Raw genomic sequence first — 70,529 nt, 5'->3', positions numbered from 1 at the left:
TTTTTTCTATTATATATTTATGTTTCTCGTCTATGCACCAATATGATACTCCAAAGCAGATAAATAAATAAATAAATAGATAAATAGATAAATAGATAAATAGATAAATGAATAAATAAATAAAATTTCTGGTTCTTCCTAGTTATATGCCCTCAATCACTGAACTAATGTTTAATTGGAATAACAATATTTCTTCAAAGTGTTTTCACAAATGAATTGATCAGTACAGTAATGGGCAAGAACAGAATAATTATTACTATATTTGATTTGATTCTGGCATAAAACAACATACACATACATACACAAAAATGAAACAATATAAATAAAATAGCGAATCTAATTAATTACCTGTTGCCAATTATCGTTCACTTTTAATAATTATAGTTATTTTATATATATATAATTAGAATATAATCATCTTTATTTGTAGAGCATATTTCAAATATTAGGTTACAAAAACCAACAGATTAAAAATTTACATAAATAAAAACATATCTAACAAAACTTGATAAAAACATTAACTGGACCAAAATACAATTTCAGTTAAATAACATAAAATAAATAAAACCTTTTAGTTCTAGCTGAGTTCTAACTTTTTGATTATTACTTTTTTAAAATGTATTTATTAAAAGTACTGACAGTGCTTCTGTATGATTAAGACTTGTATTATTTGTAGTTTAAGTTTTAATTTTAATTGGACGTAGTGTATTTGGGCAGACTAATAGAGTTATGGCATATGAGACGTATTTCTTCTTTCTTAAAATGTATGACATCATAAAGTTTGAATTATGTAAACAGAAATAACCACTTGCAGTTAATTTGTCCATTTGTACATGGTAACGTTTATCAGCCTATTTTATCTGTAGTTTGGGATTTATCATATAATTATTATTAATGTCAATGTGTGCTTTATTAATTATTATTTATTTTATTTAAATTTATTTTTTATATATTATATATAATTTTTTTTAAATCTTCTTTTCTGTCTTTTTTCTTCTTTTTTTAAATGTAATTTTGTTTTTTGTTCTTTATCCTTTTTGCGTGGGCAGTGGATGACGGTTGGGTGGGAGGAGGCTTTGGGGGGAATATGAAAGGGACATAAATTACTACTGAAAAAATAATGTACTTTTATTTTGAAGGCAACCGGAAGTCGCTCATTGATAAATTGTGATGTCTGCTGATTGTAAACAGACATTTGAAACTTCAGTCAGAGGAGAGAGAAGAAGACTGAGCTAAGTTTCCAAACAGCAGACATCATGAAAACAGTCAGCAAACGACAATGGTAAGAAACTTTATTTTGAAACTAAAAGCTTCCTTCAGAATATTTACTGTTTTTATGTTTTAAATTATTGCACAATAATCACAAATATTTTTTTTTAAATATAAATAAATATGGTAGTAAATTAAGCTGACTGAATATATATCTGCAGAGTAAAAACAGGTTGATATTATAGAGATGAATTCCAGTAGGAGTAATGTTAGTTATAATGTGTCAGCTGTGCAGACTGCAGGCAGCAGGTGATGCGCTGCAGTTTCGTTTTTGAGGAACTCAACAAGTCTCTAGAAACGAAACTTACTGAATGAGTCAATCCTATAATCAGCTCCCTGTTGATAGACAGGGATGCCAATTAAGTTTCAAATTACAACAGAATATTAATAAACCTCATAATGAAACTTAACATAAGATACTGTTTCTTTTCTCAGTTCTGATCAAACACACCTTACATGAGAGAATAGCCTCAGTGTGTACATAATATATAAATATATGAGAATAAATATATTAATAATATATAAATATGAAGAATAAACATCTGAACCCCAGCCTGCATTAAGGGTGGAAGTCCTCACTGACTCATGGTGTCATTATTATGAAATGTTTATAAACAGTCTGTTTTATATTCTGTCATATCCAAACTTATTATATTAAAAGATTTATATATTGAAAACCTATTTAATGGTTTTTTAACAAACTATATATAGATATATAAGCAAAATATGAATAAACCATATATCACTCTGGAATCGTCTGTGACCCCACCCTAAATTAGAAGTGTGTATATATACGTGTATATATGTGTGTGTGTATGTGTGACCCCACCCTGCCTTAGAAGTGTATATATATATATATATATATATATATATATATATATATATATATATATATAATACAAATATCTGGACAAATATTGAATAAATATGTAAATTTCAAAAATATCTGTTAGTTTTTCTGTATCTTCAAGATGAAACTATGAATGTTTTCTTAATTAAAAATAAAAATAAATTAAAAGATTAAATACATTTAAAAAAAAAAAATTGAAAGGGTAATATTACATGTTTTATCCTTTTTTATTCCTTTTGCTGTTGTTTCCTAAAAACATATTTATCATGATATGTTTATAAAACAATACATTTATAAAGTTATATATATATATTTTAACGAACTATGTACATATATATAAGCAAAATATTAATATACAATATAGATAATACAACTATCTGGACAAATATTGAATAAATATGAAAATTTCAATAATATCTGTTAGTTTTTCTGTATAATTAAGATGAAATTATTATTAATTTAAAAAACTTTTATTTCTTATGAATGAACTCTATCATCACTAAATATGTTTTATCATTATGATGAATAAAGTCAACTTCCGTCTGCTGTTGTTTCCTATAAACTCATATAAACTTTGAAGTATTTTTGGGGATGTTTGTGTGACGGTTGAGGTTATGAAAATAAAAAGCAGGTGTGGTGTTTCTGTGGTTTTTCTAATGAATCTCGTCTCTTTCAGGTTTTTCATTCATCTACAGTGTTTCCTGGTTGGCAGTTTAGTTGGTGAGTTTCAGCCTGATGAACATAAACACAGTTAATTCAGTGTCATTAGCATAGCTTCAAGGTTTAAAGGTTTAAAGGTGCAGTGTGTAATACCTGACTGTAAGGAGACAGAGTTATTCTGTTCTATATTTAAACTTGTATTAATAGTAGTGAAACTAGTCCATAAAGGATAAATCTCTGTTAAAACTGAGCCCGCTACAACCTAAAAATTACGAGTTGCATTAATGCGTTAAAGGAATTAGTGGCGTTAAAACTAATTTGCGTTAATATCGTGTTAACTTTGACAGCCCTAATTACAAACCTACTTATTTTAAGCCAATCAATGATCTTTTTTCAAATCCTAACCAAGTAGTTTTGTTGCGTAAACCTAATTTCACACATGGATGTATAAAGAGAACGTTAACTTTGACAGCACTAAACGTTACATAACGTACTTAACTTGCGTCCCGTACGCAACATAGCCTACTTAACTACATAACAAACATACTTATTTTAACCCAAACCACCATCTTGTCCTAAATCTAACCAGTAGTTTAGTTGCCTAAACCAAACCAAGTACACGGAAGTTTATTTTGGTAAAACAGCGTATGCAGGTAACAAGCGGAAATTGACACGCACAAAACTGACTCTAGAGTCGTAGAGCGCCATAGTTTGAAGCGTAGGATCACTGACCAAGCTCTGTTTCCTCTGTCTGTTCTTCCAGAGTCCTCTCCCCTCTCCTCCACCACCCACTTCCTGTCCGTCACCTCCAAGGTGGGGAACCAGGCGGTCCTTCCCTGCAGCTGGAAGCAGCGCCTGGGGGCGGCGGCCCCGCCGGCCTGCCACATCCAGTGGACGACCCCGGCCGACACCGTGTTCGAGCAGCGTGGCGAGGAAAAGTGGCAGGCGGAGGAGTTCGAGGGGCGGGTGGAGGTTCCCGAGGAGAAGCTGGGGTCCGGGGACTGTTCTCTGATCATCACTGACGTTCAGATCGGAGACACAGGGAGATACGAGAGCTTCATGGTGGTGGACGGAGTGAGGTCAACCAAAACCAGGGTCTTCATTCAGAGCGTCAAGCTGTCGGTGTTTGGTGAGTTTAAAATCTAATAATTCTATCTTCCATCTTTTGTTCTCATTTGGTAAACTTTTTTCCATTTTCGCTTTAGTCTGTCGTCTTTTTATATCATGTTTTCTCCTTTAATCTTATTTTTATTTGTCTTTAACAATGCTGACGTCCTTACTCGTTTTAATTAGGACCCTAGCACCGACCGAGGTCGGCGAGGCCTTATTGACATTTTTTTTTTCCCATCTTAGACCACAAATCCCTTCAGTCTCGAGGTCAAGGTGGGGACTTAGTCCTGGATCTGTACACCCGTCACTCTATGAGAGTGGTCTTCCAGGGCAGGTGAGCTGCTGACCTATAGTTTACATTCACATCCTCTGACCTTTTCTCATGTGCGTGCTCCTCTTTTCACACATTTCACCCACTCTCATCTCTTATGTTCTTGTCTCGTCTCTGCTGCCACCTACTCCGATTGTTTCCCTCCCCCAAAAAACTCCTATAAAATTACAGTTTGCATCAAACTAACACAGATTACAGGCTGCTGGTTGAGTTATGAGTCACTCGATGAAGTCTGCTCATAAAATAGAGGCTAAATAGAGACTGGAGCATGTGGGTTTTGGAAAGAAAAAATGCTTTATGTAGGAGAACTTTCCAAAGTAGGTGGATGTAATTTAGGAATTAATCATTTGTTTTTCCCTTACTGATGTTCACATCTACTGTTCGCTGCGACATGTACTGTGCTTTTGTTTGTTTTAAGCTCCACAACAGAACCAGGAACCATGTAGTCCTGGTTACACATCACACTGCTTGTTTAGTAAACGGAAAATTGAAAGAGTCACTCCCGGCTTTTATCATGCTGTGGTCCCTGCTGCTGCTTGCTGAGCAGACAAACATGTCTACTCTTGTCTTTATGTTTTTGCGTCATTCTAACAGTAACTGAACTGTGCTCCACAGGAATAGCTCCGAGTGGTCCGACGTGTGGATGAGGGGGGATAAAAACAGCGAGCGTCTCCAGAAACATCTGCTGAACGAGCAGCTGGCGATAAAGATGTTAAAGAGCTCGGACGAAGGAACGTACAAAGTTCTGGATCAAAACGGCCTCGCCGTCAGCACCGTGCAGCTCTCCGTGGAGGGTGAGAGGCCGATTAATCTATCAGCCCATCTAAAGCTTTCTGATATCTGACTGTTTAAGTCATTTATCCAGCTTAATATTCTCTGGTTCAAGCTTCTACGTGAGGATTTTCTGTTTTTCTCTGTTTTATGTTTTTGTAAATTGAATATCTTTCAGTTTGGGACTGTTACATTTTAACTGCAAATTCAAGGTGTTATCTAGCTGCTCAACATGGAGGTAATCTGAAGGGTAAATCTGAACATTTGAAACATGAAACCCAGACATGGAGAGTAAATAACACACCCAGGTCCCTAGGTTATTACAGTCCACTGTGAATAAAGATTTAATCACAGACTTTGAACCAGGAAATGTTTTGTTGAAAAGGTTTCTCTTCTATTGTTTACCCTTTCAGCATTGGGAGATATTTCAGAGCTGTGGTCGGGGCCATATTTTCTAACTTACTGATATTTCAGAGCCGTGGTCGGGGCCATAGATTCTGACTTGTTTAACTCTTGCTTCTTTAACATTGTCCGTTTTATCAAATGAGGCATCTCTACAGACATGAGACTGATTCTTGTGCCACATCTGCTCGCTGCCTTTGCCATACATGAACTCTCCTTTCATTTCAGATCCTGCTTCTCTCTGCTGTCCTGCTGTAACCCTTGTGTTCCCTCCATTGTCCATCACCTGTCCTCCACCCCACCCACCTGCACACCTGTTCCCACTTCCTCATTAGCCTTGCTGTATATATACACCATCATGCTTGCCTGTTTTTTGATTACAAGTAAAGCTGAACATTTGACCTTGCTGGGCTCTGAGTTGTACCTTTGGGTCCAACCCTGGTTTACAGTGTCATTACAGCAGTTTGCCTTGACTTGTACTACAGGTCCAGTTTTTAATACTGAACTATGATTTGCATCTTTATCACATGAAACTGATGTAACTGTTCTCTGTTCAACATTAGACTCCACTGCTCTCAAAATCACCCAGACTCTGGAGAACCAAGTACCAACAGGTGAGAAAACAACATTTATATTCTGGCACATGAACCAGACCTAAAGACGATTCACATGAAGGGAAGAATACCTAAAGACCTGCAGAATAACCCTTTATCTCCACCCTCTGATGTCTTCCAGATGATGCTGCCAAAAGCAGCTGTTCGGCTCTTCTCATCTTCTCTGTTCTGAGTTTCCAAATCCTTCATCTCCTCTGAGAAAAGTCCCTCTGCAAAATAACTGCACGTATACCAACTGCTTAATACACTATAGCCAGCGAACGATGTAGACGTTCTCTTTCTGTCAGGTGTTATCATCGTTTTTATGACATTTAACCTGAGTGATATTTCTAATGAGCCAGGTGAGCCGCGTGTGGGATTGTGGTGATTGTAAATTAAGTTCAGAGTGACGGATCGGAGTGCGTGAGATGAGATTTAAAAATGAAGAAAAGTTTTATTTTTTTTCTAAAACATCATCATCAACATTTAAAACAAACTCTGGAGCCAAATTTCAAACAAAACAAAATGTGTATTAAAAGAATTGTTCTGCATTTTTGGATTATATAGTTATATGAGACCATTAACTATGAAGCTTGAATCATGATGTGGTTAGCCTAGCTTAGCACAAAGACTGGAAGCAGAGGGAAACAGCTAGCCTGGCTTTATCTGAATTTCATAAATACACCAACCAACACCTCTAATGCTAATCTAATCTAATCTAATCTAATTCATTAACATGCTTTGTCTAATTTGTCCAATCCAAATCCAAACGAGTGTAAAAACACAACATATTTTAATGGAAGGACATGTGCGGGACTATTTCTTGACTAAAGGCAAAATGTAATTATTTCATGAATAACTAAGACGATACAGCGGAAAGGAGCAGCGAAGTAGCTCAGCTCCAAATATTGAACAAAATCCGGTGCACGGTAGCGGTGAGGACCGAAGAAACAAAGCACCGGCACTCACAGATAAACAGGTCTTTTTTTGTTTATTGAGGACAAAAAAAACGACAAACATTTCTTTATCTAGAAGACATCAACGTCGTTTTTTGCCCAAAATAAACAAAGAAATAACTAAGAACACAGACTGAAGGAGAAGTTTAAAAATGTGAACAAAATTGTGTGAAAAAAATTGTTTTGTGAATTTGTGAACTGGACACTGGAAAATGACTGTGTATGTATGTACTGTATGTGTGTATTTTCATGGGTATATAAGTATGTACTGTATGTATGTTAATATGAACATACATACACATACGCACATATTTTCTCCTTTAGTGTGTTTTACAGTTTTTTTTAAAAGGTCTGCAAAGCCCAAAGTCCACATCAAAGGGAGACCTCTCCCCCAAAGAAACACTGCTCCTGAACTGCCTCAAATGCCTCGATTGAAGTCCCGCCTTTTCTTCCGTAACGTGTTGATGTCATCAAGTAACACATTTGCATAAAACCTGACTAGCAGCTAGTTTGGCACGCCCTCAAACAAGTAATTGATGATGTACAGCGAGCGGGTCATTGTTGTGAAATAAACCTTGACAGGGGTTTATTTCACAACAATGACCCGCTAGCTGTCCATTATCCCGCTTATTACATGGCTACTTACTGAATAAATCAATAACTTAACACGAAAAATGTCCGCCAGAGTCCGTCATCAGACCTGCGCCCATAGCAACGGTCTGTTATACATAGCAACGATCTGCAGAACGCTGTGATTGATCAATCAGAATCGAGTATTCAACAAAGCCGTGTAATAATGCTAGTTAGAGCGGAGCTGGAGCGGAGTCCGAAGAGTTTGGTTTGGTTGACCAATCACAACAGAGTGAGCCAGCTGACCAATCAGAGCAGGCTGGGCTTTTCAGGGGTGGATCGTTTCAGACACAGTATGAGAAAAGTAAAGTGTTTTTTGAACATTAAAGCATCTAAACATGTTCTATAGAAACCCAGAATACAAGTATGAACCTGAAAATAAGCATTATTAGTCCTCTTTAATGTTCTGCGTTAAATAGCAGCTGGTTTGGATTGTGTTTGCTTCATGTTTGTAGATTAATCCACACTCCATATGGTGTTCAACTATCAGAGTGGTATTTCTTTTGCATATTTTAACCAATTAAAGTGGAAATGAAGCGCCGCCATGTTGCAGTACTCTAGCCTACGACGTCACTCGGTTGGCTCGGCTGAGTTACACAAATACAACGGTAGAGACCGTGAAAGACGGAGACTGAGGAGACACGAGACAGAAGAACATAAAATGGGGAGTTTGACAATGTTAAAACCAAAACGGTCCATTTCATAAACCGACGCTGAAACGGAGATCTGTAACGTTAATAACTGCTGCAGCGCTGGCTCATTATCGGCTACCTGTGTCCTCTTCCAACTATCTAACTAAAGGACCAAATATTTAATAGACGCCGAAAGCACTACTTTATTCTGAAGCCCACGTTATAGCGTTTGTTTACGGAACTTGCCGTTAGCTTCTGCTACCTAGATAGCAGCTCAACATTAGCGTATCAAAACTACCGTCACAAAGTAAAACTGGTCACCAAAACAAACGCTAGAGACATTATCGCCCTAATGATACCGCCGTTATAGCGTTTGTTTATGGCTCAACGACGGTTAGTTAATCTTTTAGTTCGCTAGTTAAAGGAGAAAACAGGTAACAAGTTAACAAACGCTATAACGTGGTCTTCAGGATAAAGAAGTGCTTTCTGCGTTTATTATTGGTCGTTTAGTTAGCTAGTTGAAGGAGAACACAGGTAGCTGATAATGAGACTAGCCAGCGCTGCAGCAGTAACGTTACTGATCTCCGGTTCAGCGTCGGTTTATGAAATGGACGGTTTTGTTGGTTTTAACGTTGTGAAACTCATCTTTACATCCAGGAACTATAAAATAGTGTCCCCTCTTTTGTTTTCTTCTGTCCTGTGTCTCCTCAGTCTCCGTCTTTCACGGTCTCTTCCGTTGTGTCTGTGTTCTCTCAGCCGAGCCGACCAACCTGGTGACATCACAGACTACAGTACTGCAACACGGCGTCGCTCTCGTCACAAAAAGATGAAACGGATCTTCTTTGTTGTTTTAAATTTGTTTGTTGTTGTTTGTTTGTTAAATATAAATGTTCATCTGAGTGTAAATCTGTAAAGTAAACCAGCTTAACTTGGTTGAACGTTCCATTTCATCTTTAAATTTCCTGGACGTCTTCCAGACAGTCACAGGTTTATTTTTTTATTTCAAGAAAAATCATTCTGATCATTTTTGTCAACAGTAATGTCATGTTTGTTTTTTTTGCTTTGATTAATATTTATATTTAGCCTACATTTCTATTGAAATATAATATATCTCATCTTTTGTGTTTCTGTCAGCCTTAAAATCTCATAAATAAAGAAATGAAAATAAAACAAACACAACGTTGTCGTATTTCCATTATTCATTGTTAAACTCCACAGACTGGAATGATTTCACATACAGATAAATGCAACAGGATGAACTCTGCACAGCTACAGAAGATAAATGAGCAAAGGCACAACAACAACAACAACAACAACGTGTCACAACGAAGTGAGCGAGTGAATCTTTAAAGGATCCAGCTGGTGATATTCTGGATGTTTCTTATAGTCACTGGATGGATCTCCTAACAAGTATAGTGTATGTGTTTTAAAGATTTACTTCTTCAGTAGGAGCCGATGAGCCACAGTCAGGAAGTCAGACAGTATTGAGAGACGGACCAACACATTGTTGGTTTTAATGACGATAAGAAACAATCAGAATATCAGCAGCTTCATTCTTTAACGGTCTCACCCGCTGACGTTTCACTGAAGCTGCATCACAGATCAGACAAAAACAGTTTTTCAAGTAATGTGTTTGCAAGAGCTCCTCTCACTAGTGCAGCGTTAGAAACGTTATAAATCAAATCTGATCACTGAAGGATTTCTTCTTCTGGGTTAAAATTAAAAGACAAAACATTAGTTCAAATTCTCATCATAACATTGTTTTTGTTTTTATATTTTCCTCATAAAGCTGGAACATATTACAACGGTATTTAGATTTAACACTTTATAATAACCATCATTTATAAACGGTAGATTGATAGTTAATTAATAGTTATTTTACTGTTCACAAATAATGGAATGATAATGTATAATGTTTACTAATTATTTGTCATGTTATAATTGTATATAATAAATTATATATTAAAATAATAGTGTTATTTTATCATAAGTTTGTGTAATGTGAAATCATTACTTAATAAGTTATATATTGTATCATAGCTGATAAGAGACGATAACAATAACCCTCTGATTACATTAGTAAATTATTTGTTAACAGTTTATTGTTGCATACATTATAACATTTTATAAACTATATATAAGTATTTGTAAACTTTTAAGAAATCGTTTGTAAAACATCTAAAAACATTAACAAGGTATTATAATCATCAGTTGCAACTTATATATATATTATATATATTATATATATAATATATATATATATTATATATTATACAAACAATTTCTTTAGGTCTAAGGTTTACAAATAATTTCATAATCATTAACAAATACTTATATAAAATATATATCGTATATAAAATGTTATAATATGTGAAACAATAAACTGTTAAAATAACAAATTATAACATTACTAATAATTAGTAAACATTATTAATGATCATTTCCTTGTTTGTTAACAGTAAAATAACTATTAACTAAGTTTAATTAACCATCAATTTACCGTTTATTAATGATTATTATCATATAAAATTTTACCAAAATAGCTTTAAAAGCTAAAATCCTCAAGATGTTAATCACTATTTATGGTCGACCGGGTCTGCCATTCCTGTGCTGGATTCATTTTGCCTTCACACACACACACACACACACATGCGCACACACACGCACACACACACATACGAGGGATCGACAGGAAAAAATGCATTGTGTTGCTTTCCAAAATAAAAGTGCAGCATGACTGATGTTCTTCAGATGAGAGGGAGGGAGAGAGGGAGGAGGAACCTGGGGATGAATCAACACCTCCAGACTCCAGGTGTTTCCAGGTATAATAATAATAATAATAATAATAATAAATGTTTCAATAAACAGCCAGTCTGGTGTCGTCGACGAAGCCGCCCCGTTAGAAGTTGGGTTTGTGCTTCTTCACCTCCACCATGAGGTGGTGCAGGTTGATGAGCTCCGAGCGGACGGCCAGGCTGCGGAACGTCGGCTGGTTCAGGACCTTGTGGAAGCCGTGGTAGTACTGGATCAGCTGGGTCAGAGCGCCCTGCAGCACAAACAGGAAGTGTTGCTTCGTGACTCACTTCCTCTTTCACACACACACATCAGTATGAATATACAGACGTAGGCAAAGTTGTTGGTAACGTTCCGTTAAAGAGAGAAAAACCCACAATGGTCACTGAAATAACTTGAAACTGACAAAAGTAATAATAAATAAAAATTCACTGAAAATTAACTAATGAAAATCAGATATTGTTTTTGAATTATGGTTCAACAGAATCATTTAAAAAAACAAACTAATGAAACTGGCCTATACAAAAATGATGGTAACATTAACTTAATATTTTGTTGCACAACCTTTTGAGGCAATCACTGCAATCAAGTGATTTCTGTAACTCTCAATGAGACTTCTGCACCTGTCGACAGGTATGTTGGCCCACTCCTCGTGAGCAAACTGCTCCAGCTGTCTCAGGTTTGAAGGGTGCCTTCTCCAGACAGCATGTTTCAGCTCCTTCCACAGATGTTCAATAGGATTTAGATCCGGGCTCATAGAAGGCCACTTCAGAATAGTCCAATGTTTTGTTCTTAGCCATTCTTGGGTGTTTTTAGCTGTGTTTTGGGTCATTATCCTGTTTGAGGACCCATGACCTGCAACTGAGACCAAGCTTTCTGACACTGGGCAGCACATTTCGCTCCAGAATGCCTTGATAGTCTTGAGATTTCATTGTACCCTGCACAGATTCAAGACACCCTGTGCCAGATGCAACAAAGCAGCCCCATAACATAACCGAGCCTCCTCCATGTTTCACATTAGGTACAGTGTTCTTTTCTTTGGATGCTTCATCTCTTCGTCTGTGAACATAGAGCTGATGTGACTTGCCAAAAAGCTCCAGTTTTGTCTCATCTGTCCAAAGGACATTCTCCCAGAAGCTTTGTGGCTTGTCAATATGCATTTTGGAAAATTCCAGTCTCGCTTTTTTATGATTTGGTGTCCTCCTCGGTCGTCTTCCATTAAGTCCACTTTGGCTCAAACAGTGACGGATGGTGCGATCTGACACTGATGTACCTTGACCTTGGAGTTCACCTCTAATCTCTTTGGAAGTTGTTCTGGGCTCTTTGGTTACCATTCGTATTATCCGTCTCTTCAATATGTCATCAATTTTCCTCTTGCGGCCACGTCCAGGGAGGTTGGCTACAGTCCCATGGACCTTAAACTTCTGAATAATATGTGCAGCTGTAATCACAGGAACGTCAGGCTGCTTGGAGATGGTCTTATAGCCTTTACCTTTAACATGAAGGTCTATAATGTTCTTTCTGATCTCCTGAGACAACTCTCTCCTTAGCTTTCTGTGGTCCATGTTCAGTGTGGTACACACCATGACACCAAACAGCACAGTGACTACTTTTCACCCTTTAAATAGGCAGACTGACTGATTACAAGTTTGAAGATACCTGTGATGCTAATTACAGGACACACCTTAGTTTAATATGTCCCTATGGTCAAATTATTTTACATCTTTTCTAGGGCTACCATCATTTTTGTCTAGGCCAGTTTCATCAGTTTCTTTTTTAAAATGATTCTGTTGAACCATAATTCAAAAACAATGTCTGATTTTCATTAGTTCATTTTCAGTAAATTTTTATTTATTATTACTTTTGTCAGTTTCAAGTTATTTCAGTGACCATTGTGGGTTTTTCTCTCTTTAACAGAACGTTACCAACAACTTTGCCTACGTCTGTATAACTAATATCATTTCCTCAAAACTAGTCAGGAATGAAAGCCACTAAACTGACGGATAAAGAGTGAAATATACAAGATTTTTACCAATAAAAACAACATTTTCTAAATAATTAGTTGATTAATCTACTGACACTGATAATATAAGTAATTTATTAATTAAAAATGTAATGGTTTCAGGTTCTGAATTGTGAGAATTTGCTGCTTTTCTCTGTTTTTGGACTAAAAATCATTATTTTTTGACAATTTCCAAATAAAACAACTGAAATATTAATACATAGATTAATAAGTAATGATAATAATCATTAGCTGCTAATTCATTCATTCATTCAACCATTATTTACACTTGGAAATATGCTATATTTAGTATATTTCCATCTCTTTACTTCATCGTCAGACAGCCCTTTCTGACGGGGAACTGAATATGCCACCAGACTCCATTCATGAAAACAGTAATTTTTTACCTCTCAGAACACGGGAGCTGCTGGTCTACCGCTTGACTGATCTACTGTAGGTAATGCACTGACTATGGAGAAGTGCCTCTTACAAGCCCACTGAGAAACAGTGCGTTTGATAGCTCTCTGCAGCTACTCTGGAACACCGGTAAGAGTCCGGAGCTTCAACATCTGCTGTTAATGATTCAGTGAAGACAGAGCAGCGTGTCTGAAAGCATACTTCCCTTTTTCCTGGAACCTGACGTCTGCAAAATGAGTTTGATGAGTTCCAGATCTCCAGATGAGTAAATGTTAGTTAGTGCCGAGTCGGAAACAGGAAATAAATCACTGTTTTCAATGTATTACGAGGACAGATCGATCGCTCCTCAGCAGAAATACTAAGTTTATTCAGATGACTCAGCATTTTCTCTTAGTATTTCTACACTTTTTTTCTGTTTGTACGAATAACTGTATAGAAACAAATAATTTTCTTGCTTATTGTAGGTCATATAGAGGCATCAGTATTATATTGAGACTGTTTCATAACCAGTTTAAACTTTATTGTAGTAGCTTTAAGTAAAGTAGAGAAGTATTGGAAGAATTGTTTTATTTATTATATTATTTATATTAAATAAATATTATTATTATTATTATTTATATTAAATAAATATATTTATTATATATTATATTAAGATGTAAGCACTATTTTACTGTGTTTGGTCAAAGTGGAGATTAACCACTTATATATACTGTCTGGTAGGTTGATCTAACGTGCATTTTATAAACTAAATTCTAGATGTTAAATATGAAAGTAACTTGTAACGACTGCTATCAAATAAATAAACTGGAAGTACAGAGATGCGTAAGCAGCAGGAGAACACCTGTCTGCTGTCTCACCTGGATGATGCTGGTTCCATTTTTGAAGTTGGTGAATGACCTCATGACGTCCTGACTCATCGCCTCCACCGACTGTTTCCAGGTGCCGGAAAACCCCCGAACCAGCTGAGTGATACGAGCTGCAGGAGAAAACCACAGATCAGTTAAACGTCTGAGACCCTGAAGCAGGTTCAGAGTGAAGATACTGGTATCATATGAAACTAGAAAAACCTGATGAATCCATCGGTACCAACCATGTCATACTAGCTCGTAGTGAAGGAGGCTAAATAACGCTTCAAATTTAGGCAAAAGTTTGGTGAGGAAAAACTGTCATGGACATTTTCAAAGGGGTCCCTTGACCTCTGACCTCCAGATATGTGAATGAAAATGGGTTCTCTGGGTACCCACGAGTCTCCCCTTCTCAGGAATGCCCACTTTATTATACATTTCTGCACACTGGGGTCCTTAAACAGTCTTGAATTACATAAATTGGGTATCACTGTAAAGCTGAGACTCTTGTGGATCCAATGAGCCCAACTGTATTCATGTGTGATGATGTTAGTCCCCATAGGAGACATTTCATTGTAGTGAGACCATGTTTTTTAAACTGGACCTCACTGTATAAAATGACCTGTGGTGACCTCTAGGATAATCACAGCCTCATGAAACTTTACAGCCACAAACTAGAGACCTAGAGCATTCAGAGGATGGATGGATCAAACTAGAGACCTAGAGCATTCAGAGGATGGATGGATCAAACTAGAGACCTAGAGCATTCAGAGGATGGATGGATCAAACTAGAGACCTAGAGCATTCAGAGGATGGATGGATCAAACTAGAGACCTAGAGCATTCAGAGGATGGATGGCTTTCCTAGCTGACATTAAGGGGGTTGCTGAGTAGTTTCCAGAACAGAAGCGCTCGCCATCCAATCACCGAAAAAAATGCAATTCTTGCAGAAAATCTCCAAAATGTCAAAAGTTTTTGATCCCAAATCACAGCCTGGGTTTTTTTATGGTGTTCCTCAAGGTCTTGGTGTCTTAATTAGGTATTTTGGAGGAATTATTGATCATTTTTATCAATTCTTGAGTGGTAAAAAAATGGTTAAATTTAGCACCAAATCTGTGTAACGAATGGTATCAACCCAAACATTGCTGCAACAATAACTAGAACAACTGGACACACTGTGCTGAGCTGCATCTCAAATTAATCTCCAGGTTCCCAGCTTTCAGATGATGTACACCACTTCTATGTGACATCTACTGCTGACCTGCTATCTCCCACTAAAGACCCCCTAAAAAAGACTAAAACGGGTCTATCGTGGGTCTCAGAGGGTTAAACAGATAGGATTAAATTAAAATCTATGTGATGTTGTTTGAGTTTCTTTTTACTTCTACACATGTGACTGAGACTGTACAAAATAAAATAAACTGTGCAGGCATGACGCGGTGAATGTGAGAGGAAATGTGAGATGTCAAAAAATGAAAAAAAAGGATGTGGGAAGCTGAAATATGTGCAGCCTCAGAGCGACAGAGGAGAAACAAAACCGAGAGGACGGCTGAATGAAAGCCGGTCATTACTCTGTAAAACAAAACTGAAGCATGAACTGAAAGAGTCACGCTGAAATGTGTGAGTCAGGATGTTGGTGGTTTAAAGAATGTAGATCTATAACTGCGATGGAATTTTCTATGAATTCCTCTCTCGTTGGTCGAGAGGTCAGAGTGTTTCTCAGAGTTTCACTCTGTTGACATTATTGGGTTGGAGTCCTGTCTAGGGGAGCCACCGTTATCTGTACAGCTGTGTCTGTAGTAGGGACCGTAGAGCCAGTCGCCGGGGCAACCAGGGTCAGAGAGGAACCGAGTAAGTCAAAACATGATAAGGGTAAAACACTGAGCACCAGGGAGGAAGGGCAGAGTCGTGAGGCCGTCAGGCAGAGAGCACCTCAATGTGCAGCTGTGACGATTGCTCCTTGATCAAGCTTCAATAAACCTTCTGTGTAAGACATCAACAGCTCCGAGTCTCTTCCTTCCTATTGAGTGAACTTGTGTATCAGAAATTCCTCCACAATAACAACACCAGCAGCTCTGTGAGGTGGTGTTTTAATTTAGTGTTGTAATCTTTAATTAGAGCTGCCCCCCCTCTTAGTCGATCAGTCGTTTTGGTCTCAGTCGACTAACATTTCTTTAGTTGATTACTCGTTTTTTATGCTCTTTTCATGCTGAATGATTTATTTCTAAGAGACTTCTGAGCACATCTCTGGTAAACAGAAGATTTAAAGTGGTGCTTTTGTGTGATTCTTTGTGGAGAAACTGGATTAAATCAACTAATCGATTAGTCGACAAAAAGGTATGAGTGTTAGACGACTGAGATCTTCTTTGGTCGAGGAAAGCCCCGCCTTTATTTAAATGTTATTTCTAAGTTTTGGCTTGTTCCAGATATTCTCCTTCCTTCTTTCTTTAAAAATATTAAATACGTTTTTTAATTACACTTAAAATTGTAAATAAAATGTACATTTAAAAAGAGAGAAAATAACAAACCCAAAATAAATTGACTCTTCGTGCTGTACTGACTTTCAAAGCTTCTATTGAGGTTTTTCGGATGAAGCTTTGAATGTCTGGCATCATCACCCTAAACACATTTTTTAAATCCTCAATTTAAATAAAGTGATTCATCGGATCGGTCGTTAATGAAGTCGTCAGTGCGTTCTTCCCTTTGTGTGTGGCGAGCGTGAGAGCAAACCGTTTTTGAAAGGCTAAACGCCAACAAATATGGATTGAAATAATCCAGTTCTTTGTAAACTGTAAGCAGAGAGCTGAGCTTTCTGGATCAGTTACCAGTGAAAGAACACATTGATTTAAAGGTTATAAACACAGTAAAAGTGGCCCCTGAACACACAACGAGATAAACTACAGAATAATTATGTTGTGAACAATGTCAAGTGACGAGGTAAGTACACGAGGCGAGCAAGAGGGTGTACATCTTGGCTCTTATTTCGTTGGTTGTTTACATGGTTGTAACTCGTCATTGTGTTCCACCCTTTGTGTGCAGCAAGCGGGAGAGCAAACACTTTTTTGACTGCAGTGAAAATGTTGTTTTTGAAAGGCTAAATGCCTACAAACATGTTGTGAATTTTGAACATGATTACATCTATTTTCTTACAATAAATGTTGACTTTTGGACTTTACAACACTCTGGAGTTATTGACATAAACAATCCTATGCAGCCACCAATGGAATCTAATTCTACCAATAGTATAATATGAGTAATAATAGTGTAGCCTGATCTTTATCGGACACTGTGCAGAAATACCGGCTAGACATGAAAAAAAAAAGAAAAAAGCTGCTCAGCATTTGAATGTCAACGTTATGAATGAAGCTTCTCACCTTCTTCGTTCTTCAGTCGGTCCAGCTGCCCTTTCTCCATCAAAGCCTCGGCCTCCTTCACGAATGCGATCATCCCTCCGAAGGGCGGCGACAGAATCTCTTCGATGAACTCCTGGAGGGGGGAGGAGGTTAAAAACATGACAGAGAGGGTCTTTTCAATGTCTCTGAATGTTTTCATAATTAACTACAAGAATACACAAGTTAAAGTAATTTTCAGCAGCTTAGTATTGACAGTATTCATTCATATACATTTAAAGTAGGGCTGTCAATCAATTAAACTATTTAATCAAGATTAATCGCACATTTTTTATCTGTTCAAAATGTACCTTAAATATGATATACTGTAAAGCTGTAGTATTGGTCTGTTTCCAGAGTCAATTAACACTTTTCCTGCAAGTGTGTCAAATTAAAAGCTCTGAGCACAAAGAGGACGCAGGAAAAGAAGGTTAGTGTAACGGGGGCTTCAGATTTCCCATAATGCCTCTGTGATGTTTACCTGCGTCCTGGCCAGGAGCAGCTGCTGGAAACCTTCCACCTCTTTGCTGTCGTCTGCCGCCCTCTCCTGGACAAACAGGGAAATCAATCAATCATCACACGAGGGTTTTCAGTAGTCTCAGGTATAAGGACAAGAAGCTGAGATCAACATGTCAGAACAAAGACACGGAGCAGCCGGTGCTGAAGCAGCTCACCATGAGGACGCTGAGCAACATGTCGTAGTTGTTGATGAGGAAGATGAGCTGGTCTCTTCTGGAGGGAAACTCTGCTGCCATCTTTAGAACAAAGTTTTCCACCTCAACCTGGAAAACAAATAAATATGTTTTATCATTTATGACAAATTCAGTTTGTGATGGAGAGTAATAAAATAAAATCTACTGCTGACTGATGCCGGGTCCACGCTACACCAGAATCAAGACCATTTGTGTGTGTTCTACCTGCAGCTGTCCCAGCAGTGTGTTGGTTCTCTCGTTGGGAAACGTCTGGTTGATGCTGACGATGGCTGACGAGAACTCTGCGTAACGACGAGTGATCTGGAATCAACAAACACACACACTCAAACACACTGCTGTATGTGGTGAAACACATGTGTGTGTGTGTGTGTGTGTGTATGTGTGTAGACCTACGTAGTGTGGTCTGCTGTCCAGTACTCCCAGTTTCTGAGGGTCTGTGTTTCTGATGCTGTGGATGTTCATCTCTAGAATCATTTCAAACCTCGGCCACAGCAGCTCCAACACCGCCTCCCAGTACCTGAAACACAACACACAGGTGAGGACACGTCAGTGTCTTCATCACTGTCTTCATCACTGTCTTCATCCAGGTCTTTAAAAACTGTAAGCAGAGAGCTCAAGATAGAGCTACATAGATCTGTTATCCAGTGAAAGAACGCACTGATTTAAAGGCTCCAAACAAAAATAAACAAATGAATATGTCATGAAATATAGCAAAAATAATATTAAAAATAGATGTAGCCATTAATTAATTTATGAAATGTGACATAATAAATAGAAGTAAATGCAAAAACAAATAAATAAAAAAATAGATGAAAAAAAATTAATAAATAACAATATATGCTACAATAAATAAATAAATTAAAAGAATTAGAAAAATAAATACAGAAATAAATAAAAGGGAAAATGAAACAGAAGAGTAAATAAATAAGGTTATTAATACATAGATAATTAAATGTAACAAAATAATATTAAAAAAATAAACGTAGCCATTAATTAATTAATTGATAAAATATGACATAATAAATAAAAGTAAATGTAAAAACAAATAATTAAAAAAATAGATGAAAAAATAACAAATAAATACATAAATAAATAAATAAAAGGGAAAATGAAACAGAAGCGTATTGTTTGACAGTATGTTAAGCATCTTTGAGAACTTTGAGAAGAAATCTGATGTATTATTTTCTTCTTGTAGCTTTTCGCCAACGACGGACATATGTAGTTTTCTTTTCTTTTCTGTTGAAATAAACGAGATCATTAACGGGACACTGACTTGTCGAGAGCAGGGATGGTCCTCTTGACGGTGATGGCTCTGAACCGGAGGATGATGTGGATGCACAGGAAGACGGCGATGCTGTCGTAGCAGTCGGACACGTACGTGGCCATGCTCTTCTGCAGGGACGGAGCAGACAACAGTACTGAAGGATACAATACGACGCCACGTTGTCTCAAATATAGAATTAAAAACACCTGAACAAGACAGAAGGGTGGTGCGTTGTACGTACCAGGAACATGCTGAGAGTTTTCCCCATGATGCTGTTGAAGAGGTCGAGGGCAGAGTTTCCTGTCACCATGAAGAAGTCGGAGAGGAAGAGGTACTCCCTGCAGCCGTTGTCCAGCAGAGCGTAGTGCTGGCTGCGAAACAACGTCTCATAGGGATACTGGAGGAGAGAAATATATATATACTATTGACATTATCTCCTGCAGTGATTAGTCTCATTTAGAAAACCTTCCATAATAAATCTCTCACAAGATGCCACACGATGTCAGTGTTGATCAACAGCTTCCACCTCAGTACATGTTGACGAGTGATGAATCCCGCTTCATCATATGACATTCACTAAAGAGTCAACACATTCTTCCTCTACAGGTCGGTGTACTCTCAGACTGCACGGACAGAACATCTCTTTTCAAATCCACCAATGTTAACCTCTTAAATATCTGACGGCTTGTCTATGGGCCCGGACACTATTCTGTCTTTCAGAGGTCGTTTTCAAGCTAAAGTGAAAATGCAATTTTTGCAGAAATCTCCAAAATGTCAAAAGTTTTTGATCCCAAATCACAGCCTGGGTTTTTTTATGGTGTTCCTCGAGGTCTTGACATCTTAATGTGGTATTTTGGAGGGATTATTGATAATTTTTTATCAGTTCTCGAGTGGTAAAAAATGGTTAAATTTAGCTCCAAATCTGTGTAACAAATGGTATCAACCCGAGAAATTGCTGCAACAATAACTAGAACAACGTGACACACAGTGCTGAGCTGCATCTCTAATTAATCTCCAGGCTCACAGCTTTCTATGTGACATCTACTGCTGACTTTTTATCTAATATCTAATGATGTTAATCTGAAAATGTTATATTTATTTAGGTTTTTATTAATATGCTGCCCTATATGCACTAAAATTAAAATAATTTAATTCACAATGCTACAACCTGGATATTAAGAAAAAAATAGAGATCACATCAAGATTATAATAGTTTTGAATTTTCAATTTTTTTATTTTATGTTATATAATATTATTATTTTATAGAAATGTTCTCATCATAAATACCGTGTCTAAGGTGTGATGAGGGAGAGTCACTTTAATGACCCATTATCTGAGACTATTAACGTCTTTTGTTTCCGCGGGGCCGGGATGTACCGTTCTGGATCGCCTGTTATGTGATTGACTAGAAGAACTTGACACACAGTGCTGAGCTGCAGCTCAAATTAACCTTCACGTTCCCAGCTTTCAGAGGATGTACACCGCTTCTATGTGACATCTACGGCTGACTTTTTATCTAATATCTCATCTGAAAATGTTATCTATGATATCTAATATATATATATCTTTTTATTAATATGCTGCCCTATATGCACTAAAATTTAAATAATTTAATTCACAATGCTACAACCTGGATTTTGACCAATATTTAAAAAATAGAGATCACATCAAGATTATATAATAGTTTTGAATTTTGAATTTTTTTTTTACTTTAAGTATTATTATTTTATAGAAATGTTCTCATCATAAATACCGTGTCTAAGGTGTGAGGAGGGAGAGTCACTTTAATGACCCATTATCTGAGACAATTAACATCTTTTGTTCCCTCGGGGCTGAATTTTCAATTAGTTTTATTTTACTCAGTTAGTTTTCAGAGTGAGTTTGCTAGTTTCCCTTTTAAGATAGGTTTAGTTTTAATTTGTACATATTTAGTTTTAGTTTGTTCTTGTTAGGGCCAGGTATAATGTCTCACAAGACGTATGTAACTACATATACATACAAAACACATGGTTGGAGAGCTGTATATTCAACATGCTCAATCGGCGGAAAAACTTCCAACGCGGGCAGACAAGAGCCGACGATGTGGGACAAGCGACAGACGCTCCTCAAAGGACCGTCGGACAGTTTGGGGCCTTTAAAGTGCACCTAACAAACTCCCTACTAAGCGGAATGGGTGCACATGTACCGTGTTGTTGTTGTGTTTTAGTGACGTCTCACCCTGCTGTCTCCTCTCTGGGCTGTATGTGGAACCAGGATCGGCCCCTCCAGCTCAACAGGACTCAGTATGGCCCCCCTCTGGCCCACCGTGAAGATGGTGTTCCTGCTCTTCAGAGACGGTTTGGAGAAGAAACCTGCAGCGGGAAGTCAAGGAGCTCAACGCGTCGTATAAAAACGAACACAGACACCAGCCTGATCACGTAACCCTAGGCAACATAAAGCTAGAATCAGGTGTTCTAATATGGCTGATGCAGAGATCCTAATTCACGCCTTTTGTAACGTTTTGTTGTCAGACCTGCCGCGTTCTCGTACTTTTTTTTTATTTTGTTATTCAAGCATTATTTAACCAGGAGAGTCCTATTGACAGCCGTGTGTCACTGTCGAGAGAGGCAGCAGCATAACAACACAAAGTATTAGAAACGGTTCAGAACGCTGCAGAAAGAATCTTAGCTAAACTTCTTCTTTTGCTCTTCCTGAGATTTCTTTCATTTTTACCTGTTAAAGGGGGTTTGTTTGTCTTTTTCTTTATCTGGAGCGAGGGTGATAAAATACAGTGGGTGTCATCCCTGTACAGATCGTAAAGCCCCCTCGAGGCACATTTGTTTTGTCGGGGTGATATAAGTAAAACTCGCTCAACTTGACTTTCAGTTTTGATAGCAGGGCGTTGGCGTTCCGCATGACGCCTGAGGAGTCGTTAACGAGCGGATCTGTGTGTACGGTATGCGAGTGTGACAGCGGCACGCCCGTCTAACAACTGGAGTATGTACATGAAACAGTTACACCTACATACGCACAAACACCTGAGGTGTGTCTTTTCACCTAATTCCACGCAATTACTTTAATTAACTGTGACTTGGAGAGGAGCCACGAGTTATTTCTGTTCACGTGTTCTAGCACTTTGCCCGCTCAAAACTTCCGTTTATACATTTACAAGAAACCCTGTTCACGCACATGAAATGGTGGTGATCACGCTCAGTGGTGGGGTCACTCAAACAGGAGTTATTCTATGTTTTGGTTTGTTTGGAGAGAATAAAACAATTTATGTAAAAAAAATGTGGTTCCAGCCCGAAATCCTGCTGCGTCATTTTGATATTCACTAAAGAGTCAACACATTCTTCCTCTAGAGGTCGCTCTACTCTCAGACTGCACGGCCAGAACATCTCTTTTCAAATCCAAGAGTGTCTTGCAGAAATCTCATGGCTTTTTCTATGTTGTTCCTCAAGGTCTTGACATCTTAATGTGGTATTTTGGAGGGATTATTGATCATTTTTATCAGTTATCGACTGGTAAAAAATGGTTAAATTTAGCACAAAATCTGTGTAACAAATGGTATCAACCCAAGAAATTGCTACAACAATAACTAGAACAACGTGACACACAGTGCTGAGCTGCATCTCAAATTAATCTCCAGGCTCACAGCTTTCTATGTGACATCTACTGCTGACTTTTTATCTAATATCTAATGATGTTAATCTGAAAATGTTATATTTATCTATCTTTTTATTAATATGCTGCCCTATATGCACTAAAATGTAAATAATTGAATTCACAATGCTACAACCTGGATCTTGACCAATATTTAAAAAAAAAATAGAGATCACATCAAGAAATATAATAGTTTTATTTTATTATAATATTATTATTTTATAGAAATGTTCTCATCGTAAATACCGTGTCTAAGGTGTGATGAGGGAGAGTCACTTTAATGACCTATTATCTGAGACTATTAACGTCTTTTGTTCCCTCGTGGCCGGGATGTACCGTTCTGGATCGCCAGTTATGTGACTGACCACCACAGTTTGGCGTCACGTTGCCTTTCTCCAAAAACACCGCGGGGCCACTTCACGCCCTGCAGCCACAGCCCCGAAACGCACTACGCCCATTCAGAATGAATGTGTTCCACAAAGGGCTTTCTGACGTCAATGTAAAGCAGTGAAAATATTTCTAAATATAGTGTAGACTTAAACTGATTTATCAGATGTCTAAAACCCGTTTTGCTGCGGCCCCCGTCCACAGCAGAACTTTACTTTACTCCCGTGCTGGTACTCCATCTACTGCAGGTAATACACTGACTAGTAGAGCTGGGACCAAACACCTATCTCAACACACACTCAGTTTAGTTTAAAGGATATCTTTCTTGGCTGTGTCTTCTACTCCCATCAGGTCATCTTTGTCTGCCACCTCCTCGTACTGCAGACAGGACAGAGAAACATCATGTCAATGGAGAGAAACACTGAGGCTTCATCCACACTAATACGTTTTAAAACGCATAACTCATACTACGTTTATGTCTAGTGTCCACACTACTCCGGCATTTTCGAGCCCCTAAAACGGAGACGTTAAAAAACTCTGCTGACCCCGTTTTAGTTTTAAAACTCCGGGTTTGCGTTTCAGTCTGGGCAGACAGAAACGAAGACCTTTGAAAACGATGGCGCAGACGCCCACGTTCGCTTCTTGATTGGGTCTTGACGTGTCCTTCCCCTGATTCGCCACCCCCCGTCATGTGAAGCAGCTCTTATGCAGTTAAATTCTACATCTTAAAATGCTGCTACTGCCTACATGTGCAGGAGGAAAGCTATTATTCGAGTGCTTTACATCAATTCCTGTGTCCAGTGCTGCTTCCTGTTAACACCGGCATGGCCAGTGTACGTGAATGATTATGTGATGTGCGTTTTCAGGCGTGGTAGTATGGATGGAGATTCATTCTGAAGCGACCCTAAAATGCTCGTCTGGAAGAAGAACGTTTTAAAACGAAAACGTATGAGTGTGGATGAAGCCTGAAACACGTCTGTAGCGCTCAGGGAGGTGCTGTGATAGAAATGCAGCTCTCCTACAGCATCAGCACTCACAGCTGCAGTCAGTTCACCTGTGAATCCACTGACCTGCACTTTGAGCAGCCTGCCGCTGTACGACTTGAAGTAACTGTAGTAAATCTTGCTCATCGTGTCCACGTACTCGTCTCGGATCTCCTTCGCAACCGTTCTCTCGTTGGCCAACAGGAACTGATAGAAGAATCTACAGCGAGAACAACCAAAGCACAGAGTCACGACGAGGACGTTTTAATGTCTGTAGCTTTCTGAGCACCAGTTATCTTTTATATATTATGAAGAAGAAAGAAGAGGAGCTGATATCTTCATCGTCTGAGAGCCGCTGAGAGGAGCAGCTGAGCTCACCTGTACTTCAGCAGGCTGTTCTGTGGGATCTGGTAGTTGGTCATCGGCTTCCTGAAGGAGTAGATCTTCTGAAGAATGAACTCTCGGATCTTTGACACCGCCTGAAGAGAGGAATGAATATTCATACAGTTTCACGTCAGCAAGAAAGTAATTTAAACCTCTGAGAGCCACAATACACCTGTTTTAGTCTCTTTTAGGTGGGACCGGGGGGTCTTTAGGGGGAGATAGCAGGTCAACAGTATATGTCGCATAGAAGTGGTGTACATCATCTGAAAGCTGGGAACCTGAAGATTCATTTGAGATGCAGCTCAGCACTGTGTGTCCAGTTGTTCTAGTTATTGTTGCAGCAATTTTTGGGTTGATACCATTTTTTACACAGATTTGGTGCTAAATTTAACCATTTTTTACCACTGGAGAATTAATAAAATGATTAATAATCCCTCCAAAATACCACATTAAGACACCAAGACCTTGAGGAACACATTAGAAAAAGCCATGCTGTGATTTGGGATCAAAAATCTTCTGCAAGAATTGCATTTTTCGGCAATTGGATGGCGGGCACTTGTGTTGTGAAAACTGCTCAGCACCCCCCTTAATGTCAATCTATAGCTAGGAAAGCCATCCATCCTCTGAATGCTCTAGGTCTCTAGTTTGTGGTCATAAAGTTTCATGAGGCTGTGATTATCCTAGAGGTCACCACAGGTCATTTTATACAGTGAGGTCAAGTTTCAAAACATGGTCTCATTACAATGAAATGTCTCCTATGGGGACTAACATCATCACACATGAATACAGTTGGGCTCATTGGATCCACAAGAGTCTCAGCTTTACAGTGAAACCCAATTTATGTAAATCAAGAATGTTAATGGACCCCAGTATGCAGAAATATTCAGATACACCATTTTAGAATAGGCAAAAAATAACACATTTATACTGCATTCGAAAAACTGCATGTGATGATCATAAAGTGGGCATGTCTTCACTAACCTTGAGTTTGAGGCGGTCCACGATGTCCTGGATGTCGGAGCAGGCCAGCGTCTCTCTGAAGCTCAGCTCTTTGGCGAAGTTGATCTTGTTGTTGAGCTCGTGGAGCTGCTCCAGAAACTCCTGCTCCGTCACGGGACTGTCCAGGATGGTGCTGCATCGACATCAGACCAACATCAGACCAACTCGTTCACACTCCTACGCTACAATTAACTAAACAGCTGTGTGGAGCCACCGCTCTCTCTCTCTCTCTCTCTCTCTGTCACTACTTACGAGATCATGGCTCCGGGCACCACCAGCTCGTCCACCAGCTGGCTGAGGTGGCTGCGTACCGCCTGCCTGTTCTTCAGCCGGACGTTCATGCTGACCGACTGCTGCTGCAGCGTCTGGATCTCACTGCTGATGGAGGACAGGTCGCTCTGGAAGCCGCTCAGCATGCCCTCCATACGCTGACAGGAAACAACCATCCAGTTGAAACATTATTTAAACATTTCCTTCTGGATGTTTAATCTCTTTTACCGTGTTAAAACGCTGCCTTTAAAAACCTCATAAAATGCTGTGATCATTCATTATTATAATAAAACGACTCCATTTGGAGTCAAAATTACACAATTTAGTTGTTTTTGCATTGATTTTATACAGAATGTGATGATGCACGGGGTAAATGTCATGGCCAAAGGATCCATTGTGTGCACATAGCCTCCTGTAGTGGATATCAGGAGTAGTTTAGAGCCAGATTCCCTTTCAAGAGGTAGAAAACCCACCTGGTCCTATCCTCACTAAAACCTTTGTAGAATCTATGTGCTTTGTGTTATTTATATCTGCTTTGGCACAGTTGTAGTCGAGGAGTTGCTGAATGAATTCAGTGGCATCTCTGTGCATGGCATCATCGCTATAATGGTGTTATCCACTGTCTAATCTAGAACACATTTTAGGCGAGGTTAAAAATGTAAATTTGTCCTTTGGTTCATCATAATTTACTCAGGCATAGTAACAGTGAATTCTCTGAGGTCTTTTATATCCATACAGACCAAGATCATACATATAGACCTGGTAGTTGTGGAGCTGTTCTTGATTTATATCCAAAACATCTAGTTTTAAGATCTGGTGACAGGTTTGGGGAGTTACATCATCATCTAAACGTTCACCGATTGGTCCGTTATCTGAGCAGATAAATGTTTTCAGACTGAGCAAAATAAAACACTGACGTCCACAATCATCTATCTGTCCTGAACTCTTTACGTCTCCTACTGACTCACGCTGACCTCGTCATGCGGCAGACTGCGGGATCAGGATCTTACCTCCAGTATGGAGTCACAGGCGGTGATCTGGTTGTGCAGAAGAGCGATGTTCTGACTCTCCTTGATGTCTGACAGATGAACAGTCAAGGAAAACAAAACTATGGATGTTCAATCTCCTCCCAAAGATAATCTCCTCCTTTAGATAATGTCTGCAATAAAAACAAAAACCTAAATGATGAGAAGTTATGAGAAAAGCTGAATGTGTGCTCACAAGTAGGAATGAACCAACATCACATCAACATCCTGTATTTACACACCTTAATATATCAGCTGATAAATATCAGCATTTGTATGTGATGGGATTTGCAGGTATAAAACATTTCCCCCACATAGTTGAATGAATTTAAAGAAACGATGCAGTGGTTTTTATTCTATTCTGGATTTTGGACTTTTGTATTAGAAGACATACTCAAAAAAAGAGAAAATAAAAGTCTGGACTTTGAGGCAAATGCTGAAAAACACTGGACTGATACCAATCTTCCTTTTAAGCTGAAAATAAATCAGTTTCTCTCAATCAAACTTTAATATAAACGGGCCGTAACCGTTGAGGAGACAGATGCATTTAAGCAAAAAACTAAAACCTGCAGATAAACAATAACAAGGTTGATGCAAAGTATATATTTGGCCACCTTAAAGAGACATTAAAGTAAAAAAACAGATTGTTATTAAAAGGTTGTAAGACCCTAGGAAATAGCAGCTAATAGGTCAAACCTAAATAAAGAGTTGCTGTAAGTCTCTCTAGTTTGTTATAACATCGTGACGTCATGAAGGATACAGTCTTTGATGGAGGCCTGTTCGATCCTCTGCAGCTCCGACTCCACCTGTTTGGAGTACTGCCGAAGGTCAACGCCCTGAACACAGAGAGGAGGAAAGACCACCGTCATCACATTTACAATAAACACACTGTACTGAGACAACATGCTTAGTATCGGCGTGTTTTTTCTCTCACTCAATCTCACAAATACCGGACTTACTGTGTTTTTAATAGGGCTGTCAATGGCATGGCCATCTTCAAAGGGGTCCCTTGACCTCTGACCTCCAGATATGTGAATGTAAATGGGTTCTATGGGTACCCACGAGTCTCCCCTTTACAGACATGACCACTTTATGATAATCACATGCAGACTGACAGCTGTTGTTGCCTGTTGGGCTGCAGTTTGCCATGTTATGATTTGAGTATATTGTTTTATGCTAAATGCAGTACCTGTGAGGGTTTCTGGACAATATCTGTCATTGTTTTGTGTTGTTAATTGATTTCCAATAATAAATATATACATACATTTGCATAAAGCAGCATATTTACCCACTCCCATGTTGATAAGAGTATTAAATACTTGACAAATCTCCCTTTAAGGTACATTTTGAACAGATAAAAAATGTGCGATTAATCACAATTAGATATTTGATATTCGATCGACAGTCCTATTTTTAAGGTAACAAGCGAGATAATAATGAGAGATGACAGGAGATCAATTATAGAAAGTCAATCTGCGTCCATCGCTCTCTCAGACCTCCCAGTTAAATCCTGCCAGTCAAACATTAGCGACGTGATATTCTCACCGTTTTGAGCGCCTCCTTCACGAGGTCATCCTCCAGATTGGCCTGGATGTGAACTGCAGGAGACAGAGAGGAACAGCGTTCGTGACAAATGAAACATCCCACCGAAGCTCTGGACGACAGACGGTCTGTACCAGGCTGCAGCTTCTCTTTAAAGACACAGTCTTAAATAAATATCACTATATCCTGATAGTAGTACATGACACAGATAATCTGTGATAAAATTAGGTCGCTCTGCTTCCTTTTGATCCTCCTATATATATATATATATTGGCATCAAGATTCAACCGCGCCCCAAGAAAAACAGCCAGTCAGAGCCAAGGAGTTTCTAAAGCAGCTGTCAATCAGCGCTCATATATTCAAATCAAATTGTAAAAATAGGTCGCGCTGATCAAATATGAGTTTAATCAGAGTTAATGAGCTTCACCAGCAGTGACTGACAGCTGCAGGAGGCAGAGGAACCGGATTCTTTTCACACATCTCATGAACTACTGTCAGGATATAGTGACACTTTGAGCAAATATGACTAAAAGTTATTTTAATTAAAGTTACCATTCGTAGATTTATCACCGGGTAAACCTTGTAGTTTCCTCCATGCAGGAAGGTTTTAAAAGATCTGGATGCAGAAGTCGAAATTAAATGAAAAGTGCATTTTTAGATCACCTCCCCGGGCTTATTGTGCACCTATTTAACCTATTTAACAATATATGCAAACATGTTTTTACAAAAAAAATCGATTTCTTTGTATTTTATATCAAAATCCAGTCGTCTTCTCTTCCTGTAAAACTAAATAAGACGTGTGCTTACGAAAGCTAGTACCAACCAATTAAAAACAATAATATCATGACATCCATCCATCAGTCAATCTGTGTAGCTACTAGGGCAATATGACCAAAATCATGCTATGACTTCATATCTCGATAACGATATATGTCACGATAGAGCATGTTTTCTAGTAATTAATTAATAAATATATAGTATAATAGTAATAGTAAATAAATAGATATTTGTATATCGTTTTGATGATATATATATCCTCATATAGGGAATGGAAATGTGACGTCACAGGGTAAGCGTGTCATCTGCAGACTATTTACTGCAAATATAAAAAAATAACAATATATAAAATAATAACAAAACAATGCACAGTGAATAAGATTCAAAAGCCAAAATGTAGTATATATAGAATACAGTCAGACACAAAGGTAGGCTAAGGTTATGGGTTTCATTTTGTAAGATAGCGGTAGATTAATTATGCGGTATCAGCTGATGTTTTGTTAGTATTCCGTTGGCATAACATTAGCTAACTTATCTTTGTGTAGCTGTCAAGGTCCTCCTGATTTGTAATGATTGATATCATAAACTAACTTAAATTTGGTATTATATGGCCTTTTTGTCTCTTTATATGGGTATTTATCTTTCACACGTACTTTATACATTTCCGATGATGAATGATTGACAGATGACAGATAATGATGGCAGAGCGCCCCAGAATGCTCCGTGATTCCCATTCCCTCTTGCCCAGCCAGAGTAGCTACGCATCGCGCTACACTATAAGCCCGCCCACTTTTAGCGGTCCAATCAAATGTGAAGGATTTGATTGAGATCTCTCTTGTAACAGTACACCGCTCAAATGTTCTGTTTCACTGTGAGATTCGTCACAGTAGACGCTCTAACTTCCGTTTCACTGGGACTTTAACAAATGCAAAGTTACAACGATTCTTAAGTTACAGTTAAAAGACACTGCAATCATACGGTTTAAAAAAATATGAATACTGATAGCGTCAGGCCAACAATCCATCACTCATCTGTGTTGTTCTCCTTTGTGTCCCGATCACAATACGAGACATATTAATGATAAATGCTGCCTTACTGTCCACTTCATCCAAGATGAACTCATCAGTGGTGAGGTCCAGTTCTCCCAGGTTGAGGTTCACCATGTCGCCATCGGTGTTCTAGAAAAACAAAAACAGACATAATCACACACAAATAATTATTTCAGACAACTAATGGGTCCGAGGTGGCGGGTCTGTCTTTAACACATGTAAGTAAAGGATATTTAGGGTTCCCAACGATTCAAAATCTAATCACATACTCGGCGTTACTCTGGATCAAAGCTATTGCTGAGAAAGTTCAATCCAAGAATGCTTGTAAACTCAAGTTCCTGTATCACAGATCTTTGATACTGCAATAAAAAAACCTCCTTGGTGAATTTATTTTAGGGGGAAAAATACACATAAAATCAGAGTCAGACATCGAGGAAGTCCACAGAGAGGATATGGAGGACTGAGAAGAAAATCATCTTTGGAGAGTTTTTGTTGTTCAATACAAAGTTCAATGAGTCAACGCATTTAATAAATGATCAACTCAACTGTTTTTTTTTTTTTTTATATATTTGAAGGGTTTACATTTGTGTCTGCTTATGATGTGGAAGGTTTGTTTTCCATCTGCCAGCAAATAACTCCTATATTTCCATTTTATCCTCATTAATTCCAATGGAAAGTTTCCAACTTGAATATTCCTGGAAGTTTGCCGCCCTAGTTGCATCTAAAGATTATGGTCATGAATCTTCGATTAATTGTGTAGTCGATAAAGTATCATTAAATAGGGAAAATGCCCATCACTAGTTCCCAGAGCCTTTGCTTTATGAATAATTTCATGATTAATTAATAAAATTGCCAAATTTCTATCAATCGACTAATCAATTATTATTTTATTTTTTTATGAACACATGCTCATTTGCTGAGATACAAACAGATGCATAGACAATAGAAAAAAAGTACACAAAACAAAAATAGTTATATATAATTTCATAATGCCAGAGTTTATGTTATATGCATCATAATATATTCATTTAATAACTTAAAGGTCTTAATGGCTTTTCTGTTTTTAAAGGGACTGTGTGTAAAAATCAGAATTGCTTGTTAACAGCGACACCTGTGGCCGTTAAGTTAACGAAAGTCAGCGTCCTGTTGCTCGGGCTCGTGCTCGCTATAGAGCGATATGAACGAGCATCGCTCAAAACAGTGAGGCGACACACGTCAGCTAAAAGCACAATATCACTCTATATTTCAGCTGCTTGACAGTAATGTTAGCTGACCAGACGAAGGTCTCTCCATGAATCACTGCTGATCCTAGTGTTGGCTTTTCCTGCTTCAGCCTCCCGACCGCGGCCGGAGGGAACAGGGGAGACACCGGAGTTTTGGTCGGAGACGATAACGTTTCTCTCTGCAGAGCCCCGTCACTTCACAAGACACGGGAAACCTCTGTTGGTCTGGAGGAGCTGCAGCAGTTATTTCTGCACAAACATCCACTGTGCATTCACTAGATATTCTCTGAGCTACGAAGTCTTCTGCAGTGTGGAGTGAGCAGCATGCACGTGAGGTGGAGCGAGCTGAGTGAAGGCAGGCAGAGGAGCAGAGACTCCGGTCCTGGAGACCAAAGCTACAGTCTCCTCCGCGTCCTCCAACCGCGGCCAACACTGTTGAACAGACGGGCTTCACTAGATACAACTTTGCGGTTTTGGTGCTTCGGTGTAGTTTGTGTTGGAGTCTGAGTCTGAACAGCGTAGCAACACGCGAGCGTGCATGGGTCACCGACCCGGTAGATTTATACGTGTAAGAAGTAACAGTCCCTTTAATATGGGTAAGACGATGCTATGTGGTTTTAATTCATTAATAAAGAGCAGGAGAGCTGGCTCGGCTCCTGACCATTATTTTGTGATGAATATGTAATTTTCCAAAAAATAACTGTATGATGTGCAGCATGTTATTTTCAAACTCATCTCGACTAATCGACTAATCGCCTTCGACACCAGTGACGTCACAGGATGTGTTCCGGAAGTCGTTGAGCTCCTCAGTGTTTTGACAGGATGCTAACAGCTAGCTACATTAGCTTCATCTACATGGAAACACCTTCTCAAAACACACAATGTGGAGAGTTTACTGTCACAGCTTTACTGATTCATCAGGCTGCTCATCTGACCAGATACACGTCAGCTATCTGATGTTAAACGTCACAGTTCGTTGATAAAGACTGGTGTCTCTTCTGATGCTAACAGGAAGTAGGAACTAAAAGCTCATCAGCTGTTGAGTGTTTCATGTTTTTAACTTCGACTGTAGATCTAAATAGAAGTAATCAAATGTCACCTCGTCTTGTAAATACGTCATGGCGACTTCTGTCGGGTTTCCAGCTGTGTTTACATCCAAACCAGCTCCAGCTGCAGCAGCTACCTCCGCCATGACGGCCAATCTACTCTAACGTTAAAAAACAAACAACTACCGACGGAAGGTTCCGCCTCCGGTCAGCCACCGAGAAACGAAGAAGCGTCTCTGAGTTTCATAGAATAGAACAGATTAGAAAGCTTTATTGTCATTATCGTATTAAATACAACGAGATTCACAGTTTCCACTTCTGGTCAGTGCTTTAAAACAAATACTTGACAAGACTAAACAAGGCAGATAAAACATATAACAGTTATAAAGCAAATAAAACAGGTAAAACATAAAACAGGTAAAACATACAACAGGTAAAACATAAAACAGGTAAAACATATAACAGGTAAAACATATAACAGGTAAAACATATAACAGATAAAACATATAACAGATAAAACATAAAACAGATAAAACATATAACAGATAAAACATATAACAGATAAAACATATAACAGATAAAACATATAACAGATAAAACATAAAACAGATAAAACATATAACAGATAAAACATAAAACAGGTAAAACATATAACAGATAAAACATATAACAGATAAAACATATAACAGGTAAAACATATAACAGATAAAACATATAACAGGTAAAACATATAACAGGTATAAAGCAAATAAAACAGGTAAAACATAAATCAGGTAAAACATATAACAGATAAAACATATAACAGGTAAAACATATAACAGATAAAACATATAACAGATAAAACATATAACAGATAAAACATATAACAGATAAAACATATAACAGATAAGAGGACGGTCTGCAGGACAGATAATAATGCACACAGTGCACTATCATAGACTAAGCTACTGGAGTTACCCTGCACTATACTCATTTATATATTTTATATAAATTAAATATTTATTATAGTATTTTATACGCCATTATAGTATTATATACGCCACTATAATAAATATAATAATATTTATTATAGTATTTTATACGCCATGTATTATTATAGTATTTTATAATTATTATAGTATTTATTATGAAATATTTATTATATTAGTATATAATATATACTGTTATATTTTTATAACAGTCTCTTCTGCACTTTTTAATAGTCGTGTATCACAGCTGTTACCCTGCACTATATTCAGTTTTAACAGTTTTCTTCATCTCCTAGTATTTTTATATCTGGTATATTTTTTTGGTACTTTGCACTACTATCTTTTTTACTGCATTTTTACTAACATGTTTTGCACTATGGAACTGTGATGCTGGAAACTTGAATTTCCTTTGGGATCAATAAAGTTACTATCTATCTATCTATCTATCTATCTATCTATCTATCCATCCATCTATCTACCCATGGTCAGAAGGAAACATGGTGAGGCTGCTTTTAGCTGCTCAACTTTGGAACAAACTTCCAGATGAGATCAAAGATGCACCAAACAGTGGCCACCTTCAAATCTAGACTCAAGACCAAAAACTGTTCTCAGATGCTTTTCTTTAATTGATTAAATGCTGCACTTTACTGTCTTTGATTGTTTTTATTTATTCTTTTAATTGTTTTCTTTTAATTTACACTTTTATATTCTTATATTCGTTTTTATCTTATGCACTTTGTGCTCTTTATGTTGCTTTTATATAAATATGTAAAGCACTTTGAATTGCCTTTGTGTATGAAATGTGCTATATAAATAAACTTGCCTTAAACAGTGGACTAACTTTCATGTCGGACAGATTAAAAGTGATGGACTGACTTCCGTTCACAGGCAACTGTCAAAATCTCGCGAGAACTCCTCGACTTCCTCTTCGCTCGGAACCTCCTTCCAAGATGGTGAGTGCGTTTTCTGTTTCTGGAATAGAGTTTAAAATCTGTCATCATCTGCTGTTAATCTCACGCGTTTATCACATTTAGAGCTTTAATATGTATCTGTACAGTGTGTGTGAGCGGTGTGATGTTGAATTGTTGGCGTATTAGTCGCAGAAATGGAGGAATTGACGTAGTTTAGTGTGAACGCTGAGCTGGATGGACTGACTGAAGCTAACGAGCAGTTTTAATACAATAAAACAACACGTGTGATCTGTTTATAACCGGTTCAAAGCAGAGCTGGAACCGGGCACAACTTCTAACGTTACCGGCACCGTTAAAGATGAATAAAACATTCATAACAGAAGGCGGCTAGCAGTGCAAGCTAACTAGCTTCATGCTTTCCAATGGCAAGGTGTTAGCATGTTAGCATGTTGAGATCATCAGACAGACTGAGAGACAACGTGCGCGTTGCACCGGTGTAATACAGACTTTGGTGTGTGTTGTTAATGAAGTCTATCAGTCTGGGTCGTTATGAAGGCTTTAGAGTTGCACACAAGTTGGTGGTTAGAGCTAATAGCTGCACTAAATGGAGCCAAAGCGTGAGCTGCAGAGGTATAGATGCTATACACGAAGTATTTGGCCCATATTAACTTAGACAGACAGCTTTATTGATCCCCGTGGGGAAACAACAAACAAACAAACAACAAAAACACAGTATTCACAATACACCAATAAATAACATCATAAGAAGCCCTTTGAGACATAATCAACAGCTGAGAGGAACCATGGATCTAAACCATATCTAAGAATGTTCATTACAAAATCTAACCGCTGCTGGAACAAGAGACCTCCTGAATCGTTCAGTAGAACACTCAGGCATCACTAGAACACTGAGACATCACTAGAACACTGAGACGTCTCTAGAACACTGAGACGTCTCTAGAACACTGAGACATCACTAGAACACTGAGACGTCTCTAGAACACTGAGACATCACTAGAACACTGAGACATCCATAGAACACTGAGACATCACTAGAACACTGAGACATCGCTAGAACACTGAGACGTCTCTAGAACACTGAGACGTCTCTAGAACACTGAGACATCACTAGAACACTGAGACGTCTCTAGAACACTGAGACATCACTAGAACACTGAGACATCCATAGAACACTGAGACATCACTAGAACACTGAGACATCACTAGAACACTGAGACGTCTCTAGAACACTGAGACGTCTCTAGAACACTGAGACGTCTCTAGAACACTGAGACATCCATAGAACACTGAGACATCCATAGAACACTGAGACATCACTAGAACACTGAGACATCGCTAGAACACTGAGACATCACAAGAACATCACTAGAACACTGAGACATCGCTAGAACACTGAGACGTCACTAGAACACTGAGACATCACTAGAACACTGAGACATCACTAGAACATCACTAGAACACTGAGACATCGCTAGAACACTGAGACATCCATAGAACACTGAGACATCACTAGAACACTGAGACATCGCTAGAACACTGAGACATCACAAGAACATCACTAGAACACTGAGACATCGCTAGAACACTGAGACGTCACTAGAACACTGAGACATCACTAGAACACTGAGACATCACTAGAACATCACTAGAACACTGAGACATCGCTAGAACACTGAGACATCACTAGAACACTGAGACATCACTAGAACATCACTAGAACACTGAGACATCGCTAGAACACTGAGACGTCACTAGAACACTGAGACATCACTAGAACACTGAGACATCACTAGAACATCACTAGAACACTGAGACATCGCTAGAACACTGAGACATCACTAGAACACTGAGACATCACTAGAACATCACTAGAACACTGAGACATCACTAGAACACTGAGACATCACAAGAACATCACTAGAACACTGAGACATCCATAGAACACTGAGACATCACTAGAACATCACTAGAACACTGAGACATCACTAGAACACTGAGACATCACTAGAACATCACTAGAACACTGAGACATCGCTGGAACACTGAGACGTCACTGGAACACTGAGACGTCACTAGAACATCACTAGAACACTGAGACGTCGCTAGAACACTGAGACGTCACTAGAACACCGAGGCATCACTAGAACATCACTAGAACACTGAGACATCGCTAGAACACTGAGACGTCACTGGAACACTGAGACGTCACTAGAACACTGAGACATCACTAGAACATCACTAGAACACTGAGACATCGCTAGAACACTGAGACGTCGCTAGAACACTGAGACGTCACTAGAACACTGAGGCGTCACTAGAACACTGAGGCATCACTAGAACACTGAGGCATCACTAGAACACTGAGGCATCACTAGAACACTGAGGCATCACTAGAACACTGAGGCATCACTAGAACACTGAGGCATCACTAGAACACTGAGGCATCACTAGAACACTGAGGCGTCACTAGAACACTGAGGCATCACTAGAACACTGAGGCATCACTAGAACACTGAGGCATCACTAGTCGCTCACTGAATGAGCTTGTGAGTCCGTTAACAACACCATGCAATTGATGGCTTTCAAAATGCAGAACTGTTTTAAGTTTGGCCCTTGTCCTCTTTTCTATAGTGACCTCCAGTGAGTCTGGTGCGAGACCAATCACCGAGCCAGCCTTTCTGATCAACTTATGTTTATCTCAATCGGCTGACCCTTGATTACCACTGAGGAGACCTCCTCCTTCTTCCTTCTAAAATCAATAATCAGCTATTTGGTCTTCTGATCAGACCCCAAACCCCTCTGTACGTTATGTTTAAAATTAAATAACATAAGTTGGGGTTGAAATTACCCTTTGAGGATGCAGAAGTGTTTTCAATCACTGCTATAGTACCAACATGTTACCATAAATGCATCATAAGTATGTCTGGACTGGATTAGTGTCACTGTATCCAGTACTGATCCAGCATTTCTACCTCATATCTAACAGTAACGTAGACTAACGGTGTTTTGTACACTTTTCGCCATTCAGCGCCACAAGCTGCTTTCGCCGCTCTAGTCATAAGCTTCCCTTCCGGGCGCACCTCACAAACTTGCTGAAATCTCACAGAACAAATGGTTGAGGTCTATCGCTTGGTCGGGAATGAAAGAGGGGGAACTGAAGAAGACACAAATTGTTAGTGTTTGTAATTGTTTGTTAGTGTACGTTAATCTATAGCTGATTGTGAGATTCATGCTAACGTGTATGTTCTGTGTTTTCAGTCTCTAGTCATCCCTGAGAAGTTCCAGCACATTCTTCGTGTTCTCAACACGAATATCGATGGTAGGAGGAAGATCGCCTTCGCCATCACTGCCATCAAGGTGAGGTGTTCTCTGAAATACACAATGCTTAACGTGCACTCAAAGCTGCTTTCTTTACATTTCCAATAGAAGACTGAACCTGATGGGTAATGCTTGAGTTGCAGTATTTAAGCATTCCTGTATTTTCACAGCTTATTTGATGTTGAAGTTATTTTGCACATCAGACATTCATGTTGTGTATCAAGAGTACAATGACGCTTACATCCCTGTCTGTCTCGTCTCAGGGTGTTGGCAGACGTTACGCTCATGTCGTCCTGAGGAAAGCAGACATCGACCTCAACAAGAGGGCCGGAGAGCTGACTGATGATGAGGTGAGGAGAGCCGGGGGTCTGTAGAGGGAACAGCGTTATAAATGTATATTACTGCTTTTTAATGCTTAGATTATCACAAGACAGTTTGTGTCTATAGCCTTTGTGCACATTTTGGAAAACCTGTGAAACTTGAGCCACCTAAAACCACATAAAGAAACGCAACTACCCCGATGCTGTTTTATAGAACTTAAGTTGAGAGTTGATGTGTTTGTAATAAATTAGCGTGTTTAATTTTCCACACAGGAAGTTGATGATTTCCCTTTAGGAGTAATAACTACATCTACACAGATGTATGTAGGCATGTGCAGATGTTACTGTGTCATGAGTTCTACGTCTGAGGAGTCTGTTGTGATTTAAATTTGGCACATCCTGTTAATTTTCCTGTGAATTAACAGCTGTATTTTTTTATTTTTTCAGGTTGAGCGTGTGGTGACCATCATGCAGAACCCTCGTCAGTACAAAATCCCAGACTGGTTCCTCAACAGGCAGAAGGACGTCAAGGACGGCAAATACAGCCAGGTATGTGACCACCAGTAAAGCATCAGAGGCTTGTACTACGAAGTCAATCAACCCAGGGTTTCTCAATCTGGCTATGAGCGTGTTCACATTTAAAGGGCGGGGTTAGCAGCATCTGACCAATCACAAACATGGACGAGTCTACTGTCAGCAGAGCGGCACATTTTACAAACCAAGAACAAACTATAATATTAGACAAATATGAAGAAGTTGAACACATAATCAAGACTAAAAGTTACACAGTTAAAGCTGTGAAATGCAGGAAAGAGCTGGCAAAAGAATGCAGATGTGTGAAAGTGTAAATTAACAGACTTATTAATTTAATTTGATTGAAGGGTTAACCTTGAAGTTACCTGCTTTGTAGTACAGGCCTCTGATCTCCTGTTGACTCACTAAGTTCAGGTGAACCTAAAACCACAATTACAATGATAATATGAATAGGATGACGTTACATTAAACATAAGAAGTTGTGTTCTATGAGCAGACGTAACCGCCTTTCTGTGTCTTTATCTCAGATGTATGACTGAGTAATAATTTGAAAGGCGTCATCCTTGTTGTCGGTTATCAGTCGGTGTGTTTTGATCTGCAGCTTTTGGCAGGCGACTTTTCTATTGTACATCAGTGAAACGCCTCCGCAACAGAAACTGAAAGTATTTGGAGTTAATTTAGAGAATTTGTTTACTTTACATGTTGTGGTGTTGATGATTGACCGATATGTCAGATTAGCAGCAGGTGAGAATGTGGTTCTACGACATACTTGACGCTACACCGGTATGTTGGTGATAAGGAAAGACAAACCTGTCTCTCTCTCTCTCTCTCTCTCTCTCTCTCTCTCTCTCTCTCTCTCTCTCTCTCTCTCTCTCTCTCTCTCTCTCTGTAAACTAATTGTTGCGTCTTGTTTCAGGTCCTCGCTAACGGTCTGGACAACAAGCTGAGAGAAGATCTGGAGAGGCTGAAGAAGATCAGGGCTCACCGTGGTCTCAGGCACTTCTGGGGGTAAGAGATGCGATCCAATCTGCAGTTGGGATGCAATTATTGTTCGGTCCAAAGTGAGACAAGTCTCTGCATTGAGATCATGTAATCTATGAAGTTAGGTCAACCACAGCATTTTATAGAAATATATTAGGGCTGTCAATCGATTAAAATATGTAATCGCATGATTGTCCATGCAAATTCAAAATGTACCTTTTTAAAGGGAGATTTATCAAGTATTTAATTCTCTTATCAACATGGGAGTGGACAAATATGCTGCTTTATGCAAATGTATGTATATATTTATTATTGGAAATCAATTAACACAAAACAATGACAGATATTGTCCAGAAACCCTCACAGGTACTGCATTTAGCATAAAACAATATGCTCCAATCATAACATGGCAAACTGCAGCCCAACAGACAACAACAGCTGTCAGTGTGCTGACTTGACTATGACTTGCCCCAAACTGCATGTGATTATCATAAAGTGGGCATGTCTGTAAAGGGGAGACTCGTGGGTACCCATAGAACCCATTTACATTCACATATCTGGAGGTCAGCGGTCAAGTGACCCCTTTGAAAATGGCAAATAAATGACAAAATAGCGTTATTTAACCTCCTTCCTGACAAGCTAGTATGACATGGTTGGTACCGATGGATTCATTAGGTCTTCTAGTTTCATATATCAGTATCTTCACTCTAGCTTTAAAACTGAGCCCGCTACAACCTCAAAATCACAAGTTGCGTTAAAGAAATTAGAGGTGCATTTGTGTTAACGCGTTATCACATTAATTTTGACAGCCCTAAGAAGTATATAATCATCTTACCCGTCATGGTGCTGCTTCTCCGCGAGCTGAAGTGTGTTTGCATCTCTGGGAACGTGAAGCTTTGCAGTTCAGCTGCTCGGTCTTCCTGTCTGACATTAGAGAGAACAACATAACATTTCTGGGTCAGTGGAGGAGATTCGGTGCAGAGAGAGTCTGTCCTGGAAAAACTTGAATCTAAAAGCACAAGAGTGTTACCTGAGAGAGCTGAAGTAGCTGTTGGATACCACTTCCTGTCATAAAGCACTCCATTAAAGTTCAGTTAGTCAAAGTGATGATTTTGGTGCACAACATACTGTTTGACTTTCCTAATTTTTTAACTCTTAACTTCTCTTCTCCTTCCAGTCTGCGTGTTCGCGGTCAGCACACCAAGACTACCGGCCGTCGTGGTCGCACCGTCGGTGTGTCCAAGAAGAAGTAAACTCCCCTGCTTCCCTTTGTTTCAATAAAACGCCACAATTCAAAATCTGTCTGTCCTGCTGTGCTGTTTCACTGGGTTTGAAGACACTGGTGCAAGTTTGGAGCTTTTGCATCTTGGTTTCTTGGCAATTTTACTTCCATACAGTCGTGTTACAGAGGTTCTCAAGTGCAGAGGTTCTCAGTCTTTTTTCAGCCTCTTAAAGACGGAGAATAAACCAGGGACCCCTTCATGTACGTCCCTTGGAATAATTTGACAGCTTATTTTTTTTACATTTCTATAATAAGGTCAAAGAACACGATACTAGACATGTATGTAAAATGACATATATCTATAACTTCTACGAGTTATAGATATATATTCGATTACAACATAATCTTTGATACCAACCCAGTCGTCAGAAAAAATGTTGGCATTGTATGTTCCTGCAAACCACGGGATACGTTGGTTTCTGAACCAGTTTCATATCGGCCTCGTATCACAGAAACACACAATGTTACGTTGTGAAACTATTGGTTGGGTTTAGGCAGCAAAAACTACTTGGCTAAGGTATAAAAAAAAAAAAAAAAAAATCATGGTTTGTGTTTAAATAACGTAAAAATGTAACTAAAGTAAATATAACTGCCCTCAGCGGACTTTCTTACGTAACGTTACATAAGCCTAAAAATGTTATGTAAATCGTTGCATTAAACGCCACGCAAGATGTCACAAAACGTTACGTAAAACAACGCCTCGCATTTGGTTAAGGTTAGAAAAAAGATCTTGGTTTGAATAATAACGTAACAATGTAACTAGAGTAAAAATACAGTATACCTGCCCTTTGCGGACTTTCTTGTGTAATGTTATTTAACAAGCGCAAAACATTCTATAAAACAATGTTGCTTTAAGTAACGTTGCGTAAAACAAAGTCATGTAAAACAACGCTGCGTACTTTAAGGTTAGAAAAAAGATCTTGGTTTATGTTCAAATAACCTAACATTGTAACTAGCGTGAAAAAATAACTGCCCTTAGCTGACTTTCGTATGTAACGTTACATAACTAGTGAAAAACGTTGCATAAAATGCCACGCAAAATTAAGTCATGTAAGACAACGTCACAAACCGTCACGTGAAAAATCGTCATGTAAAACAATGTTATGTAAAAAGGATAAAGTCGGCGTTTACTCTCTCCTGGGTGAAAGTCCAGGGTTTATGGAGTTTCGTGTTTGTTATAACGGTTCAATGTACTACATCACATCACTCGCTCTGACTGGATGCGAAACGTCCACATTCGTACACGTATCTGTGGTTTGCGGAAACGTATGTAATGTAATTGTATGATGCCAAAATGTTTTTTCCCTGACGACTGGGCTGATTATACTGTAGATTTGAAAATTTAAATATTATTAAATGAATATGAGTATATATTATATACCCCACTTTGACAATCACTGCTCTAGTGATTTTAATAAATGAATTGAAGCAAGACCATATGCTATAATAAATGACTTCCTGTCAAGTATAGTCACAGAAAAATCACCTCCCTCGTAACTTTTTTTTAATTTAAGTTTATTGTGCTGCATTTGCTGACAGAAGGATAGAGAGTATTATACAACAGAAGAAAAGGAAATATTCTTAATATACAAATATTCCATAAAAACTGAGGTAAGCGAGGAAAACGTATATGGCTGCAGGCAATATAAAGTGCATAAAGACGGAAATGAAAGAGTCTAAACGGTGAAAAACTCAGGTTAAATCTTACAGACTTATGGCTTTTTAAGGGACGAGAACACCCTGTGGACAGTTATTATTAAAGGGCGATGAGTGTGAAGTGAAAATGTCATGCAACCAAACACTTGGTATTTTATAGGAGAACTAACTAAACCTTTATGTTTAAAGAAACAGGAGGTATGGTGGGTGTTACAGCTACATCTTTAAAAGGTGGAAAATGAATATATCAGTAAAATATAGCAGACGAGTTTAAGGTACCTGCACACATCTTCGTAGCTCTTAAGTTACACATTAAAAGGAATAAAACCGCCTTTTCATAACGAGGCTTTAAGAAAAGAAACTCAAATATTGCTCCTAACAATGTGTCGTCACCCTGTCCTACCCCAGTGCATGCTGGGATAGGCTCCAGCCCTTGACAGGAGAAGCAGATTAGAAAAATCCATGGATGCATTTGCAGAAGTTAGGAATGACTGAACATTAAGTTTAAGTCCGTTACAGCTGTGTGTCTTTAATTCAAACTATACTAAAGTGTTAGTTTAGTTGTGACTGTATGAGAGAGGCAGCGTTAAACTCTACACGTCCAGCTGGGAGTGGACCGAGAAAGCAGCAAAGAGCTTCAGTCATTCTTCAGTCGTGTTCTTAGAAATTAAATTATATAAATAGATTAATTCAGACGTTACGTTCTGATCTAATTACTGAAAGAAACTTTTTTTTTTTTACAACCAAAAACTGACTTTGATTGTTATAATATTTCTCTGATCTTACCAGAGAAACAGGCGATACCTAAAAGTGTCATTTTGTACACAATAACTGCTCAGATTATTAGTCTTGTTTATATTTTCTTCAGTAAGATATTTATGGATGCTTATTTCTGCCAGGAGAAAGAAAAACATGTCATGTTAGGAATTAAAAAATTATTGAAGAGGACAATTTTAATTACTGTGTCAAAATAAATAATAAAAATTGCCTAACTTATCTCCAGATTATTAATTAATATTCTATAATTTTGAAGTGTCAATAAATGTAGATAATATTTGAAAATTGTGATAAAGTTTAAATTTAGACTAACATCATAATTTTGACTTATCGTTTCATGAGTATTTTTTTATATTTTTTATTTTTTATCATTTCTAACTTTTCTCTTTTCCTGGCTGAAACAATCTGCTGCAGGTGTTACCATAATACATTTGCCAATTTTGGTATTTCATCTTCTATCAGTTGTTTGGAGAAAAAAGAAATGTGTTTATATTGAGAAAATTAAGACAAGACAAAATTTGAATTACTGCATCAAAATTAATTAAAAAAAAACCTTCCTCATAATTTTTATTAACTTTTTTTCAAAGAAAATGTAAAAAAAAAAACATTTAGTCAGTTATTAGTATAATTTGGAGTAGTCTTGAATATTTTTGATCATTTCTAACTTTTCCTGGCTGTAACAAGCTGCCATTGGTATTAATTTAATAATAATTGCCAATTTTAGTATTTAATTTTCTATCAGTTTTGAGAAAAAAACATGTTTTATATTGAGAAAATGAAGACAAGGCACAATTTGAATTACTGCGTTAAAATAAATAATTAAAAAACACCATACTCATCTCCAAATTATAACTTAATGTTGTATAATTTTGACAAATAAAATGACGATAAAGGTAGAGACTATTGGAAAATTGTGACTTCAAATTTAAATTTAGACTTACGTCATCATTTTGACTTAGAAATACAAGTTAGTATTAGTATAATTTTGAGTATTCATGAGTATTTTTGTTATTAAATTTAATTCAATTTAATCATTTTGTAACTTTTCCTGGGTGTAACGAGCTGCCGCAGTTATTACCATAATAAGATTACCAATCTTAGAATTTAATTTTCTATCAGTTGTTAGAAAAAAATGTGTTTATATTGAGAAAATTATGAGAAGACAAAATTTGAATTACTGCTTCAAAATAATAAAAAAAAACTTCCTTATAATTTTTGTTATCTTTTGACAAAGAAAATGTCAATAAATGTAGATAATATTTGAAAATTGTGACAATTTAAATTAAGACTTATGATTTTGATTTAGAAAGTCAAAAGTTAGTGTTTAATTTTGTAGTCTATATATATTATATAGTATTTTTTATTTTTTATCACTTCTAATTTTTCCTGGCTGTAACAAGCTGCCGTAGGTATTACCTTAATAATAAAAATGCCAATTTTGGTATTTAATTTTTTATCAGAAAAATGTGTTTATATTGAGAAAACTAAGACTTAGAAGAAATTTTAATTACTGCGTCAAAATAATAATAAAAAAAAACTTACTTATCTCCAAATTATAACTTAGTATTCTATTATTTTGACAAACTAAATGTTAATAAATGTAGATACTAAAAATTGTGACTTTAAATTTAGACTTACAACCTCATCATTTTGAGTTAGTCAAAAGTTAGATTTACTATAATTTGGAGTATTCATGGGTTGTTTCTTTTTATGGTAAAAAGGTATTACCTTAAAAATTATTGCCAATTTTAGTATTTAATTTTCTTTCAGTTGTTAGAAGAAAAACAAAGTGTTTATATTGAGAAAATTAAGACAAAATTTAAATTACTGTCAAAATAAATTACAAAAAAAACCTCCATAATAATTTGTATTATCTTTTGACAAAGAAAATGTTAAAAGGGAAAGAAAGAAAATTAAATTTAGACTTATGATTTTTACTTAGAAAGTCAAAAGTCCGTATTAGTATAATTTTTAGTCATGAATATTTTTATTTTTTAACTATTAACATTTCTAACTTTTCCTGGCTGTAACAAGCTGCCGCAGGTATTATCTTAATAAAAATTGTCAATTTTTTTGTATTTAATTTTGTATCAGTTGTTTTGAGAGGTTATAAAAGTAAGTATTTGAAAAATAATCCTATTTGGAATTAGATCTGAAACCGCTCTGGCGACTTTGCACAGCTTTGTCTTTTTAAACGTGTGCAGTTGTTATACGATATCCAAACTGACAGGAAACAAAAGGAAACAGTTCCGCCTGTCACCTCCAGGTCCGTCGGCCACAGTGAGTTTATAATCCCCAAAAATAAACTGTCAGAACTTCTTCCCACATTAGCAAAGAACACAAAAGCAAAGATTTACCAGCTGTTATTTACTACTTTGTGTTTTTTTTGTCTTGATAAATACTTCAGTTCTCAGGTCTGTAAATGAAATCTTAATTGCAAGTAGATATTTTTAAAAAGCTGCGCTGATAATGAGCTGTGAAATGGCGGTGACTGAACTTCCACCTCCAGAAGAAGACGAGTGGTTCCCTCATCCCTCCCTCTGCGGAGGAGGAGACTTCTGCTGCTGCTGCTGCTGCTGTTGCTGCTGTTGCTGCGGTGGTGGTGGTTGTTGTTGGTCCTTGGTGGGAGCGTAGTAAAGCTCCAGAGGCTTCCTCACCTTCCAGTATTTCTCGTTGACCAACTCCAGAGTCAGAGAACCGTTCAGCGTCTGAGAGGGAAGGAAAGACGGGAGTCTAAAGCCTCATCCACACCAGGAACGTCAGGAGCGCGTGGCGGATGCACCACCTGTCGTTTTTTTATTTCGCTCTAACCAAAATGCGTCATCCCTGCAGCACTCTACTGATACACATCATTGACACATACCTCATTTCTCTACAAATACATATTTTTAATTATCTTGTATATGTCTGCCAGTGGTCCATTAAAGGAATAGTTTGACACTTTGAGAAACGTATTCACGTTCCTGCCGAGACCCTGATGAAGAGATTGATACCACTCTTCTATATGAAGCTAAATGTTCATCAGTTGAAGAGTTTTGGTTTGTTTACTCACAGAGAACTGTCCTCCTCTCGTCAGGATGTAGATGGTGTACTGTTTCTCGCTGACATTGCTCAGACTCGACCTCTCTCCACTTCCTGCTGTTCCTCCACTTTCTCCTATTTCCTCTCCTCCTCCTCCTCCTCCTCCTCCTCCTCCTCCTCCGCCTCCTCCTCCTCCTCTTCCCTCCTCTCTTCCTCTGTCCTCCGTCTCTCCGTTGGTCTGTCTGTCCTCCAGGGCGATACGCAGAGCGAGGTATTTAGACAGATGGTCCACTGTGGCGTTGGCTGTCGTCTTCACATATCTGCAATGGGAGAACATTTGATAAGAAGTGAGGGACAGACAGTCACATATTCTCCTCGATGCATTCAGTCGTGGCACTAATTTACTAATGACCTGCTTTAAATTAGAATCTACATCAACTTGAGTAGGATACTTTTTAGGATTGGGGAGTCCTGGTCAAGCCTCGGATCCGGTCTCACCTGGTCTGGTTGTAGTCCTCGGCTTGGACCAGCTCCGGGTGTGGTCTGAAAACCAGCTCAATCTCCGAGGCCGGCCCCTCTTTGTGGCGCCTCAGCGGAGGGGTGGGGCTGCCGCTGTCTGCCTCGGGCCCCGAGCCGTCGTCTGACGCTCGCGGCCGCTTGCGGCTTGGCCCGGCCTCCGAGGGGGTCTGACCGGCGGGTAGAGGGGCGTGTGAGGGGGCCGAGTCATGAGACAAGTGTGAGCGGGCGTCGCCGTTGTCTTCCCCACCGCTGAAGGTGGTGTTGTCGCTCTCCTGAGTCGGCTTCTTCACCCGGTGGTTCCTGCAGGGCGGAGACAAACACACAGTTAATCTGCTTGAATGTGGCTGTGTTCGAGAATGATGATGATGATGATGGTGATGATGATGATTACCCAACACTAATTTAAAAACAAAGCAAGCATTTCCTCGCCGTCTGCCCCCCTCCCACTTTTCTCACCTGTAGCGGGCCTGCTGTCGGAGCCCCTCCTCGATGCTGGAGCTCAGCGCCTCCTTGTTGTGCAGCCTGTTGAGTCGCTCCAGGACGCGGCGCTGGTGGGCCTCGTACTCGTCCCGGCTCGGGTAGATCTTCGAGATCAGTGCGTCGAAGTTTGAGTCTCGGCGCAGCGAACGCCTGGAGACCAGCTTCTTCCTGCAGGTCGGACACTCTTTATTCCTGGAGAGAGAGGAGGAGTTGTTGATGAGACAACCGATTAATCTAAAGAAAACAAATGATTGATGAGTCGCTGCAGCACGGCGCTCACCCTGATCGCAGCGCGGTGACGATGCAGTCGGAGCAGAAGCGGTGCAGACACTCTTTGGTCGTCATGGTGTTCTTCAGCATGTCAAGACAGATGGGACACATCAGCTCGCTGTGCAGAGAGCGAGGAGACACCGCCACCTCCGTCCCATCCATGATCGCCTCCTGAAGACACACACACACGTTTATTATCATACCTGTGAGGACATTCACTGTCACCTCAAAAGCTGCGACATTTCATCTCCTGCTTCATGCTGAGTCGATCATTAAAAATTAGCAGATGTGTTGTGTGTGTTTTTGGATCAAATCCTGTTAAAGGAGGATCCAAAAAATCATATTTAGGTGAGCCACTGTCGCATAACAATGCATACTCATGGGGGATCTCTTGTTGGGTCTCTAAATTATAGAGTACGGTCTAGACCTGCTCTATATGAACAGTGTCTCGAGATAACTTCTGTTATGATTTGATGCTATATAAAAATAAATTGAATTGAAATTTCCATGGTGGAAATTAAGGCTTCCCCTTCTTATGGTGTGTTCACACCAAGGGGGATGCGAAATTTTCACGAGGGGCGATTTCAAACAAAGTCAATGCAAAGAGACGAACAGATGTCGAGCGTCACACTGTGTCGTGAAAAGCCTCTCAGCGTTGAGATTCTCCTCCTGACGTCCTGATGTTGTTAAATCAGAAATGAAGGACAAAAATATTGTGTATAAGCCACAGACTGTCTATGGTAAAAACAACAACGTCGCTGCCGTAATTATGCCTAGATGACTTTATCTTCTCTCAGCACAATCTGTTTTATTTTGGGTTCATACTGCTGCAGCGAAGGGTGGCTTGCTAGATACAGTTTTTCCTTGCAAAAAAAATAGCCCAGATTGATAAAGGACTTTCAAACGCAGTGATATATCTGCTGATATATTGTGTTCTTCAGCACTTTTAAAATGTTAGTCAATTTGTAAATGGTAATGACAGAATGAGCAATAAGTAACTGTACACACACATACACACACACACACACACACACAGGTTTACCTGAGGGCTCCTGTGAAGCTCATACAGACTCAGCTCCCAGGTCTTACTCGGAGTCAGGGTGTTCACCGGAGCCGCCATGACGACTGGTTCCCACAATCCTCACTGGACCGAGAGAGAACACACACATAAGAAAACTGTCCCTGCGGGTCCCTAACAGCCTACCAGCTAGGGCTGGGACGATTCACCTGACTCACGATTCGATATGTATTGCGGTTCGACATTACGATCTATTGTGATTTTTGTTAACTTCTTTAACACTAGACTAGACCATGGGAAAAAGTTGAATCATACACTTCTAGAGATGTCCTGAAGTCAAATATTATCAATCATTGTCAGGAATTGTTTATTACGTTTTTTTTCCAGCAACCCAAAAATCAAAGACTAAAGACATTTCCCTCACAAATTAGTGTTAATTTATTTTTAATTTATAAGGGACATGTAATGTTTTATACTTCTAGTGAATATAATCCAATCAATCTTATTTCCATATATGTATTTTGCATATACAGTTCCCTTTGTTAACACCTTATTTTGAAAACCAGACGTGTCTACTCTCATAATATTACAACTTCTATTCTCGTTAACTTTTGCCTTTGTTCTCGTAATAGTACGACGTAATTATTCTCCAAATCTCAGATTTATTTATTTGTCCTGAGACTAATGAGACTACCTGAGACTACCTGAGACTAATGAGACTACCTGAGACTACCTTAGACTACCTGAGACTACCTGAGACTAATGAGACTACCTGAGACTACCTTAGACTACTGTGTGTGTTATTAACAGTCTCAGGTAGTTTTAGTTAGTCTCAGTCAGTCTCAGCTAGTCTCAGATAGTCTCAGATAGTCTCAGATAGTCTCAGATAGTCTCAGATAGTCTCATTAGTCTCCGTCAGTCTCAGTTAGTCTCCGTCAGTCTCAGTTAGTCTCAGGTAGTCTCATTAGTCTCCGTCAGTCTCAGCTAGTCTCAGTCAGTCTCAGGTAGTCTCAGTCAGTCTCAGGAGTCTCAGTCAGTCTCAGGTAGTCTCAGGTAGTCTCAGGTAGTCTCAAGTAGTCTCGGATAGTCTCAGGTAGTCTCAGTCAGTCTCAGGTAGTCTCAGTCAGTCTCAGCTAGTCTCAGGAGTCTCAGTCAGTCTCAGGTAGTCTCGGTCAGTCTCAGTCAGTCTCAGGTAGTCTCAGTCAGTCTCAGGTAGTCTCAGTCAGTCTCAGCTAGTCTCAGGTAGTCTCAGTCAGTCTCAGCTAGTCTCAGGAGTCTCAGTCAGTCTCAGGTAGTCTCGGTCAGTCTCAGCTAGTCTCAGGTAGTCTCAGTCAGTCTCAGCTAGTCTCAGGTAGTCTCGGTCAGTCTCAGTCAGTCTCAGGAGTCTCGGTCAGTCTCAGCTAGTCTCAGGAGTCTCAGTCAGTCTCAGCTAGTCTCAGGAGTCTCAGTCAGTCTCAGTCAGTCTCAGGTAGTCTGAGGTAGTCTCGGTCAGTCTCAGACTGTTAATAACACACTGAACAACAACATCACGGTGATTCTTCATCACGGTGATTCTTCATCACGGTGATTCTTCATCACGGTGATTCTTCATCACGGTGATTCTTCATCATGGTGTCAATCAATGAAGAAGTTCGTAAAGTTGTATTTGTGTTTGTAAACAAAGAGTGAACCCTTCCTATTCCTCGATGGAGACCTTAAACTAGAGAGAAGAGGAGGAACTCACCTGATGTTTACCTGACGGACACACACACACACGGCCTCTCCTAAACTACTCAACAAGCCAGTCTAATAACACACTGTGCTCGTTACGTCCTCCTGCTGTCGGAGGATAGATGTTTATCTGTGTCTGTGCCTCGCTGGAGGAGAGAAACAAGACAACAGGAGATGAAGAGAGGAGCTTTAAGAGCAGCTAACCTAGCTAGCGTTAGCCTCGGACATCTCTCTTTCTTCTTCTTCTTCTTCTTCTTCTCCCCGGAAACAACTCGCGTTCTCCCCGCTGCCTGCTCGGCTCAGCAGCGCCCCCTCCTCATCGGTACATACCCCCAGCGGCCAGGCGGTGTATTACAACAGATGGATGGATGGATGGATGGATAGATAGATAGATAGGTAGGTAGGTAGGTAGGTAGGTAGGTGGATGGATGGATGGATGGATGGATGGATGGATGGGTAGGTAGGTAGGATAGATAGATAGATAGATAGATAGATAGATAGATAGATAGATAGATGGATGGACGGACAGATAGATAGATAGGTAGGTAGGTAGGTAGGTAGGTAGGTAGGTAGGTAGGTGGATGGATGGATGGATGGATGGATAGATGGGTAGGTAGGTAGGATAGATAGATAGATAGATAGATAGATAGATAGATAGATAGGTAGGTAGGTAGGTGGATGGATGGATGGATGGATGGGTAGGTAGGTAGGTAGGATAGATAGATAGATAGATAGATAGATAGATAGATAGATAGATAGATAGATAGATAGACATTTTATTGTAGTGAGAACATTTTTGTTTTTTAAAACTTGTCCTCACTGTATAAAATGACCTGTGGTGACCTCTAGGATAATCACAGCCTCATGAAACTTTACAGCCACAAACTAGAGACCTAGAGCATTCAGAGGATGGATGGATCAAACTAGAGACCTAGAGCATTCAGAGGATGGATAGCTTTCCTAGCTAGATTGACAATAAAGGGGTTTTCTGAGCAGTTTACACAACAAAAGTGCTCGCCATCCAATCGACGAAAAATGCAATTCTTGCAGGAATCTCCAAAATGTCAAACATTTTTGATCCCAAATCCCAGCATGGCTTTTTCTATTGTGTTCCTCAAGGTCTTGGTGTCTTAATGTGTTATTTTGGAGGGATTATTGATCATTTTTATCAATTCTCCAGTGGTAAAAAATGGTTAAATTTAGCACCAAATCTGTGTAACAAATGGTATCAACCTAAAAATTGCTGTAACAAACTCTAGAGACATAAATGCATGGGAATGACCATCATATGCTTCTATCATAATGTTCTAAAACCCTTATACATTTTTATAATTAATTTTAAATAATTCATTCATGTTTATTTCTGATTGATGACTAGAGGAACTTCACACAGTACTGAGCAGCATCTCAAATTAATCTTCAGGTTCCCAGCTTTCAGATGATGTACACCACTTCTATGTGACATCTACTGTTGACCTGCTATCTCCCCCTAAAGACCCTCTGGACCCCTTAAAAAAAGAGAAAAAAGAGTCTATCTTGGGTCTCAGGGGGTTAATACTTCTTACAGCAGTGTAAATACCAATAATTGATTGCTGATGTGACTAATGCCTAATGCTTTAATCAGCTAAATGATCTTCTGCAATTAAACTTTTATCCCTCTGACTCACTCTATGACATTGTCCGTGTCTTTGTGTTTTAAATGTTGGTTTATAGCCTCTCTGAATTGCCTCGCTTTGTGTTCGAAAGGTTTTTTCACGATTAAGCTTGCCTTGCCTCCCGCCTCCATTCTTCTCTAAAACAGAAGAATGTTTTAAACAATAGTTACTGAAAGGTGATGACAACGTGTAATTTTCAGGGAGGTTTCAGGGCGTCATAACGAGTGTCTTTGGTATGATATTTGGAATGTACTAATTGGTTGGTATTTCCTTTTCCACCTGTGGCTGACGGCACCACGCCTCACATTGCACCATCCTGACCTTGTTCACTTAACCGCCTCAGAGGAATGTGTTGGAGCCAGCGAGAACATCCCCCAGCGTGCTACTGCAGGCAGCTCATTTTCAATGATCTGTGAGTGATGAAAGATGCGACAGAGCTGGAACTCCTTACCATTCCGTCCTCTGTCTTTAGGGGGTGCAGGGGGTCTTTAGGGGAGATAGCAGGTCAACAGTAGATGTCACATAGAAGTGGTGTACATCATCTGAAAGCTGGGAACCTGAAGATTAATTTGAGATGCTGCTCAATAATTAAGATAAATTGATTAAAAGTGTATAAGTGTTTAGAACATTCTGATAGAAGTATATGATGGTCATTCCCATGCTCTATTATGTCTCATAAGTTGTTGCAGCTGCAATTTTGGGCTTGATACCATTTGTTTCACAGATTTGGTGCTAAATTTTACCATTTTTTACCACTGGAGAATTAATAAAAATGATCAATAATTCCTCAAAAATACCACATTAAGACACCAAGACGTTGAGGGACACCGTAGAAAAAGCCATGCTGTGATTTGGTATCAAAAACCTTTGACATTTGGAGATTCTGCAAGAATTGCATTTTTCAGCGATAGATGGCGAGCACTTCTGTTATGCAAACTGCTCAGAAACCCCCTTATTGTCAATCTAGCTAGGAAAGCCATCCATCCTCTGAATGCTCTAGGTCTGTAGTTTGTGGCTGTAAAGTTTCATGAGGCTGTGATTATCCTAGAGGTCACCACAGGTCATTTTATACAGTGAGGTCAAGTGTCAAAAACATGGTTTCACTACAATGAAATGTCTGACTGATGAAAGAGTCTCAGCTTTACAGTGACACCCAATTTATGTAATTCAAGACTGTTTAGGGACCCCAGTGTGCAGAAATATTCAGATACACCATTTTAGAATAGGAGACAATAACACATTTATACTGCATGTGATTATCATAAAGTGGGCATGTCTGTAAAGGGGACACTCGTAGGTACCCATAGAAACCATTCTCACTCACATGTCTTGAGGTCAGAGTTCAAGGGACCCCTTTGAAAATGGCCATGATTGTTTTATGTTATTTAGCGTTCTTCGCTGGCGGGGCGTCGGAGTATGTTGGTGGTTTGATCCTCGGCTCCCACTGTCTGCATGTCGAAGTGTCCTCAAGCGAATACTGAACCCCAAGTTGCTCCCCGGGCGCTTCACAGCAGCCTACTGCTCCTAAAATGCGTAGGATGGGTTAAACGCAGAGGTCAAATTTCAAATGTGATGATTGTAACAGAATTTAAGTTTTTTAAGTTTTATTTTTTAAAATTAAATTAAAAAAACAACAACTATATAGATCAGTAGGGCTGTCAAAGCGGTAATAACATGTTAACGCAAATATGTTTTAACGACACTAATTTCTCACAACTTGAGATTTTTAGGTTATAGCGGCTCAGTTTTAAAGCTACAGTGGAGATACTGGTATGATATGAAACTACACAAACTTACACTAAGTTTTGGTGAGGAAAAACTGTCACGGCCATTTCCAAAGGGGTCCCTTGACCTCTGACCTCCAGATATGTGAATGTAAATGGGTTCTATGGGTACCCACGAGTCTCCCCTTTACAGACATGCCCACTTTATTATAATCACATGCAGTTTGGGGGCAAGTCATAGTCAAGTCAGCACACACTGACAGCTGTTGTTGCCTGTTGGGCTGCAGTTTGCCATGTTATGATTTGAGCATATTGTTTTATGCTAAATGCAGTACCTGTGAGGGTTTCTGGACAATATCTGTCATTGTTTTGTGTTGTTAATTGATTTACAATAATAAATATAAACATTCATTTGCATAAAACAAGCATATTTTCCCTCCCATGTTGATTAATACTTAACAAATCTCCCTTTAAGGTGCATTTTGAGCAATGTGCGATTAATTTGCGATTAATTATGGAAAATCATGCGATCAATCATGATTAAATATTTGAATCAATTGACAGTCCTAATCAGTATATGCATAACCCGTTCATATGTGCATTTACAGACTTTTCTTTACCCCTCAGTGGACAGTGACACTTGTTGCCAAGTAATGGGCAAATAATGAAGGAAATAAACAAATGTACAAATGAAGACAGAAGCAGACTCTGGTAAATAAAGTAGTTATTTAAAAGCAACCATTGTTATTTCAACAAACCTTGACTACTCTTTTTATGCTCCTAGTGTGGAACATTTTTTCATAATCCTATAGTACAGTTTAACTCATCTCTTTCTGTCATCCGTCAGGATAAACTAGTATATAAAGGTACTTGATCTCCTGAAAAATACGTACATACATGTGTAGTATGTATATGCATACGTATCCATAAATATGCACATCTAAAAGGAAAAAATGCATATTTTATATTTCATATCATATATTCCATGATATATTTGTTGATTTGTTTGCAGACCACAAAAACTATTGTGCTGTTTCACCATCACACAGATGAACCGGTCTGATCTAGTTAAAGGTTCAAATGGATTATATACAACTTTAAGTTGTGTTTATATGACAATTAGTTATTTCTTTTTTTAAATCTATTTGTTCATCTGTAAGAATTCTTGTGTTTACATTGTATGTAAAGTGTTTAATTTGTTGGTAACACTACACACTATGTTGCTCCCCCTTATTTACCATTCATAAGCTGTATATAAATATTTAATAAAGGCTTTATGACACAAAATAAATGAATCATAATCACATATCAGGACATTTGAAGTGTTTATATATACACTATAAGGTATTTGTAATTTTGTTTCCCCTAAAGTAGCTTCAAATTAGGAAAAATCATATATGACTGTGTCACATATATAATCTGTATCATCTTGTTTCAACTCTTCATTGCAGATGTATGATGTTTCTGTGAGTTGAATATTGAAATATTCACATTCCAAGACTCCCCCAAATAATTTTGACATATTTGGTGTCTGTGAAAACTTTCAAATAAATGAGGTTTTCAATGAAACAGAATGAGGCAAAAAAAATTCAGTTATGATTAATTTATTGATTGAGAAGTTATTATATTATTTCATAAATTATGTTTAAGTGCAAATGTTTACAATCACAAACATTCATAAATTTATAATACTAGTAATTACAATAAACTATAGAATAAGCTATTTACATCATTTCATATAATCACAAAGTTTCCTTCAATATTAAGAACTTAATTTAAACGATGGACAGAAGAAGTGTGGCATCTTTGCACACACACACACACACACACACATACACATGCACGCACTCACACATCATAAGTGCAATAACTTGACCTGAAATCAATCTAGAGATAATTTTCTGTTGTTCGCTCGATGTACAATCTAACTCACGCATGCACACAATAAATACAATAATAAATACAATTGTTTACACCTATTCAAAAGATTAAATATCAGCCATCTTTGCCACTGCTACTGATTAGTGAAAGTAATTATTCAAATTTTGACCCTTCCTCTCCTTTCTTTGATCTGCCTTCTCTGACTGTTAAAAGAAAATTATTGAAGATTTATAATTTATACATACACATGATAAATTGGATAAGTAAAATAATACATTTAAATAATAACTATATCTTTGTATGCAACAGGTAAACTATGAGTTCATCATTCCTGACATGCTGATGTAGCTGTACTGTGTTGCTCCTTATAGAAGCATAGCAGCTATGACAGCCACCGTGACAGAAATGAGACTGATTTTGTTGTTGATTGCAGCTGCTGTTGCTGTTGTTGCTGTTGATGATGTTGTTGACGTAGTTGATGCTGCTCCGGCTCCTGTTGTTGTTGTTGCTGCTGTTGTTGTTGTTGTTGCTGTTGTTGTTGCTGTTGGTGTTGCGTTTGGTGGAGCTCCCGGTGGAGCTCCCGGTGGTCCTCCCGTTGCTGTTGGTGTATTTCCGGCTCGAATTGTTCCTGCTGCATTTGCTGCCGCTTTTGCTGCTTTTGCTGCCGCTCGTGCTGTTGACGCCATTATTGCCGTGTTTCCTACTTCTGAAGCGTCCTCTATTGTTTCTGCTATAAGTGCTGTTGCTCCTGCCACTTCTGCCACAGTTTCTGTTGTGGCTAATGCTGAACGAGCTGTCGCTGGCAATTTTGCTGCTTGTTCCGCTGTGACTTCTGATACTGCTTTTGATGTTTCTTCTGCTGCTTCTGCCAATTGTTTTGCAGCTGCTGCAATTTCTTTTGGTGTCTTTGCTTTTGCTGCCGCTCTTGCTGCCCCTGCTGCTTTTAATGCCGCCTCTGCTCTAGGTGATTGCCCTGCTCGCATTGCTGCTAGTGCTGCTGCGTTTGCTGCGTCTGCTGCCTGTTTGGCTGCCAGTGCTGCAAATGTTACAGGTGCTAGTCCTGCTTCTAATAATTCGGCAACTCTAGCTGCTACTACTGCAGCACTTATTGCACCTTGTACTTCGGATGGTGGTGCTCCAGCAGCTACTGCTGCTGAGGCTGCCAGTGCTGCTGCTGCTGCTGCTGCTGCTGTGGCTGTTGACTGTGCTGCTGCATTTTGCTGCTCTGTGAGTGGTGCTGCTGTTGTTGTTGCTGCTGCTGTTGTTGCCGTGTTTGGGCTTGATGTTGTACTTGTTGCTGTCCCTAGAGGCGCTCCTGCTGCTTTTGCTGCTGCTATTGCTTCTTTTGCTGCTTCTGCTGCTTTTGCTGCTTGGGCTGCTACTTCTGCTGCGATTCCTGCTGTTGATGCCAGTATTGCTGTGTTGTTTGCTGCTGCAGCGTTCCCTATTGTTCCTGCTATAACTGCTGTTGCTTCTGCCAAATCTGCCACAGTTTCTGCCATGGCTAATGCTGAACGAGCTATCGCTGGCAATTTTGCTGCTTCGTCCGCTGTGACTTCTAATGTTTTTGATGCTTCTTCTGCTGCTTTTGCCACTTGTTTTGCCGCTGCTGCAATTGCTTCTGGTGATGTCGCATTTGCTGCCGCTCTTGCTGCCGATGCTGCTTTTTTTGCCGCCGTTGCTCTAGGTGATGGCCCTGCTTGCTCTGCTGCTTGTGCTGCTGCCTCTGCTGCCTCTGCCGCCAGTTTGGCTGCTTGTGCTACCAATGCTACTGATGCTTTTCCTTCTAATAATAATTCGGCAGCTCTAGCTGCGTTGTCTGCAGCATCGATTGCATCTTCTACTACTGGGGTTAGTGGTGCTCCAGCAGCAGCTGCTGTTGAGGCTGCCAGTGCTGTTGCTGCTGCTGCTGCTGCTGTAGCTGTGGCAGCTGCTGCAATATCTTCCTCTGTGTGTGGTGGTGCTCCTTGTGGTCCTGTTGTAGGGCGTGGTGGTGCTCCTGGTGCACTGATGTCTGCACGTGGGAGTGCGGCTCCTGCAGCTGTTGCTGTTGCTAATGCAGAGCTTGCTGATACCTTTGCTGCTGCTTCCATTATTGCTGCAATATCCCCTGTTGCTGCTCTTCCAATGGCTAATAATGCTGTCAATGCTGTTGCTTCTGCCATTTCTGCCGCTGCTTGTGCTGCTGATATTGATACTGCCGCTGGCCCACGGGCGGATGCTAATTCTGTTTCTAATATTTGCGCTGCATCCATTGATTTATTAGCCACTGTTTCTGCAGCTTTTGCAGCTTCTGCAATTGCTGTCAAGTTACCCGAGGCTGCCGTTGTTGCTGCTGTTGCTGCTTCTTCAGCAGCCTTTGCGGCTATTGATGATGTATTTGCCAGTCGTGCAAGGACTTCTCTGGTTGAATTTGGTGCTGTTGTTGCTGCTTGTACTGCTGCTGCTGCGGCTGCTGCTGCCACGTTGGCAGCTATTGTTGCTGCACGTGCTACAAAAACTGCTGATCCTCTTCCTTCTGTCAATAATTCAACAGCTCTGGCTGCCTGCATTGCAGCATCAACTGCCGCTTTTGCAGCTGTGAATGATGTTTCTCCAGCAACCACTGAAGTGGCTCCTGCTGCTGCTGCTGCTACAGAAGCTGCTGCTGATGCTGCAGAAGCTGCTGCTGCTGTCACTGTGGCTAAATCTGTTGTGGGTGGTGCTATAGTTGTGGTTGGTGCTGTAGTTGTGGTTGGTGCTATAGGTACAGCTACATTTGGAGCTGCTGCTGCTGCTGCTTTTGCTGCAGCTGTTGCTACTACTGAGGCGATAGCTGCAGCCTTTGCTGCATTTATTGCCTCTTTTGCTCTTTCTGTGGATACTACTGCCAAATTAGCTGCTGTATCTCTTGTTGGTGCTGCAGCAACTTCTGCTGCGGTTTCAGCTACTATTGCAGTTCTGTTTGCCGTTACTGCTGCCATTGCTGCTGCTGTCTCAGCTGCATCTACTGCTAATTTTATAGCGGCTGCTGTTTCTGCTGGTATTGATCCTATGGATGGTGCTTCAATTAATGCTTTTAGTGCCTTTGATGCTTCTTCTGCTTCTGTTGCTGCTATTGTTGCAGCTCTTATGGCAGCTGCTACAGTTTCTGGTGTTGTGTCTGATTCTCTAATGTTTGCTGCTAATCTTGCTGCTGTTGCTGCTGCTGTTGCTGCGTTTGTTGCTTTTACTGCTGCGGCAAGTGCTTTTTGTCCCAATGCTGCTGTTGCTGCTGGTGCTGCTGTTAGTGCTTCTATTGCTGCCGTTGTAGCTGCTATAGCTGCATCTGCTGCATCTGTTGCTGCTTCTGCTGCCACTTGTGGTGAAACTTCCCCTTCTATTAGTGCCATGGCAGCAGCAACTGCTGCTAGTGCAGCTTTTGAAGCATTTTCTGCAGCTGCTGATGTTTCTCCAGCAGTGGCTAAAGTTGTCGCTGCTGCTATTGCTGCCGCCGCTGATGCTGCAGCTGTTGCTGCTGTGGCTGCTGCTGTTGTTGATCGTGCAGTTGTTGGTAGTGGTAGTGATGCATTTGTTGACAAGTCTACAGTAGTGGATGTATTTGTCTCTGCTGCGGCAAAAGTGGCTGCTACCGCAGCAGCAGCTGCTGCTTTTCCTGCAACTGCAGCTGCGTTTGCTGCTGCTGATGCTCCCTTAGCTATTTCAGCTGCTTCTGTTGCCTTTCCAGCTGCTGTTTCTTCAGTTGTTGCATTTAAAGCCACTGCTGCAGATTCTGTTGCTGATTTTGCTATAGTTGCTGTTTCAATTGCCAGTTCTGCTGCTGTTTCTGCAACACCAATTAATATTTGTGTTATTGGTGTTTCCATAATTGTTCCACTTGTTAGGTTTTTAACTGCTCTTACTGCCGCACGTAGTGCTGCTAGAGCTCTTGCTGCTTCTGCTGCTGCCTCTGTTGCAGCTTTTATAGCTGCTTTTGCAGTTTCTGTTGTGTTTGCAGATGCAGCCATTGCTGCTGCCTCTGCTGCTTTATCTGCTGCAGCTGATACATTTTGCGATGCCTTTGCAAGTACTTCTGCTACTTCCTGTGTTAATGCTGGTGTTGTTTCAATTGCTTTTTTCGCTGCATTTGCTGCTACTTTGGCTGCTTCTGTTGCATTTCTTGCAAATTCTGCTGCCAACATTGGTGATACCGATCCATTTAATACTCCTGCAGAAATTAATGCTGCATCTTGTGCAGCTGCAGCAGCAGCTACTGCAGCTCTTGCTGCTTCTCTCGCGAAGGGTCCAGGAGCGGCTGCTGTTGCTGCTGTTGCTGCTGTTGCTGCTGCTGCTGCTGCCATCCCTGCTGCTGCTGCTGTTGCTGCTGCTGTTGTTGCTGCTGTCACATTTTCTGCAGGCTTTTGAGGTGATACTAGAGACAGGGCCGCTGCCGCAGCAGCTGCAGCTGCCTTTGCTGCTTCCTTGGCTTTTTCAGCAGCTTCTGTTGCCTTTTCAGCTGCTGTTATTTCAGTTGTTGTGTTATCAGCAGATGCTGCGGCTTCTGCTGCTGTTTTTGCTATAATTGCTGTTTCTGCAGCCAATGTTACTGCTGGTTCAGTGTTTACTCCAGTTTGGTTTTTAGCTGCTCTTACTGCCGCACGTAGTGCTGCTAGAGCTCTTGCTGCTTCTGCTGTTGCCTCTGTTGCAGCTGTTAATGCTGCTTTTGCATTTTCTGGTGTGTTTGCAGATGCAGCCATTGCTGCTGCCTCTGCTGCTTTATCTGCTGCAGCTGATACATTTTGTGATGCCTTTACAATTTCTTCTGCTACATCTGGTTTTAATGCTTGTGTTGTTTCAATTGCTTTTTTTGCTGCACTTGCTGCTACTTTGGCTGCTTCTGCTGCTTTTCTTGCAAATTCTGCTGCCATCATTGGTGATACTGATCCATTTTTTACTCCTGCCGAAGCGAATGCTGCATCTTTTGCAGCTGCAGCAGCAGCTACTGCAGCTCTTGCTGCTTCAATAGCGGGGGGTCCAGGAGCGGCCGCTGCTGCTGCTGTTGCTGCTGTTGCTGATGCTGCCGCTGCTATTGCTGCTGTTGCTGCTGTTGCTGCTGCTGTCGCACTTGCTGCAGGTGCACGTGATGCTATAGACAGGGCCTCTGCCGCAATAGTTTCAGCTGCCTTTGCTGCTTCCTTAGCTTTATCAGCTGCTTCTGTTGCCTTTTCAGCTGCTGTTATTTCAGTTGTTGTGTTATCAGCAGCTGCTGTGGCTTCTGCTGCTGTATTTGCTATAGTTGCGGTTTCTGTAGCGAGTTCTAATGTTGGTTCCGCGTTTACTCCAGTTGGGTTTTTAACTGCTTTTACTGCCGCAAGTAGTGCTGCTAGAGCTCTTGCTGCTTTTGCTGTAGCCTCTGTTGCAGCTTTTGTAGCTGCTTTTGCAGTTTCTGGTGTGTTTGCAGATGCAGCCATTGCTGCTGCCTCTGCTGCTTTATCTGCTGCAGCTGATACATTTTTTAATGCCTCTGCAAGTTCTTCTGCTACATTTGTTTTTAATGCTGTTGTTGTTTCAATTGCTTTTTTTGCTGCACTTGCTGCTACTTTGGCTGCTTCTGCTGCTTTTCTTGCAAATTCTGCTGCCATCATTGGTGATACTGATCCATTTTTTACTCCTGCCGAAGCTAATGCTGCATCTTTTGCAGCTGCAGCAGCAGCTACTGCAGCTCTTGCTGCTTCAATAGCGGGGGGTCCAGGAGCGGCCGCTGCTGCTGCTGTTGCTGCTGTTGCTGATGCTGCCGCTGCTATTGCTGCTGCTGCTGCTGTTGTTGCTGCTGTCGCACTTGCTGCAGGTGCACGTGATGCTATAGACAGGGCCTCTGCCGCAGCAGCTTCAGCTGCCTTTGCTGCTTCCTTAGCTTTATCAGCTGCTTCTGTTGCCTTTTCAGCTGCTGCTATTTCAGTTGTTGTGTTATCAGCAGCTGCTGCGGCTTCTGCTGCTGTTTTTGCTTGAGTTGCTGTGTCTGCAGCCAGTTGTACTGCTGTTTCCGCGTTTACTCCAGTTTGGTTTTTAGCTGCTGTTACTGCCGCAAGTAGTGCTGCTAGAGCTCTTGCTGCTTTTGCTGTAGCCTCAGTTGCAGCTTTTGTAGCTGCTTTTGCAGTTTCTGGTGTGTTTGCAGATGCAGCCATTGCTGCTGCCTCTGCTGCTTTATCTGCTGCAGCTGATACATTTTGTAATGCCTTTGCAAGTTCTTTTGCTACTTGTGGTTCTAATACTTGTGTTTTTTCAATTGCTTTTTTTGCTGCACTTGCTGCTACTTTGGCTGCTTCTGCTGCTTTTCTTGCAAATTCTGCTGCCATCGTTGGTGATACTGATCCATTTTTTACTCCTGCCGAAGCTAATGCTGCCTCTTTTGCAGCTTCAGCAGCAGCTACTGCAGCTCTTGCTGCTTCAATAGCGAAGGGTCCAGTAGTGGCTGCTGCTGCTGTTGTTGCTGTTGCTGATGCTGCCGCTGCTATTGCTGCTGTTGCTGCTGTTGTTGCTGCTGTCGCACTTGCTGCAGGTGCACGTGATGCTATAGACAGGGCCTCTGCCGCAATAGTTTCAGCTGCCTTTGCTGCTTCCTTAGCTTTATCAGCTGCTTCTGTTGCCTTTTCAGCTGCTGTTCTTTCAGTTGTTGTGTTATCAGCAGCTGCTGCGTCTTCTGCTGCTGTATTTGCTATAGTTGCGGTTTCTGTAGCGAGTTCTAATGTTGGTTCCGCGTTTACTCCAGTTGGGTTTTTAACTGCTTTTACTGCCGCAAGTAGTGCTGCTAGAGCTCTTGTTGCTTTTGCTGTAGCCTCTGTTGCAGCTTTTGTAGCTGCTTTTGCAGTTTCTGGTGTGTTTGCAGATGCAGCCATTGCTGCTGCCTCTGCTGCTTTATCTGCTGCAGCTGATACATTTTTTAATGCCTCTGCAAGTTCTTCTGCTACTTCTGTTTTTAATGCTGTTGTTGTTTCAATTGCTTTTTTTGCTGCACTTGCTGCTACTTTGGCTGCTTCTGCTGCTTTTCTTGCAAATTCTGCTGCCATCATTGGTGATACTGATCCATTTTTTACTCCTGCCGAAGCTAATGCTGCCTCTTTTGCAGCTTCAGCAGCAGCTACTGCAGCTCTTGCTGCTTCAATAGCGGGGGGTCCAGGAGCGGCCGCTGCTGCTGCTGTTGCTGCTGTTGCTGATGCTGCCGCTGCTATTGCTGCTGCTGCTGCTGTTGTTGCTGCTGTCGCACTTGCTGCAGGTGCACGTGATGCTATAGACAGGGCCTCTGCCGCAGCAGCTTCAGCTGCCTTTGCTGCTTCCTTAGCTTTATCAGCTGCTTCTGTTGCCTTTTCAGCTGCTGCTATTTCAGTTGTTGTGTTATCAGCAGCTGCTGCGGCTTCTGCTGCTGTTTTTGCTTGAGTTGCTGTGTCTGCAGCCAGTTGTACTGCTGTTTCCGCGTTTACTCCAGTTTGGTTTTTAGCTGCTGTTACTGCCGCAAGTAGTGCTGCTAGAGCTCTTGCTGCTTTTGCTGTAGCCTCAGTTGCAGCTTTTGTAGCTGCTTTTGCAGTTTCTGGTGAGTTTGCAGATGCAGCCATTGCTGCTGCCTCTGCTGCTTTATCTGCTGCAGCTGATACATTTTGTAATGCCTTTGCAAGTTCTTTTGCTACTTGTGGTTCTAATACTTGTGTTTTTTCAATTGCTTTTTTTGCTGCACTTGCTGCTACTTTGGCTGCTTCTGCTGCTTTTCTTGCAAATTCTGCTGCCATCGTTGGTGATACTGATCCATTTTTTACTCCTGCCGAAGCTAATGCTGCCTCTTTTGCAGCTTCAGCAGCAGCTACTGCAGCTCTTGCTGCTTCAATAGCGAAGGGTCCAGTAGTGGCTGCTGCTGCTGTTGTTGCTGTTGCTGATGCTGCCGCTGCTATTGCTGCTGTTGCTGCTGTTGTTGCTGCTGTCGCACTTGCTGCAGGTGCACGTGATGCTATAGACAGGGCCTCTGCCGCAATAGTTTCAGCTGCCTTTGCTGCTTCCTTAGCTTTATCAGCTGCTTCTGTTGCCTTTTCAGCTGCTGTTCTTTCAGTTGTTGTGTTATCAGCAGCTGCTGCGTCTTCTGCTGCTGTATTTGCTATAGTTGCGGTTTCTGTAGCGAGTTCTAATGTTGGTTCCGCGTTTACTCCAGTTGGGTTTTTAACTGCTTTTACTGCCGCAAGTAGTGCTGCTAGAGCTCTTGCTGCTTTTGCTGTAGCCTCTGTTGCAGCTTTTGTAGCTGCTTTTGCAGTTTCTGGTGTGTTTGCAGATGCAGCCATTGCTGCTGCCTCTGCTGCTTTATCTGCTGCAGCTGATACATTTTTTAATGCCTCTGCAAGTTCTTCTGCTACTTCTGTTTTTAATGCTGTTGTTGTTTCAATTGCTTTTTTTGCTGCACTTGCTGCTACTTTGGCTGCTTCTGCTGCTTTTCTTGCAAATTCTGCTGCCATCATTGGTGATACTGATCCATTTTTTACTCCTGCCGAAGCTAATGCTGCCTCTTTTGCAGCTTCAGCAGCAGCTACTGCAGCTCTTGCTGCTTCAATAGCGGGGGGTCCAGGAGCGGCCGCTGCTGCTGCTGTTGCTGCTGTTGCTGATGCTGCCGCTGCTATTGCTGCTGCTGCTGCTGTTGTTGCTGCTGTCGCACTTGCTGCAGGTGCACGTGATGCTATAGACAGGGCCTCTGCCGCAGCAGCTTCAGCTGCCTTTGCTGCTTCCTTAGCTTTATCAGCTGCTTCTGTTGCCTTTTCAGCTGCTGCTATTTCAGTTGTTGTGTTATCAGCAGCTGCTGCGGCTTCTGCTGCTGTTTTTGCTTGAGTTGCTGTGTCTGCAGCCAGTTGTACTGCTGTTTCCGCGTTTACTCCAGTTTGGTTTTTAGCTGCTGTTACTGCCGCAAGTAGTGCTGCTAGAGCTCTTGCTGCTTTTGCTGTAGCCTCAGTTGCAGCTTTTGTAGCTGCTTTTGCAGTTTCTGGTGAGTTTGCAGATGCAGCCATTGCTGCTGCCTCTGCTGCTTTATCTGCTGCAGCTGATACATTTTGTAATGCCTTTGCAAGTTCTTTTGCTACTTGTGGTTCTAATACTTGTGTTTTTTCAATTGCTTTTTTTGCTGCACTTGCTGCTACTTTGGCTGCTTCTGCTGCTTTTCTTGCAAATTCTGCTGCCATCGTTGGTGATACTGATCCATTTTTTACTCCTGCCGAAGCTAATGCTGCCTCTTTTGCAGCTTCAGCAGCAGCTACTGCAGCTCTTGCTGCTTCAATAGCGAAGGGTCCAGTAGTGGCTGCTGCTGCTGTTGTTGCTGTTGCTGATGCTGCCGCTGCTATTGCTGCTGTTGCTGCTGTTGTTGCTGCTGTCGCACTTGCTGCAGGTGCACGTGATGCTATAGACAGGGCCTCTGCCGCAATAGTTTCAGCTGCCTTTGCTGCTTCCTTAGCTTTATCAGCTGCTTCTGTTGCCTTTTCAGCTGCTGTTCTTTCAGTTGTTGTGTTATCAGCAGCTGCTGCGTCTTCTGCTGCTGTATTTGCTATAGTTGCGGTTTCTGTAGCGAGTTCTAATGTTGGTTCCGCGTTTACTCCAGTTGGGTTTTTAACTGCTTTTACTGCCGCAAGTAGTGCTGCTAGAGCTCTTGCTCCTTTTGCTGTAGCCTCTGTTGCAGCTTTTGTAGCTGCTTTTGCAGTTTCTGGTGTGTTTGCAGATGCAGCCATTGCTGCTGCCTCTGCTGCTTTATCTGCTGCAGCTGATACATTTTTTAATGCCTCTGCAAGTTCTTCTGCTACTTCTGTTTTTAATGCTGTTGTTGTTTCAATTGCTTTTTTTGCTGCACTTGCTGCTACTTTGGCTGCTTCTGCTGCTTTTCTTGCAAATTCTGCTGCCATCATTGGTGATACTGATCCATTTTTTACTCCTGCCGAAGCTAATGCTGCATCTTTTGCAGCTGCAGCAGCAGCTACTGCAGCTCTTGCTGCTTCAATAGCGGGGGGTCCAGGAGCGGCCGCTGCTGCTGCTGTTGCTGCTGTTGCTGATGCTGCCGCTGCTATTGCTGCTGCTGCTGCTGTTGTTGCTGCTGTCGCACTTGCTGCAGGTGCACGTGATGCTATAGACAGGGCCTCTGCCGCAGCAGCTTCAGCTGCCTTTGCTGCTTCCTTAGCTTTATCAGCTGCTTCTGTTGCCTTTTCAGCTGCTGCTATTTCAGTTGTTGTGTTATCAGCAGCTGCTGCGGCTTCTGCTGCTGTTTTTGCTTGAGTTGCTGTGTCTGCAGCCAGTTGTACTGCTGTTTCCGCGTTTACTCCAGTTTGGTTTTTAGCTGCTGTTACTGCCGCAAGTAGTGCTGCTAGAGCTCTTGCTGCTTTTGCTGTAGCCTCAGTTGCAGCTTTTGTAGCTGCTTTTGCAGTTTCTGGTGTGTTTGCAGATGCAGCCATTGCTGCTGCCTCTGCTGCTTTATCTGCTGCAGCTGATACATTTTGTAATGCCTTTGCAAGTTCTTTTGCTACTTGTGGTTCTAATACTTGTGTTTTTTCAATTGCTTCTTTTGCTGCACTTGCTGCTACTTTGGCTGCTTCTGCTGCTTTTCTTGCAAATTCTGCTGCCATCGTTGGTGATACTGATCCATTTTTTACTCCTGCCGAAGCTAATGCTGCCTCTTTTGCAGCTTCAGCAGCAGCTACTGCAGCTCTTGCTGCTTCAATAGCGAAGGGTCCAGTAGTGGCTGCTGCTGCTGTTGTTGCTGTTGCTGATGCTGCCGCTGCTATTGCTGCTGTTGCTGCTGTTGTTGCTGCTGTCGCACTTGCTGCAGGTGCACGTGATGCTATAGACAGGGCCTCTGCCGCAATAGTTTCAGCTGCCTTTGCTGCTTCCTTAGCTTTATCAGCTGCTTCTGTTGCCTTTTCAGCTGCTGTTCTTTCAGTTGTTGTGTTATCAGCAGCTGCTGCGTCTTCTGCTGCTGTATTTGCTATAGTTGCGGTTTCTGTAGCGAGTTCTAATGTTGGTTCCGCGTTTACTCCAGTTGGGTTTTTAACTGCTTTTACTGCCGCAAGTAGTGATGCTAGAGCTCTTGCTGCTTTTGCTGTAGCCTCTGTTGCAGCTTTTGTAGCTGCTTTTGCAGTTTCTGGTGTGTTTGCAGATGCAGCCATTGCTGCTGCCTCTGCTGCTTTATCTGCTGCAGCTGATACATTTTTTAATGCCTCTGCAAGTTCTTCTGCTACTTCTGTTTTTAATGCTGTTGTTGTTTCAATTGCTTTTTTTGCTGCACTTGCTGCTACTTTGGCTGCTTCTGCTGCTTTTCTTGCAAATTCTGCTGCCATCATTGGTGATACTGATCCATTTTTTACTCCTGCCGAAGCTAATGCTGCCTCTTTTGCAGCTTCAGCAGCAGCTACTGCAGCTCTTGCTGCTTCAATAGCGGGGGGTCCAGGAGCGGCCGCTGCTGCTGCTGTTGCTGCTGTTGCTGATGCTGCCGCTGCTATTGCTGCTGCTGCTGCTGTTGTTGCTGCTGTCGCACTTGCTGCAGGTGCACGTGATGCTATAGACAGGGCCTCTGCCGCAGCAGCTTCAGCTGCCTTTGCTGCTTCCTTAGCTTTATCAGCTGCTTCTGTTGCCTTTTCAGCTGCTGCTATTTCAGTTGTTGTGTTATCAGCAGCTGCTGCGGCTTCTGCTGCTGTTTTTGCTTGAGTTGCTGTGTCTGCAGCCAGTTGTACTGCTGTTTCCGCGTTTACTCCAGTTTGGTTTTTAGCTGCTGTTACTGCCGCAAGTAGTGCTGCTAGAGCTCTTGCTGCTTTTGCTGTAGCCTCAGTTGCAGCTTTTGTAGCTGCTTTTGCAGTTTCTGGTGAGTTTGCAGATGCAGCCATTGCTGCTGCCTCTGCTGCTTTATCTGCTGCAGCTGATACATTTTGTAATGCCTTTGCAAGTTCTTTTGCTACTTGTGGTTCTAATACTTGTGTTTTTTCAATTGCTTTTTTTTGCTGCACTTGCTGCTACTTTGGCTGCTTCTGCTGCTTTTCTTGCAAATTCTGCTGCCATCGTTGGTGATACTGATCCATTTTTTACTCCTGCCGAAGCTAATGCTGCCTCTTTTGCAGCTTCAGCAGCAGCTACTGCAGCTCTTGCTGCTTCAATAGCGAAGGGTCCAGTAGTGGCTGCTGCTGCTGTTGTTGCTGTTGCTGATGCTGCCGCTGCTATTGCTGCTGTTGCTGCTGTTGTTGCTGCTGTCGCACTTGCTGCAGGTGCACGTGATGCTATAGACAGGGCCTCTGCCGCAATAGTTTCAGCTGCCTTTGCTGCTTCCTTAGCTTTATCAGCTGCTTCTGTTGCCTTTTCAGCTGCTGTTCTTTCAGTTGTTGTGTTATCAGCAGCTGCTGCGTCTTCTGCTGCTGTATTTGCTATAGTTGCGGTTTCTGTAGCGAGTTCTAATGTTGGTTCCGCGTTTACTCCAGTTGGGTTTTTAACTGCTTTTACTGCCGCAAGTAGTGCTGCTAGAGCTCTTGCTGCTTTTGCTGTAGCCTCTGTTGCAGCTTTTGTAGCTGCTTTTGCAGTTTCTGGTGTGTTTGCAGATGCAGCCATTGCTGCTGCCTCTGCTGCTTTATCTGCTGCAGCTGATACATTTTTTAATGCCTCTGCAAGTTCTTCTGCTACTTCTGTTTTTAATGCTGTTGTTGTTTCAATTGCTTTTTTTGCTGCACTTGCTGCTACTTTGGCTGCTGCTGCTGCTTTTCTTGCAAATTCTGCTGCCATCATTGGTGATACTGATCCATTTTTTACTCCTGCCGAAGCTAATGCTGCATCTTTTGCAGCTGCAGCAGCAGCTACTGCAGCTCTTGCTGCTTCAATAGCGGGGGGTCCAGGAGCGGCCGCTGCTGCTGCTGTTGCTGCTGTTGCTGATGCTGCCGCTGCTATTGCTGCTGCTGCTGCTGTTGTTGCTGCTGTCGCACTTGCTGCAGGTGCATGTGATGCTATAGACAGGGCCTCTGCCGCAGCAGCTTCAGCTGCCTTTGCTGCTTCCTTAGCTTTATCAGCTGCTTCTGTTGCCTTTTCAGCTGCTGCTATTTCAGTTGTTGTGTTATCAGCAGCTGCTGCGGCTTCTGCTGCTGTTTTTGCTTGAGTTGCTGTGTCTGCAGCCAGTTGTACTGCTGTTTCCGCGTTTACTCCAGTTTGGTTTTTAGCTGCTGTTACTGCCGCAAGTAGTGCTGCTAAAGCTCTTGCTGCTTTTGCTGTAGCCTCAGTTGCAGCTTTTGTAGCTGCTTTTGCAGTTTCTGGTGTGTTTGCAGATGCAGCCATTGCTGCTGCCTCTGCTGCTTTATCTGCTGCAGCTGATACATTTTGTAATGCCTTTGCAAGTTCTTTTGCTACTTGTGGTTCTAATACTTGTGTTTTTTCAATTGCTTTTTTTGCTGCACTTGCTGCTACCTTGGCTGCTTCTGCTGCTTTTCTTGCAAATTCTGCTGCCATCATTGGTGATACTGATCCATTTTTTACTCCTGCCGAAGCTAATGCTGCCTCTTTTGCAGCTTCAGCAGCAGCTACTGCAGCTCTTGCTGCTTCAATAGCGAAGGGTCCAGTAGTGGCTGCTGCTGCTGTTGTTGCTGTTGCTGATGCTGCCGCTGCTATTGCTGCTATTGCTGCTGTTGTTGCTGCTGTCGCACTTGCTGCAGGTGCACGTGATGCTATAGACAGGGCCTCTGCCGCAATAGTTTCAGCTGCCTTTGCTGCTTCCTTAGCTTTATCAGCTGCTTCTGTTGCCTTTTCAGCTGCTGTTCTTTCAGTTGTTGTGTTATCAGCAGCTGCTGCGGCTTCTGCTGCTGTATTTGCTATAGTTGCGGTTTCTGTAGTGAGTTCTAATGTTGGTTCCGCGTTTACTCCAGTTGGGTTTTTAACTGCTTTTACTGCCGCAAGTAGTGCTGCTAGAGCTCCTGCTGCTTTTGCTGTAGCCTCTGTTGCAGCTTTTGTAGCTGCTTTTGCAGTTTCTGGTGTGTTTGCAGATGCAGCCATTGCTGCTGCCTCTGCTGCTTTATCTGCTGCAGCTGATACATTTTTTAATGCCTCTGCAAGTTCTTCTGCTACTTCTGTTTTTAATGCTGTTGTTGTTTCAATTGCTTTTTTTGCTGCACTTGCTGCTACTTTGGCTGCTTCTGCTGCTTTTCTTGCAAATTCTGCTGCCATCATTGGTGATACTGATCCATTTTTTACTCCTGCCGAAGCTAATGCTGCATCTTTTGCAGCTGCAGCAGCAGCTACTGCAGCTCTTGCTGCTTCAATAGCGGGGGGTCCAGGAGCGGCCGCTGCTGCTGCTGTTGCTGCTGTTGCTGATGCTGCCGCTGCTATTGCTGCTGCTGCTGCTGTTGTTGCTGCTGTCGCACTTGCTGCCGGTGCACGTGATGCTATAGACAGGGCCTCTGCCGCAGCAGCTTCAGCTGCCTTTGCTGCTTCCTTAGCTTTATCAGCTGCTTCTGTTGCCTTTTCAGCTGCTGCTATTTCAGTTGTTGTGTTATCAGCAGCTGCTGCGGCTTCTGCTGCTGTTTTTGCTTGAGTTGCTGTGTCT

The 70,529-nt window shown here is 40.6% G+C and overlaps 4 protein-coding genes across 7 annotated transcripts; 2 read left to right on the top strand and 2 right to left on the bottom strand.

The window, feature by feature from the left end:
* The first annotated feature begins 1,151 nt into the window (after positions 1-1,151).
* lgals17 (galectin 17) lies at positions 1,152-7,081 on the top strand. Of its 2 annotated transcripts, XM_037794211.1 has the most exons (7): positions 1,156-1,282; positions 2,796-2,839; positions 3,543-3,908; positions 4,133-4,223; positions 4,836-5,014; positions 5,957-6,007; positions 6,129-7,081. In XM_037794211.1, the coding sequence occupies exons 1-7, from the start codon at positions 1,257-1,259 to the stop codon at positions 6,203-6,205; spliced, it is 834 nt and encodes a 277-aa protein (XP_037650139.1). In that variant the 5' UTR covers positions 1,156-1,256; the 3' UTR covers positions 6,206-7,081. The 2 variants fall into 2 exon arrangements, with proteins under 2 accessions (XP_037650140.1, XP_037650139.1); XM_037794212.1 differs by lacking the exons at positions 5,957-6,007; positions 6,129-7,081 and adding an exon at positions 5,622-5,799 and having other exon boundaries at positions 1,152-1,282.
* A 3,607-nt stretch (positions 7,082-10,688) lies between these two features.
* vps52 (VPS52 subunit of GARP complex) lies at positions 10,689-33,163 on the bottom strand. Its single transcript, XM_037794208.1, has 20 exons — positions 33,007-33,163; positions 30,732-30,813; positions 28,862-28,914; positions 28,077-28,152; positions 27,302-27,369; positions 26,274-26,449; positions 26,004-26,154; positions 25,017-25,117; positions 24,726-24,858; positions 23,976-24,033; positions 21,844-21,977; positions 19,868-20,023; positions 19,636-19,754; positions 18,756-18,879; positions 18,567-18,662; positions 18,324-18,431; positions 18,131-18,196; positions 17,635-17,746; positions 14,274-14,392; positions 10,689-11,250 (listed from the first exon to the last, which is right to left on the bottom strand). The coding sequence occupies exons 1-20, from the start codon at positions 33,097-33,099 to the stop codon at positions 11,104-11,106; spliced, it is 2,172 nt and encodes a 723-aa protein (XP_037650136.1). The 5' UTR covers positions 33,100-33,163; the 3' UTR covers positions 10,689-11,103.
* Positions 33,164-34,746: 1,583 nt separating this feature from the next.
* rps18 (ribosomal protein S18) lies at positions 34,747-41,306 on the top strand. Of its 2 annotated transcripts, none has more exons than XM_037794915.1 (6): positions 34,747-34,874; positions 38,112-38,210; positions 38,435-38,521; positions 38,939-39,040; positions 39,942-40,033; positions 41,184-41,306. In XM_037794915.1, exons 1-6 carry the CDS (start codon positions 34,872-34,874, stop codon positions 41,257-41,259), a joined length of 459 nt encoding a protein of 152 aa, XP_037650843.1. In that variant the 5' UTR covers positions 34,747-34,871; the 3' UTR covers positions 41,260-41,306. The 2 variants fall into 2 exon arrangements, with proteins under 2 accessions (XP_037650843.1, XP_037650842.1); XM_037794914.1 differs by lacking the exon at positions 34,747-34,874 and adding an exon at positions 37,978-38,025.
* A 1,480-nt stretch (positions 41,307-42,786) lies between these two features.
* Positions 42,787-51,038, bottom strand: LOC119503240 (E3 ubiquitin-protein ligase RING2-A-like). 2 transcript variants are annotated; one of them, XM_037794913.1, is made up of 8 exons: positions 50,753-51,038; positions 49,054-49,155; positions 48,022-48,182; positions 47,718-47,933; positions 47,241-47,561; positions 46,941-47,062; positions 46,774-46,898; positions 42,787-46,429 (listed from the first exon to the last, which is right to left on the bottom strand). In XM_037794913.1, exons 2-8 carry the CDS (start codon positions 49,129-49,131, stop codon positions 46,250-46,252), a joined length of 1,203 nt encoding a protein of 400 aa, XP_037650841.1. In that variant the 5' UTR covers positions 49,132-49,155; positions 50,753-51,038; the 3' UTR covers positions 42,787-46,249. The 2 variants fall into 2 exon arrangements, with proteins under 2 accessions (XP_037650841.1, XP_037650840.1); XM_037794912.1 differs by having other exon boundaries at positions 46,774-47,062.
* Between the last annotated feature and the right edge of the window lie 19,491 nt (positions 51,039-70,529).

The sequence above is a fragment of the Sebastes umbrosus genome, chromosome 15, assembly GCF_015220745.1.
Source record: "Sebastes umbrosus isolate fSebUmb1 chromosome 15, fSebUmb1.pri, whole genome shotgun sequence".
In the NCBI taxonomy this organism is placed as follows: Eukaryota; Metazoa; Chordata; class Actinopteri; order Perciformes; family Sebastidae; genus Sebastes; species Sebastes umbrosus.
This window is presented reverse-complemented; position numbering and strand designations above follow the sequence as displayed.

Coding starts and splice junctions, on each gene's coding strand:
- lgals17 (XM_037794211.1), top strand. CDS start 1,257: ATGAAAACAGTCAGCAAACGACAATG. Junction 5,015..5,956: donor CGTGCAGCTCTCCGTGGAGG/GTGAGAGGCCGA, acceptor GTTCAACATTAG/ACTCCACTGCTCTCAAAATC. Junction 6,008..6,128: donor GGAGAACCAAGTACCAACAG/GTGAGAAAACAA, acceptor GATGTCTTCCAG/ATGATGCTGCCAAAAGCAGC.
- vps52 (XM_037794208.1), bottom strand. CDS start 33,099: ATGGCGGAGGTAGCTGCTGCAGCTGGAGCTGGTTTGGATGTAAACACA. Junction 26,155..26,273: donor GTGCCCGGAGCCATGATCTC/GTAAGTAGTGAC, acceptor ATGTCGATGCAG/CACCATCCTGGACAGTCCCG. Junction 17,747..18,130: donor TGCTCCTGGCCAGGACGCAG/GTAAACATCACA, acceptor TCCCCCCTCCAG/GAGTTCATCGAAGAGATTCT.
- rps18 (XM_037794914.1), top strand. CDS start 37,993: ATGAAAGAGGGGGAACTGAAGAAGACACAAATT. Junction 38,026..38,111: donor AACTGAAGAAGACACAAATT/GTTAGTGTTTGT, acceptor CTGTGTTTTCAG/TCTCTAGTCATCCCTGAGAA. Junction 38,522..38,938: donor GAGAGCTGACTGATGATGAG/GTGAGGAGAGCC, acceptor TTATTTTTTCAG/GTTGAGCGTGTGGTGACCAT.
- LOC119503240 (XM_037794912.1), bottom strand. CDS start 49,131: ATGGCGGCTCCGGTGAACACCCTGACTCCGAGTAAGACCTGGGAGCTG. Junction 48,183..49,053: donor AGCTTCACAGGAGCCCTCAG/GTAAACCTGTGT, acceptor GTGTGTCTTCAG/GAGGCGATCATGGATGGGAC. Junction 47,934..48,021: donor GTCACCGCGCTGCGATCAGG/GTGAGCGCCGTG, acceptor CTCTCTCTCCAG/GAATAAAGAGTGTCCGACCT.